This window comes from Adiantum capillus-veneris, chromosome 18 (genome assembly GCF_014529385.1).
Source record: "Adiantum capillus-veneris isolate H3 chromosome 18, ASM1452938v2, whole genome shotgun sequence".
NCBI lineage: Eukaryota > Viridiplantae > Streptophyta > Polypodiopsida > Polypodiales > Pteridaceae > Adiantum > Adiantum capillus-veneris.
In genome coordinates this window covers 82,755,471-82,827,559 of record NC_140948.1, presented here as the reverse complement: position 1 = coordinate 82,827,559, position 72,089 = coordinate 82,755,471, and the positions used below count along the sequence as shown (strand labels likewise).

Sequence of the window (72,089 nt, the reverse complement as noted above, 5' to 3'; positions counted from 1 at the left end):
ACAGCTAGTGTTCGATTTACATTAGTTCAAACTGTGCTCTATAACTTTTTAGAACCATCTTTGCACTCCTTTTGAGCTTAACTTATTCATTGCTTTTTGCTAATGTGTAGACAGCATGACGAAGAGAAAACAAACCTCGCAATCACCATGGAGAACAAGAACAAGCAGACTCAAAAAGCTTATTTCAAAGAGATGCTTGCCTCTAGCATCCTCCTCTAAAGAGCCTGATGACAACATTGCTGCTACATTTGCACCTCGAAAGCGCTCTTTGAAATTCAACAAATCGTCAAAGAAACCTCCCCTTGCTCTACAAGCTAAACCCACCTTTCCTAGACCAAAAGCTCACAAACAACCCAACCTTGCTGCTACTCCAACGGCCCTTTTGAAACCTCTCTCTCAAAATATTGAAGATGCACCAAACACACCCCAAAGAAGTAAAAAGCGGACACAATTATGATGGACAGAAGAGGATATGGCCAAAGCTTTACAAGCTAGAGAAAATGGCCTCTCGTTACAGCAATGCTCACTTCAATATGGAATCAGCAGAACAGCAATCTCTAATTGAGAGGAAGGAAGGGCTCACTCTAAGAAGAAAGGCCCACCTACACAACTAGTCTTGCTTGGTGGGTCTTTGACGCACATAATCTGATAGATTTTGGAGCGCATGTGGTTAGTTGGTTGCTGGTTGTGATTGTTGTCACCTTGGATTTTGTTGTGGTGACTCGAGAAAATGAGTAGAACCAATTGATATGCACCAATAATAGCTCATCTTGGGACTTGATGAGCATTGGAAAGAAGTAAGTTGTGTCGCATAGTGCTTCATATAGGACATCGGGCTACTAAAGAGGGTAATTGAATAGAGCAAAAGGGTTGCAAGTTAACCTAGTTTGGTAGTTGTTTGCAGATTGCACCATTCAATCTAGTAATATTGACCATTTAGTCTCTAAATCGTGGAACCATCTTTGAGACACCCATCTTATCTCAATCAACCGTAGTCAATTTTTCTTTATTTCAATCTATAGATTGAATTGCCAAACTATGCAAAAAGAAATGTATGTCTATTTGGTATATAGATACGATGATCGAAATTGAGCATGCACTCGTAAGGAAAAGATATGGCTAAATTGAAGCTTTGACAAACTCAAAAAATACAAAAACCATAAATAGAGGATAAAAATCATGTACGAATGCCATCCAGTTGTGCAAGCCGGAGGAAAATCTTTGATTCAAGCTACAAAGCAATGTGAATTGTTAAACATATCCTCTTGCAATGAAACATCACAAATTGAAACTGCAAAGTATATAGTGCACGTCATGCAGAGATGCCATACCGACCTGATAATCATGTACGAATGCCATCCAGTTGTGCAAGCCGGAGGACAATGTTTAATTCAAGCTACAAAGCAATGTGAATAGTTAAACATATCCTCTTGCAATGAAACATCACAAACTGAAACTACAAAGTATATAGTGCACGTCATGCAGAGGTGCCATACAAAAGTATGGTGGAGAGTTGGCACTGTGGTCTCTCCAAAAATTATAAGAAACGGAAGCCGTGCCCTGCCCCGTAGCGTTTATGTGTTGCGCCAAGCAAATGCATAGTCATGTGATTCTGGATACAGATAACGAACCCTGTAGTGTTGTCGAGATGGAGTCGCGCTTGTGCAATTGAAACGTCCAGTGTTGTGAATATATGTCCTCCCTGCCAAACACAAAACACGCATTAAGAGATAAGTAAACACCCTCTTTTTTACACTAAAAGTCCATTTGAGCCCCATCCCCTGTCCCCACTTCTTGTACTTTCATATATGGAGAAATTCCCTCGCATTGCATTTGATAAAAACAGCCCATAGATTCCTATCCCTGCCCTTATTGGGAATACGGTGAAATGCCCTCACTTTGCATTTGATGAAAACAACCCATAGCTTCCTGTCCTTGTCCTTGTTGGGAGTCTTCCAAATTGCCACATGCGTTTAAGATGCAAGCGTAGGTGATTACATCTAGATATGACCTTAACATATACCTCTTGATCTGTTTTCACAAAATTTTAATTGACCTAATTTGCTCAACAAGCTTATCCCAAGTGTGCACCACACTATCGGCACTCCGAGCTTGCAACCTGATCTACAACCATAGGACCCTACAAACTGAGGGTTGATTTACGTTGGGATGAGAGCTGACGGCTAACCTACTCGAGCGATAAAGGAAAATCGGGTGGCAATTTATGTAGACCATCAACGATCAATGCCAAAAATAAGCTTTTCATGGCATTGCTTTTCGTTTCGTTTCGGTATTGCAGCATCGCTCGGTTTTTTTTAAAAAAATTAATTTAATCGTGCCACGTGGTGGTGTGTGCTTGCGGATAGGGCAAAGAGAGCCTTGGGATCACCAAGTAAACATGACCACCAAAACACAAGAGTGCACCTTTGCCTCTGATCTGATTTGTTGACGTGAATATTTTTTGATTACTGCAATTGTATTGTAACTTATGATTGATAAGGGTAGTTCGATTTTTATCCATAACCAGACTGAGGTATGCCATTCCATTATTTAATGGTGCCCTCCTAAATTGCTGCATTGTCTCCCTCCTGCTTGTCCTTAGCGCCCATGATAGAACTGGCATACAATTGGGCATCAAACCCATACAGGTTGAGGTATAATTAGTTATAGCCGGCACTGCTCCGGCAAGGGTAGGGATCAACCAAGCATCACCTGTATATAATCAGTTTGTTGATCATGACGGCTCAAGATGAACCATTATCCACTGCCAAGGAAATTGGGGATCAGTTATGCTGCATGCACGAGGCTCGTTAGTTAACTGCAAAAGCATGCTTAGCATCAAGTGTGATTGCATGCTATTGCACCTAACAGTACACATGAAAGTAAATCAAAAGTGCATATCAAAATGCAATCATGATGTCGTTAATAAAATAAACTAAAGATTTTATAGTGGTATAGCTATCTCAGCAGTGAGTCACTCAACTTATCTGTCTGGTTACCTCGAATGGGTGTAGTTAGTTGTGCTTTCACTAGACGTTCTCCCCTCATTGTCAAACGTGACCCGCTATGACGCTTCCTACTCGCGCCATCATCGCCTTGCTGAACGCCCTTGCCTTAGCCTCTGTGCCCCTTGCTGACGTTGCGTGTTGCAAGGCACCCCGTAGGTTGTTTGACGTCGCTGCTACCGCCTACTGCTACAAGCACCCGCCACCAAACTACCGCTTGTTGGTAAAACCTGCCGCCGGCCCCAGATTCCAGTTTAGCTCCCGTTGCCGCCCATAGTCGGTGGCTCCACCAGGGTAACCATGCCATTAGCACTGTTTCCTGATCTGCGCCTTCTCACCACTCACCACCTTCCCGAGCATACAGTCATCTGCAGACTGACTTAAGAGGCTTTTGTTATTGGTGATGCGAGCACAAAAAGCGGACGTTGTACTATATTTATGCGTGATTACTTTAAAGCATGCGCCCCTGGAGTCCGATTTTGGGAGAGTTCAATGGTCTAGATCGTGCCAAGTGGCAGGTTCCAGGCTTCAGGAACAAAAGAGGGCATTAGGCTCACCAAGTAATTACTGGCCGAGGAGGAAGAAGCCTTGTTATAGTGGATTTTTTTAAAATGTGAATCTGGGCATGGCGTTTCGGTATTGGATGTCAAATTGAAAGTAGCAGAGCTATGCCAAACAAGACATACCTTATTTACCAATGGCATATCGGGCAAAAGCTGGTGGGAGAGCTTCCGCAAAAGACACCCTAAATTAGTTTTTAGAGTTTCAGAGGGCCTAGACCAATCAAGAGCCAACCGGTTTAGACCAGAGATAGTAAAAACTCTCCATGATAACCTCCAAAAGCTATATGCTGAAAATAGCTATCCTCCTACAAACATATGGAATGTAGACGAAACAGGCTTTCAAAGCTCACGCGACAAGGGCATGAAAATTCTTGCCAAAAAGGGTGCTTGCTAGGATCCTTTCATATAAGGCAACATCTTTAAACCCTTATTCCTATCTACCTCTTAGCCATTTCCAACAATTTTGCTTATGTAAATTGCACCCTTTTTTGTATGTCCCTTGGTCAGTTCCAACATTTTTGGTATGGCTCATGTATTATCCGCAATCCGATAATTGTACTGGTCCTTCTTAAAACTTAAACAATACCTTTCCATGCTTCCTTCATCTATTGCAACCTTCCAAGGGTACATAAGAATTTTTTAAATTATTTATCAATAACCTAGCAACAGTCTTTAAATTGCTGTAGAATTTCACTACAAGAGGTTATGTGCTCTTGTGACGCTCTTAGCGACGGAAATACACTGGGTTTTTATAACCCCCGGCGTCGCTATAAGCGTCGCTACGAGAGCGTCGCTATATGCGTCGCTATAGGCGTCGCTATAAGCGTCGCTATAGGCGTCGCTATATAGCGACGCTTATAGCGACGCCTATAGCGACGCTCTCACAGAAGAGTATAGCGACGCATATAGCGACGCTACAGAGCCATAAATAGCGACGCTTATAGCGACGCCTGAGAGAATATTTTTTTGGTGGCAGGGCATTGAATGCCCTGCCACCCATCAACCATATTGTACTTGATTCACTTTTTAAAAAAAGTGCAAAGGTAAATAATAGACCCAAAATAGTCACCCACAAGACGCATTGTTTGCAAAATTGACAATTGTACACATCATAGACAAACTGAATTGATTGGCAAATGTAATAATGACAATTGTACAACATCATAGGCATAAAGAATTGATTGGCAAAAGGAATTGCGGTGACAAATGTAATAATATACATGGTTCAAAAAGACGTATAAAATCCGTCTCATGATACATAAGCTATGAGAAACCCTAAACTAATGCTATCTAGCTACGGCTAAACTGACGTCGTCTAATCAGACGTCTCATCGCGTCCAAGCGGCGTATCTGTCGGATTCTGCAAAAAAAGACAATAAGACAGTTTTCAGTAAGTATAAACATATAACGACATTTATAAAACAATACAAAAAATAAAAAAGAGTAAACCGTAATACTAACCATGCCGCTGCGAGAACTGAGAATGTCCATCAGGGCGTTTAAGCCCTTCCTGCCTGCGTACTCGCGCTCGTACGGTGTGGGATCACGTCCTGTCATCGACCACTGTCAAAACATACAAAGATTTCATTATGTTAGAACTAAAAAACTCATAAACCCTAAACTATCGAACATGCATAAAGAGCAATGTGAAAAGACTTACAAAATCGGCCTCAAATGATGCCCATCCACCGCTCCCCAAGTGGTGCAAGCTCCCTGCCTCTACTCGCGCTCTGGCTGCATCTTTTTGTTGCTTCCACTTGTCGGGATTCTCGCGCGCTGCTTTCTTCGCATTCTTCCAATCTTCTTTGGCCAGCCAATCTGGCCTATTCCACCCATTCTTGATTGCTTTTTGCACTTCGGAACGCTTGTGTTTGCAGTATTCGCGCATTCGAATCTTCATCAGGTCTTCATTGAAGCGCTGATCCCGTGTTGGAACGGGAAACTCATCATGAAGTATGCTGATGACTCTGTTTTTTAAATCACTTGGTACTTCACTCCATTTGTTTAGTATATAGTGTCTAAACAGCTGAGAGCAAAGACCACGCATGCGCGAGATCACCTTCTTGCCGTCATCATCCATGATGATGCCGCCGCTGATGTCGACGGAGTAAGGCAAGCCCTCTGGCCGGTGACGCGTGAACCTGGGTGTCCCGGCAGGGGTCTCTAGCGGCGTGTCGATGGGGGTACGGACGTCAGGTGTCTCCACCGGCGTCTGGGCCCCGAAGCGAGGAGTGTCGAGTGGGGTGGCTCCTGGCGGAGTAGGTAGAGGTGTGTAGCTTCTAGGAACAGTCAGCCGTGCAAAACCTGGCGTAGACGGCGATGCTGTGGCTGGTGTGGGGGCGGGCAAAGAAGGGGAGGGTAAAGAGCCTCGTCGAACACGAGGCGGTGTGGAGGCATCGGTGGCGGAATCCCCACAACAACCGCCACCGCCACCACTAGAGCGCCGGTGTCTAGAAGAGTGTGACGCTCGTCTCGTCGACGCCGAAGCTTCGGAGCGCGCCGAATGCTCCGAAAGAGAGGGAGATGCGGATGGTGTAGGAACGCGCGATGATGCGCCAGAGCGATGACGCTCCACGTACCACTGTCTCTGCTGCGGTGACAAAGAAGAAAGAAACTCCTCATCATCCATACCTGCATTAAACACACGAATATTTAAACTTAATATTGAATGAATAGAGTAGACAATGACGCAAATACCATTAAATACAATGACGTAATGACGCATATAAATACAATGACGCAATGAATCGAGTGGTAGAAGAGGCAAGTCGAAAACTCAGAATTTTCAATCAAAAGAGCTAGAGCTTTTACAGCACGGAGCAAAATTGTTCAAATACAATATTTGTGGCTTTAAGAGATCTCTCTCTCATCCTCGCATAACTCAGCATAACTTCCTATATCTATATAGAGCTCTCCGTTTAAACACATATCCTCTGTTTCATTTTGTAGCTCCTCTGCATGCACCCCATATAGAGCAGTAGCATCTTGATGCTCGTCTGGCACCACCGCAGCGGCTTCTGATTGAGCATCTTCTCTGATCTCCTCCATTGATGTCGTTGTGATTGGCACATGGTAGCCTTCATACGTCCTTGCACTACGAGGGGCTACCTCTATGACGTACCACCAGTTTGATGTAGACTTTGTAGGATGAAATACTACCTGCCAGAGCCACATAACTTACATGAGAGCTTTCAAGCACATAACTTGTAAAAGGGGGATGTTAACTATTTATATACTTACTTGTTCACAATGCTCGGGTAGTACGAAAGTGTCTCTTAGGTCAGTCCATTTCTTAGTAGAATCCACCTCAAGAAAACCAGACTCTCCTCTACGCACAGTAGCGTTTCGACCCTCCATGATTATCTTGAACCATTGCACGTCGAACAAGTCGACAAAAAATCCTCTGTAATCGATCCTCAAAATCTCTTGCAGCGTGCCGAAGTAAGTGAGTTCCGCCACCACGGGATCTGCATCAGAGGAACGTCGTCGACTAGACTGTTCAAATTTTGCCATGATTCCACAATCTTGAGTAAAACGCTTTTTGTCGATTCGTTCCACCCTAAAATGTCGACCTTTACACCATGCTGCTGTGTATGACTTATACTACAACGAACAAAGATTATGAGTGGCCGTTCAAACGTTTATAAATAAAGTCACTTGCTAGTCGTACATTGCAAACTTACCTTGGTCGCGCAACCCCGAGAGTACTCCCACTCTTCTTCAGTCACTTCGTCACCGCATTGTTGTGCGCTTTTCAATTGGTTGTGCAACCATCTTAAGCTCATGAAGGTTGGTAGGCTCTCCAGAACCGCTGGATAGTGCATCGGTGGTCGTCTTCCCCGTCTCCACTCGATTCGTGCCCTTTGTCGCTCTTGCTTTGCATCCTCATATTGTGAAATCCACTTTTGCATCACTGGATTGTGAAGCATGCAAAATCGGTTGATTTTAGCCTCTAGATCTTCCGTCATCTTCTTCTCAACACCGAGATTGCACATGACAATCCCAGATATGCGCTCATCATCTATGGTTCGCCATAGCGTATCCCGGGATTTATCAAATCCGTCTAACCACTCTCCAATGTACACTAGGGACTCTGATACCAACCAACCTTCTGCCATGCTACCCTCCGGACGTGCCTTTTGACGCACATATCCCTTAAGCGTTTTCATGAAACGCTCTAAGAAGAACATCCATCTGGAATGAACTGTGCCAGCTATTTCCACCTCATCAACTATGTGAATAAGAAGATGCACCTGAATGGTTAGCATTGTAGTAGGAAAATGTTTCTCAAACATGCACACAAGCTCCGCAGCATTTAGTTTGGCGAATGGTATGGAGTCTACGTCGATCTCCTTTTGTGAGATCCATTGCACCAGCTTTGCAAGTTTGTAGATTGTGTTACGGATGTCGAGAGACAAACATCCCTCAATGGCAACCGGTAAAATAAACTGTAAAGTATGTGCAGCAATGATATTAAAGTCCACATTTTATGCAATGATATTAAAGTCCACTATGAACGTACCTGACACATTTTATGCCAATCGTGTGACTTCAAACCGGTAAGCTTTCCTTCTTTAGTAAAACACGTTCGGAGCGAGTGCATTACGCCAGTGGGGGTCCGCAAAGATCGAATGGCCTCTTTTACTTTGCGTTCTTGGGCTCCTGTGAAAATCCATGGTGCTTTAGGAAGTTTTATCGATCCATCAGACGCTGTTTGCGGACAATATTGCTCCATACGATCCACATTTCTAAGGTCAACTCTGGCTCCCAAAGTATCTTTCTTGCCGGTCAAATGGTCCCATAGTAGATTACCCACATTCTTGAATATGTGCATTGGATCGAGCAAGTGATTGATCACGAGTCGAGGCCAGTATGGTAACTCGTACCATAGAGATAGTCTCTTCATCCTTGGAGGCAATCCGTCATCGCACATCTCCTTCTGCTCTAACCATGCTTGTGCAGACATCCTTGGTGGCTCTCTTCCCAAAAAGCCGTCGCGTAACACATGATTCTCCGGAAGATACGCTTGATGACCTTCGTAGATTTGCTTCTTCAGTGAGGGTGCCCTACGTGCATTCAGTCTAGGTCCACATGTGACACATGCTCTGTATCCGCTTGTTTGAAGCCCTGCATGTATACACATGATAATAGATCAACTATGGGGAAAAACAAGATTTACAGTGTCTGAGAGAGGAGTGTCAATAGATCACCTGAGCATTCTGTTAGCCCGGGATAGTCATGCATGGTCCACATTAGAATACCTCTGATCAAAGCATTCCGTCGTCCTGTGTGTCGGCTCATATCCACCACCTCTATGCCAATCCACAATTGTTGTAGCTCTTCCAATAGTGGACGAAGATACACATCCATATTCCCCACTTTATATCGCCCTGGCACAATCAAGCTTAGCCATAGGTGCCCCTTCTTCGTAGTCAACCACGGGGGAATGTTGTAGTTGACGATGACAACGGGCCATACACTGTAAGATGTTGATCTTTGACCAAATGGATTTACGCCATCCATAGCCAGGCCTAAGCGCAAATTTCGAGCTTCCCTGGCAAAATCCGACCATGTTCCATCTATATGTTTCCAGGCTGCGCAATCTGCAGGAATTCGTAGCACACCATCCGAAGATTTATTCTCCTCATGCCATGATGCTAGGGCGGCCATGGACTTACATTCGAAGAAATGCTTGATGCGAGGAAGCAAAGGAAAATGTCGCAAAACCTTTTGTGGAATTTTTGTCCCGTGGAGATCTACTCGATATCTTTCGGAATCACATTTCGGACACTTCTCCATGTCTGTGTATTCCCCTCTGAAAAGAATGCAGTCATTAGGACAAGCGTGGATAGAATTGTAATCCATCCCCAAGTTTCGCAAAATCTTTCTTGCTTCATCTCGGGAATCTGGCATCACATTGTCAGCTGGTAGAATGTGCTCTTTCAGCAATCTACACAACATAAAAATATGATACAGTCGTGTAGAAATCTATCAGATCATTATACACCATGAGCTCTATTAAAGTAAACTAATTGTAATAGATCACCTGAAAAGCGCTGTGACGCTAGTGTCACTCCATCCAAACTTTGCCTGCATGTTGAGAAGAACCAGGAGTGCTTTCAATCTAGACATACGTGCTCCATTATACAATGATGTATCGGCTTCACTTTTCATATCATCATAGATAAGCCTTTCTGAATCCATGATCGTCTCGATCATTTCATCAATCTCGGGCTCAAACATTGCCTCGTTGGGAATGTGCTCTGCATGATCATCCCCCGAGCTGTCAGAGGCTACATCTTGTGGCCTCACATATGCTGCTTGACCAAAGCGCCTGCGAATACGTCTATTGGGTTGCAAGATTGCTGCTTGTTGGCCAGCGTCAGAGTCCGACGAGTTATAATTGGCAACAACTCGATCTATAATAGATGGATCGAACTCGCCAAATTCACGAACGTGCTGCAAAGAAACACGTCTTGTCCGTCGCACAGCATGCTTGCATTGATTACAAGGACATAAGACCCTCGTTGAGAGATAGGTGTTTCGGTTGGACGGTCCCACATCCTCGTCGCTACTCATAATGAGGATAAAAAACTTATAACCTAGACAACAAATTTAATATTCTATTGGCATTCTTCATCTTATCTCTCTCTCTCTCTCTCTCTCTCTCTCTCTCTCTCTCTCTCTCTCTCTCTCTCTCTCTCTCTCACCTCACATTCTCTAGTCATGTCCAATCCCCGCACACCTCGGTCTAGAGGTGCACGGAGATCAGAACCACCGGGTTATAATCTCGTCTTTATTGGTCAATACCTATATTTGTGGGTACAAGAAATCTAGACACCCACGTCTACATGATACTGCATGTAGTGGACAAAATCCCTTTGCCTCTTCTCTAGCTGTAGCACTTCACTTCATCTTAACATCTTTTCACAGTAGATCTTTTCACTGTTCGTCTAACTCTAAACCCTAAACCGTAAGTAATTCTTGCGTGGACTCGATCTAATGTAAATAAGCGTAAATCTAAATAAACGTAAATCTAACTAAAAATAAAGCTAAATCTAATTTAACGTAAGTCTAATGACTAGAGGTTGTCTAGATGGTCATTGTGTCGGGGATGTAGTGACTCTTGCCGCCCTGAAGATCCACCTTCTTCCCTATCTTCTGAAGACATTTCACCAGTACTTTTGGATCGACGGAGCCCACTATGAGTGAAGGCAGCAATACCCTATATTCCATTGAGGGCTTTCTTCACCCGCTTCATGCAGGCATCGCAGTCTATGGAGACCCGCATCTAATCTAATATAACATAAATCTAAATCTAGCTTAAATAAATGTAAATCTAGTTAAAAATAAACCTAAATCTAATTTAATGTAAGTCTACATATAACCTAATCTTTAACGTCTTTTAAAATAGTTTCCTACGACGTTATAACTCTCTTCTTCCTGTGTGTGTGCGCGTGTGTGGATGTGTGTGCCAATAAAAAGAGATAAATGGTATAACCTTTCTATCACCCATGCCAAGTATGATAGATTGATTATGCCATTTCTCTCTTGAATAATAGGTCTTCAGTTCAACTCCTCGTCGGCTAGATCTTTAGGTTTTTTAATTTTAATTAGTTTCCTACGACGCTCCCTTAGTTTCTCTTTCTTTCTCTCTCAATGTGTGTGCGTTTTTTTGGATCGTATGCATGTTTTCTTTCTCTTTTCCTCTCTCAATGTGTGCGTTTTTTGTTTATGCATGTTCTCTCTCTCTTTTCCTCTCTCAATGCGTGCGTTTTTTGTTTATGCATGCTCTCTCTCTCTTTTTCTCTCTCAATGTGTGTGTGCATTCTTTGTTTATGTATGTGTGTGCGTTTTTGCACTCTCTCTCTCTCTCTCTCTCTCTCTCTCTCTCTCTCAAAAACACTATATGTGTGTGTGTATGTGTGTGTGTGTGAGAGAGAGCGCGATGGAGAGAGAAAGAGGGGAAGGGAACATGAGAATGAGGAGAGGGAAGGAGCATACCTGGCTCTCCTTCCTCTCCTCGTGTGTGTGTGTGTGTGTGTGTGTGTGTGTGTGTGTGTAAAAGAAAAAGAGAGAGAGAGAGAGAGTGAGGGAGAGCGTTACCTGTTCTTTGCTTGAGGGCGCCGAAAAACTCAGATCTGAGATCTGAGTTTTTGGGCGCGCTCGGTTTTTTTTTTTACCCCAGCTGGCGTCGCTATGAGCGTCGCTATGAGCGTCGCTATGAGCGTCGCAAATTTCTTTGTAAATTTGCGACGCTCATAGCGACGCTTATAGCGACGCTCATAGCGACGCCGGGATTTTTTTTTTTGAGCGTCGCTGTGTGAGCGTCGCTAATGTGAAGAGCCTCTTGTAGTGTTTTTTTTCGAGAAATAAATGGCATGCAATTTTTTGTATTGATTGCTGAGTGAGGTCATAGATCCTCACATGTGCACTCACGTAGTCATTAAAAACAGGCCCAACGAATAGATACGCATCTGCTGACTCCACAATCTCCAAGCAAAATGGGGAGCTGACAGCACCCCAATATGTCCCAATGAAATGCGAGTGCGTCTCAAGAAACAACCCTTTGGCTGATGGCATCAGAGAAACCGGATGCCATGCATGTAGAGGGGAGAGCTGAGTTTCAAGCAAGAAACGTCCATTGAATGTCTAAATGCAATGGAGGGAAACTTACCAAACGTAGCTCGTAATTAACAATCCATGCTCGCATTCGATGGCTTGTAGCCACAAGACGGAGTGAACGACACCAAGGCGGGTTGGACGAGGAGTTTAAAAGGAGGGCAAGCCGTGCGGTTTGCAGAGGGAGAGGATGGGCCGGCTGAGCCAACATACTTTGCGCATTCAAAGAAGGAAAGGTCTTTGATGGGTGTCTGGCATAATCTGAACAGTCCAGAGAACGAGAGCCCTACTGAAGCAAAGAGAAGACATTGGCAACGCCTCCAAGAGCTGGCTTTGCTCGTGTGGAAATGAAGAGTGTAGGTAGGTGAGGGGCGACTATCAAGGATAGCACTCGATCGCTCGTATCCACGTGCATGCGAGTCAATGGCCCCAAAATGAGCACCACCCAACTTTGGATTGGGTAGTTACCTCTCTAGCACTAATCGGGTGTCAACACATCCAAGGGGAGTGACCATCCCAACATTCACGCTTATTTTTGTACCAAAGAAATTTTTAAAAGCCAGAATTGACCCACCTACCCTCATCAAAATCCCACGATCTTACCCTCCCTTGTAGAGCAACACGTGGTGCTCCTGGCCAAATTTCAAACTCCTCAAAATTTCAAAATGTGACCCCCTAAACCTTCTTGAGACCTTAGGTGTTCCCCTATTGGCCCCTCTACCCTAAAGCCTACTCCCTCACAAAGCGTTACTCTTGACAAAAGTGTGGATTATTGTAGAATAAAATGAAGTTTCATTGAGGAGAAAAGGCCATTGGAAGATAGTTTTTCTAGCACAAAGTTTCAACAAAAGAATGATTTGGGATATTTGTGCTATCCAAATTGTGGTGCTCGGTATATTCTAAGAAATGCAAATTTGTTTTAAAGTTTGGAGAGGGAGGGAAAGGGGCTTGGGCTTATTGGAGAAAATTATCCATCAGATCATCTCAACATAACGATATTTTACAACCACGAGTAAATACTTGCAAGAAAAGATCTCTAATAAGAATGTTTGAAGCTGAGCTGCAGCAAAGTGTCCGAGTGGACATCCGATTCTGAGCTGCAGTTGGACGTGCATATTGTTGATGTGGCTTTCTCTCTCTGTAGCCCGCAGCCCTGCCACCTGGCCCACTGCAGCTCCTCCACCTGCAGTAAATTCGCCAGCCATAGTCAGCAGCAGCTGCATATCGTCGTCATTAATCGTCAATAAATACCTCTTTCCGCAATTTCTCGTTCTCCCTTCGCAGCTCCTCTTCCTGCACTCCGCCACCGCGACCAGCTTATTGATTAACAGCATCAATACCCATGCCCACATAACCACACCCACACCTTCATACCTTCTCCAGGCCGGTTTCCTCCTCCTGTTCCGCCCTCAGCAAATCCTGCAATATTTCACATCATCGCCATCATTCAAATCCTGCTATGAGTACTCGCCCACACTCCCAAGCTCATCCTTACCCAAGACCAATATACATCAGCCAGCTCCAAGTACATGAATATTGTATAAACATGCCTGCCTTTCCCTGATGCTATTCAAACTGCTCTCCACTTCTCTCTCCAAGCACGCCAGCTCCTCCATCGACAAACGCTGGAGCGCCTCCGCCTGTCCGCTCCTCCTCCTACATCGTGGTTGTCACAAACTAGTTGTTACTGAGCAGTTTTCCAGAGTTTGATGCCAGACGTACAAGTGCTAACTATAATTTAGCAAAAGAATATCACCTTTCCTGATTTCTGAGCCTTTCCACTTCCCTCTGCACGTGTTTCGGTTCCTGTCAAGGTAATCATATCAATAAGATACTGATGAATGCCTCAAATGCTAAGCCATGTTCTATGCCCATTCAGCACACCTCACATGAGAGCAAAGAGATGGAGATAAAATGAACAACATAGAAAGCAAAGCTATAAGAGAGAGAGAGAGACGTTCATAATGGCCAACATGTAAATGTGCTCTGAATTTATTCCTTCCAAGAGGGCCAAAAGAGAGAGAGAGAGAGAGAGAGAGAGAGAGAGAAGAAGAAGAAGAAGAAGAAAAAGAAACGATTTTAACGAGAGAGAGAGAGAGAGAGAGAGAGAGAGGTTCGCAAGGGCCAAGATGTAAATATGTAACAAAAGATTCTCCTGAGAGAGAGAAAGGGGGGGGGGGGGGGGGGGGGGGGGGGGGGGGGGTTCAAAAGTGGTGGCCTCAATTATAATTCACAGGGGCATGGAAAGGTGGGATCATCGGCCCCAACGTCAACCAGATTTTGTCGTGAGCACCCGATATTATTTTTGCCCAACGACACTTTTGAGCGTCAAAAACCGTGAGACACTGATATTTCATAAAGATGTGCCCAAGCAATGTGGCTCGTACATATATCTCTTAAAGCACATATGAGACACTCGGTAACTGCACACGCCACTCTCCACCCAACATCACCATATATAGGCTCTTAGCTTGGCACCCCTTGACCGCATGTGAGTCTTAGTCCTTGGTCCTAATCCTTGGCCCCACATTACTCCTCACTTGGAGAAGTGTTTTCGTCCTCGAAAACACAAGTGGTGATGTCTCCGTAGAACAATAAGGTTTTACACAGTAGCATCCCTAACTCGGGCCAACTGTCCATTTGACAGATACGTGGTGCAGTAGTAGCAGGTTCAATGAAACCAAGAGAAACATCTTGATTTTCCAAATTGTTGCTCCTTTGCAATTGCTTGTATCCAAAACTGGATAAATACAATAGTGTGTAGACTCGGTTCCTAAATCACTTTACTGTAACTGAGTTACCACAACTAAGAGGTGTTGAAATGCATCACTATGTTTTAGCCTTTTTGAAGGTACAAGAACATGCAAGAATACCTCGTTGCAACTTTCCATGAAAGTAATATTCTTACATAGGTCATCAGCAGCAACCAAGTCCTCGACTTGCTGTCCCTTCTCATTAATACGCTACCTCACCACAACTGATGATCAAGGTTGGAAACCTGAAATAACAATGTAGGGACTAAATCTAGCCGTAGCATGCTTTGCATCAAGATGAGCAAAGTCCAAACTAGAAAGGTAATCTTTAGCAATTGCCTTGCTTCTCGCCAGTGTATGCTCTTCGCGTATCCTTTAGCACTAGGTAAATAACTACCAACTATCCATTTGCCTTTAGACGAGTGATAGTATGCATTGTTGGCGTTTTCTCCAAAAATGAATGGTAAACGTGGGTGCTCCATTACTTACAAAATTGTGGTGCACTCCATATAAGCTATATAGATTGCGATCAAGCAACTTGGTTAAAGAGTGTTCAATTTTGGTTGAAATAAACATATATAGTCTAGACAATCTATGTACCGTTTACAGATAGTCCTTCGAAAAATAGTTGGTAAACGTTGGTGCTCAATTACTCACAAAATTGTGGTGCAATACTCTTCATAAGCTATCTTGTCCATTAATTTGTATGCCATTCCAAACAAGCTTGTGTTAAACACTAGGACCCATAACACCTAGTGTGCATGCATTTAACACAAACCTATATGAACAAGCATTTCCATGACCAGGCTTTCCACAATAGAATGTGAAAATTTAATCACATCTACATAACAACAATAGAACATTTGTATTAATTGAGCAGACCCGTGCTATATATGTAAACAACTATCCATCGATGTTTATAGTACTTGTGACCTCAACAAGTCAGTACTCAGTACCCAATACTTTTTGGCCACTCAAATTGCTCTTGGTACTATGTGCTCAAAATGGTCTAATAAACGGATGTGATCAGTACCTAGGAGTTTTTTCGTGACACATCATTAGGAAACAAGCACCACTCTCAGTCCCAGAGACTCATATTCTCCACATGCAAAATATGTCAAAAAAAATGATGTCAAAAAAAGTGACATCTAGCAAGTGCAAGATATACTTGTGTGTGGAGGTAGCTGCAAACACTAAGCGACATGAGTGATAGGGATCCTCAAGCACCTCATTCCACATTGGCTAAACCAAACACCTTGAGTTCCTAGACCGTTTTTCTTACCTTGTGATTAACAACATGCGCCCAACAAAACCCTACCATATAGGCCTATCACTACAAAGGGCACAAATTGCCTGGTACACTAATTTTCCAAGGTGTTTTTTTCCATCGTGACCTTGTCATGTGTTTGACAAAAGAAATGGAAGCAAGCATTGCAGCATATATTTATCAATTTGGAAACACTGAATCAAAGCATATACAAAATAAAAAATAAAAAAATCTATGTACATACTTAGATTAAGTTAGAAAAATATCGGGGAATACCAAAGCTCTTATTCAAGGTGCCTAGTACTAACACAACCTATCAACTAAATACTGAAGAGAAATTAATGAATAGACAAAGACCGCTACTTGATGGTCTTTGCTCTCATTTTGACAATATAAAATCCTTGGGTAGATTCCAAATTATACGACGACTATCCCTTGGAAGACGAGAAGATCCTTCCTTGAAAGTACAAGTGTGAAGGTTCCAAGTATTGACCATCAATAATTATTGAGTAATTTAGTAATCAGAAACTGAGGCTTATCTCAAAATTGTGCTCTTATAGGCACTCTCAGTGCTATAGACAAAGCAAGAGATCCACTCAAGTTTGAATTGTATTCACAACTAGATCGTTGCTAGACTTAAAAATCTATAATCTTGGGTCTTAAAACTATTCTTTTGCACATCAAGATATATTTTGCAAAATAAATATTAAAGTACACAAAAACAAGAAGAACCAGAATGTTTTGACCTTTCGCCCCACCTGTGGGCAGTTGTTTAGAAATTGAGAAGTAAAATTTAAAGCTTGCTCGAATTTGGCTCAATGCCATATCTACTATTCGAGTGAGCTATTGTATGCACCTCGCTTGAATTTGGCTCATAGATATATCTACTACTCGAGTGAGCTATCATATGCACCATATACGCCCTTTTGGCATGCAATAACCTACAGAAACATTGGCAACTCGTATGCTAATAGCATATTTCAAACATTGGAACCCTTGATGCCAAGATACCAAAATTGAAGCCTTGCCTTACATAAGTACTCATGGAATTCTTATGCTCATAGCTAACATATATTGTTGCTCACAAACAAATGTCATAGCAAAAGAAAGTCGACCTTGTCAATCATTCACAAAAAATTGGCCTTCTCTAATTGTACATCTTATTGAGAAGTAGAACAATATTTGCAAGTCATACATCTCGTACATGCTTGGCTTGATTATTATTGTCCTTGACCATAGAGGTTTATCTTGATCGATGAAAGCTTGAAAAAACTTTGCATGGTACCATGTCCTAGCAAAGATACAAATCCAAGAGGCTCTTGTCCGCTTCTAAGTTTTATAGCAAGTGGTTGGCCATGCCGAGCACCTTTATTGCCTTTGCAGCTTTCATAGTGCAACTGGCTAGAGCATGCATTCAGTAAGCGAGAGGTCTGTCTCCAAGCTTCCTCGACGAGAGAGAGAGAGAGAGAGAGAGAAAGAGAGAGAGAGAGAGAGAGAGAGAGAGAGAGAGAGAGAGAGACCCTCGCTCAATGCTTCTTTCCGCTTCACCCCCCCCTTCTCCACCTCGATCCAATACCAATATGAGACACCGGGTAATTGCACATGCCACTCTCCACCGAACCTCATCACATATAGGCGCTTAGCCTGGCCTGCTAAATATGGCACCCCTAGACTGCATGTGAGTTATGGCCCTTGGCCTAATAACCTAGGTTGTAGATTCAATCGCAGGTGGAAAAAAAGGAAAGGGATCCCAAGGAGAGGGGAGTGTGGGTTGGGGGTGGGAAGGTATTCTCCGGTACTGAGATTACTCTGCTCAAGATCTAAAATGTTCATTTATCCTACCATAGATCCCACGAGAACATGTCCATGAAAGATATAGTGGAGCATACCATCACTCACCCCAATGCCCATACCTTTTCCAACATTGATATCGTAGAAAAGTGGACGAGGGTTCTATTTTGTTCTACACTCCCCTTCCACTACTCTCGTTTACTAGTACGCTTTTTGTTTAATCTTGCCAATGGTCCCCCCCCCCCCCCCCCCCCCCCCCCCCCCCCCAAACACACACACACACACACACACATAAATTTTTCCGCGGTTCTTTCAATGACATATGTGTATCTGTTATAAGTAAGCAATGTCTCTCCAGAGTCGTTTCTCCTCCTCTTGATGGTATCCAAGCAAAGTGTCAACTTTTGGAGAAAGAAACGACTAAGCCCCACAAGGTTGGTGACCGCTCTAATAGCACGATTTTCTAGTGTGTTCGGACTCATTATCCAACGTACAAAAACTTGCTCTTTATGCTCTATATCTAGCAAAATTCTCTCTAGAATGTGTAGGATGAGAGTGCGGCTCCATTGTCTATCTCACCCATAAAGAATCACCGGTGTATGATCTAAAAAAGTAGTCCCTATCGAAATGATTATGAACCGTTCATGTGATCATTAGTATAGAAATGATCTATCTTGAAAAGGTTCACGCCTCCTACTTTGTGGTCCAGTCGAAGGACCATACACAGTGTGTATGTTACCATCAATCCAAAAGCCATAAATTCATACATAAATGCTCCCAAGCAGCAAACTCAACCCCTTCTCAACCTCATGTATACTAACGTGGTTGCCTCCACTCCTATCCAAGGTCCGAGGTATCCTCAAGCATGTTGAAGTCCCCCCAATGCACCAATACTTTGCATGAGGCAAGGACCCCACAATATGTAACCAAAACTTGACCTATCATTAGGTGAAATTTGGACTCACAAAGGGGCCCTTTAAGAAGTTTAACTTTACCTCTCTCTACCAAAACAAACGCATGGATAAATTTTTGCAAACAAACTCCAAAGTTGGCGGAGGTTTGACGATTAGAATGTCCTCTTCAAGATCTATCTACTGATATATAGCACGCCATGAGATTAGAAGATTCTTTTTTTTATTCACCTATGATGTGAAAACTCTTTTGGAATCTAAGTGAATCAAAAAAAGAATCTTCTAAAATATGAGGAATCTCATGGCGTGCTATATATCAATAGATAGAACTTGAAGAGATATTCTAATTGTCAAACCTCAGCCAACTTTGAAGTTTGTTTGGAAAAAATTATCCATGCGCCCATTTTGGTAGAGAGAGGTAAAGTCAAACTACTTAAAGGGCCGCTTTGTGAGTCCAAATTTCACCTAATATCCTCGCATGGTTGGGCACATAGATGTTCTAGAAGCCCACAAGGCTACCCTTTACCTAAATGGTGACCAACTTGGCCCTATCTGACACAATAATATCTCTGTCCACAATAGCCTTCTGCCATGAGTTTGTAATAGTCAGACACACCCTATACTACAACTTATTTACAACTTACTACATTAAGCGGTGTCACAAAGAAATTGGCCAATGGCCATTGGGGTTGTATCACGTCTGTTACCCCCAATTCTCCCATGTGGTGAGAGAACTCAGGAGCCTGTACATGGAGCCAATCAGACACTGTATGCATAGTCTACTTTGTGTAATCCTTCTCATACAGCATAAAATAGAAACCAACTGTTGTGTCCAAGGACTATACAGTTTTGCTTTTTAGGTAATGAAGTAAACTCTAAAACAAACTGCTTTGAGGTCAAGAGAAAGCATGTAAGGTCGTCGGCGAAGAAGTCACATCGTCATCAGATGTAAAATTTGGTCATCCCGTGAGGAATTGATACAAAAACAAAAGCATGCACCAAAAAAGGCATCCTCAAGTAGGGCTCTCTCTCTTGAGAAAGTCAACTCGTGGAAAAATTACTACCAAGTGATCTACAAGCTACTAAGGAGTGTCTTGCTTCCTAAGGCAATGATGGGGTATGAGGCGGACAAGAGATGAGGATAAGGAGCTAGTGGAGGATACAAGAGACAAGAGCCTAGGAGGGTGGGAGAGAGGGTGGCAGAGTGGTGGTGGAGAGGGTGGGGAAGGGAGGGGAGGTCAGAGGAGGGGAAGGGGAAGGAAGTCAAGCCCGAGGTGAAAGAAGACTCTTCATGCATATCTTGTTGTAGAGGGTCAAAGCGATTCTATGTAGGAACCCAATGCTCATGGCCTATCATAGTTTGGCCACTAAGGGAACCTATATGATGATCCTAAACCCTAATGGAGACGGAAATGTACTTACTGACAATCATATGCTAACGGACCACCACTCTCTCAAGAGATGCCAGCCTTTACACCCTGGGTCCGTGTCTGTTGTGTCTGGACAACATTAAGACGAATGTGGCACAGGTTGAGTTCTCCTATGAGGGCAGGCCTTCACAAGATGGCATATAACTTTTATGTGTGTAAGTGATTATATTCTCGCTTTGATTCAACATGCCACTAAAGCACATGAAGCTTGGAGCATATTTGCTAGCCACTATGAAACGTGTAATCACATTAGAATTCAAAATCTAGAAAATCATATTGTTGCTTTAAAACTTGTAAACGGATAGAAGATAGAGACCTTTATAAAGCAAATTAAATATCTCTAAGATCAACTAGCTAATGTTCTTGTGTCTATTTCTCCAAAAGATCAAGCTTGGTACTGCATTCATATACTTCCAGCTAGCTATGATGGTCGTATTATAGCACTCAATATTGAGGTTCATCTAACCTCTTACATTTGAAGAACTAAGTGCAATGTTTTTTTAAGAGAAGCTATAACTTACGACGTTGGATAGTGGGGATAATGTTGCTTTCACCACAAATACAAAAAGAAGCCCAAGAAGAAGAAAATATGACAAGAACGATCAAGCTATTAAATACAACAAAAAGAATAAAGCAAATGAGAAGAATGGTACCATAAAGGCTTCTTCAAAGAAAAGAGAAAATCCACCAACAATGTTGAGTAGAGATTGAACTATGGACTTCATAGAAGAGGTATACTCATCAGTATAAACTCCGTTTGTTAATGGTTCTTGGATTCCAGGTAGTGAAGCACCCAAGCATGTGACTAGTAATAAAGTTTGATATAGTTCCTCAAAGTCTCAGCAGGAACCCATCAATGAAATTGATTAAAGTAATACAAAAATGTCCCAACAGAAGGGTCTGAAATAATTTCTTTAAAAGTCAAAGAAAATCTGCTCTCAATTTCTATAATCAATGATCATAGTCTTGAAGTTTGTTTGAAGGAAACTGGAGTAAAATTATAGATTTTGAAGGCAACACAATGGGAAAGGGAGTAAGACTTTATGAGATTTTTGTACTTATGATAACTACAAAAAAAAGGTACAACTCAATTATGGCATGAGAGATTTAGGGTCTGAAATAATTTCTTTAAAAGTCAAAGAAAATTTGCTCTCAATTTCTATAATCAGTGATCACGGTCTTGAAGTTTGTTTGAAGAAAACTGGAGTAAAATTATAGATTTTAAAGGCAACACAATGGGAAAGAGAGTAAGACTTTATGAGATTTTTGTACTTATGATACCTACAAAAAAAAGGTACAACTCAATAATGGCATGAGAGATTTAGTCATCTAAGTATTGATTTGCTAAAAGAGCTACAAGAAATCTCGAATAGTACCACACATGTGCCAAATCTCAAATATGGATAAAGAAAAACATGATGAGTGAGCAATAAAGAAAAACATTTCCACATGAGTGTAATAATCAAGCACAATATCCTCTAGAGTTGGTACATGCAAATCTCTATGATAAAATGTCTACTTCTGCTTTGGATGGATCTTTCTATTTTTTGTTGTTATTCGACGACTTTAATAGAAAGATGTTTGAAGCCTTTGAAAGCAAGAAGTGTGTATTTCTATGATATAGTGAAGATTCTAAGACATAGACTCGAAGATTTAGAGACAAAGAAGATACTAACTACTCGCCACGTGGTATTTAAAAATAGCCATATTTAGTAGAGAAACCAGATTCTTCCACTTTCTCATCAAACGAAAAAATAACCCAACTTGTGTCAGATCAAAATCTAGTATAAAATTCAGGAGAGAATTTCCTAATGATGATAACTCAAACAAAACTAAGCAACATGTTCTAGCATCACAAGAGAAGCCACTACCAAAGTCAACTCAAAAACTCTTTGATATCGAAATCCTTACATTCACAATCCTCATGAAGAAGAGGTTGGTATAGAGGAGCAAAAAAGAGTCTCCAAACACATGGTCAACATAACATTGATGACTAAAATTGTGGGTTCAGTAAAAGAGTCGGCTGCTATTGAAGAGCCCATGGCATCTAAAGTCAGGGTATGATAACATGACAAATAATGATACATGAAAAAATAGTGGATTGACCACCAAAGAAGAAGGTCATCGACACCATACGAAAGGTTAGTAGCTGAAGATTTTTCACAAAATGAAGGATCTGATGTGAGTGAAACCTTTGCTTTGAAACCTAAAATGACCCTTATTCGCTTTGTACTTGCTCTTGCTGTTATCCTTTTGTGGGTTGTTTTGGAAATCGTTGTAGTATCCACCTTTCTAATAGACTTCACAAGGAGGAGACTTATGTACCAAGATTTGAGTTGTCCCATTCAAAAGAAAAAGTTTGCAAGTTGAAAAAAACTCTATATAGCCCAAAGCAATCACTTAGAGCATGGTATATTAAGATAGATAAGTGTTTTTTTAATCTTGGCTTTAAAAGAAGTGATTCTAATGCAAATTTGTATGTACTAAGAGAGAACGAAAAGCAAGTCATCGTTATCTTGTATGTACATGATTTAATTAAGAGCTCATTCAACAGACTTGAAAGAGTTTAAGCTTTGAGTTTGAAATGACAAACATGGAGCTTTTATATTATTGTTTGGAGATTCACGTTGATGGAGCAAAAGATGTCGTGCGCACACTCACACACCCAGACAACTCAACACAACATAAGTAATTTACTTAAATTCCTCACCTCACTCACTACCACTCAAAAGTTCCTTGAAAACTCTACCCACAAGATCAATTCAAACTCCAAACGCCTCGACCTACAAGCCCTTGCCTACCCGCGGACACTACAAGGTAAGTCGAGGTGATCAACACTTGAAATCACGCTTGATGGTGACCAAAATATACAAGAAAAACCATCAAAAACCCAAAAACTCTAGCCACAAAAGGCCACTCTCAAACCATTGCAAAAGCTTCACCAAACTCCACTCTGTTGGACTCTTTGGAGTAGCGCCAACCCTAATGGCACCGATACAAGGTCACATAGTCTTGCAGGAAGCCGCACCTTCTTCCCTCAATTCCTTGCACACACACATCCATGGAAACCTCAGAACTTCCATAGACTCTCCCAAGTGCAAAATTGAAGAGAGAAAGCTCTCATTCACTCCTCCACACACTCGAAAACAGGACGCGAACGCAACGGGACTGCACTAGACCACCTGTAGGAACCCTGCTCCCTTCCACACACACAGGGGTGAAAGTGTTGATATTGATCTTTAAAAGTTCTCCCTCAGCCTGGACCATCATGGCACCGTGAGTGATGTGGAAGCCTTTTCACACCCTTTTTTACCATGTTTTGACCTTTTTTGGCCCAGTTTTGGTCAATTTTGACCCCCGGCGGACATTTTTCGCGAGAAAAACTCCAAACAGACTCCAAAATTCACCAAATTTTGTACGCTTGATCCTGGATACCCAAAGCACATTTCCACATCCCCACATTCTATTTTTTACCACTTCTAGGGCGGTGCACGCATCACCGCAGATCAGGCACCGTAAATAGACAGTTACTGCATGTCTGTCCAAAACTTCTTGAGCGGGATGAGAGTACCCATACTTGTCTCTTGCATTATTTACATTCTAGAAAGCTCGAACACATTCAATAAAACCAAAATAATCCACCTAGAACCATATCCAAGGCCCTGATACCCTATACGGACATGTACATGTGTCCGACTGTTGCTGGTGCGCGAACCTGACTATTCACAATGTGTACACGTTGCATCTTTTTTCGAACTTGAAACCAATTTGCAAAGCTCCCGGATGCATGTATTTATATCCTTTTGTACATATGACCATGCATATAAACGCTACTTTGTACACGCCAAAAGCGGTCTATCAACGTTTCGCAATCCACAAACGATATCTTTATCTCTCAGCAAAAGTATGCAAAAAATTTCCTAAAACCATTTAAAATGAATGATAGATTGTAAACTTGTGATGATTACTCCAACGGAAGTAAGTATGAAACTCTCCATAGAGGATTCTTCTCCCTTAGTCGAAATCAAGAAGTACAGAAATCTTGTGGAGAGTTTGGTTTTCTTGTGTAATACTAAACTAGATACTTATTTTGCAGTTGGTTATTTGAGTAGGTTTTCGAGCTAGCTTGGAAAATATCGTTGGAAGGTGGACATACGCGTTTTAAAGTATATTAAAGGTACTTTGGGCCATGACATTTTCTATGGCATTGGCACAAATACACTAAGTGGGTATTGTGACTTTGATGAGATGGGAGATTGTAATTCTAGAAAGTCAATTTTTGGATATTGTTGCTCACTTGATCCTGGAGTGTTTTCTTGTATTACCAAGAAGCAACCAGCTATCGCTCTTTCTTCAACAGAAGTATAGTATAAAGCTGCTTAAAAAAGCATCTTCTAAAGCAATTTGATGCAAAGAATCTCTCATGGACTTACGTTTTCCTATTGGTTCAATAACAATACTTCGATGTGACAACCAGAGTTGCATGACGATTGCCAAGAATCATGTCTTCCATACGCGCCTAAGCATATTGAGATTCAATATCATCATGTTTGAGAGCTTATTGAGGATGCGATTTTGGAGCTAGAGTGTTGTCCTACTACTGAAGATTAATTATGCAGATATTTTCAACAAATCTCTTGGGAAAAATCAATTATTGTGTTACCTTCATCAAATGGGAGTTGACACTGTCAAGAAGTGCACAGTGCAGCTAGGAAAACGTCGCATCTCTAACTATGAGATTTTGCAACAAAATCAAGTGTGTCGTAGAAGATTTAGAGCTAAAGACACTCAAAAAGGACAAAACTCCAAACATTAAATCATAATTCTAGAAAAAAACCAATATCAACTCAAAACTCTTATGTATATGCTCCCAGTTGTACAGATGGAGCGCTCCTTTGCTTGATAAAAACCCTAAATAAACGATTTAATTCTATTTGTAGACATTTCATGGAAGCTTCAAAACTTCATTAGACAGGCCCATGATTATTTGAAGAGAGAGAACCCTAATTGGTGGACTCATAGCCTCAAAAAAGTAGTGAAAATAGGGCGGAATTGCATTAGTACACCAAGGAAGCAAACTATGTATCAATTCACAGAGGAGTTTAAAGTGTTGATATTCTTCTTCAAAACCTCTTCCCCAAATCTCATAGTCATGGAATCGTGGGTGATGTGGCATTTTGAGCCATTTTTTTACCATTTTTTGATCATTTTTTACCTTTTTTTAAAAACATTTGCTGCCCAACAATGCTTTATTTTGCTGGTCACAATCCCAAACAAGTTGAGAAAATTCCAAAAATTGTGGAAAAATCCCCTTGAAATCAACTTTCACTATGCACCTTATTTTTCTACTTGGCAAGAACTTTAGATGCATCATTTACGATTACACATAGAACCTGCTATTTTTTATCATATTCATCCGTACTTCACTTTCTAGGCGAAACAATCTTGCCACTTCAAAATACTTGACATTTGTACATTTCTAAAGCAAGTTACGAATTTTTCAATGTGATAAAACACGCAACATTTCCAACTCTAGGGCCTCACCGTCCAAGCAAGGTATATACGAAACATCAACCATGGCTTTTAATTTTGCATACATCACACTATGTACAGTACTCGGTCCCACTTAACACAGCATTAAGAGTGAGGTAGATATTTTTAGTTTCACATAATGCACGCGCCACAACACAATCCACCCTCTCTAATCCCGCATATCCTCCAACATGTGTCACACATGTCTTTTGCAAGTTCTGTCTTTACTTAAGTCAACATACACATAATCCCATTTTCATCTTCAACAAAGTCCAATGATTATCCTCTATTCCTTCTTCCTCATCCATAACATTTTCATTAGAGCCTTCATTTTAAATTTTTGTGAATCAAAGGATCTGAATCACCTCTTATTTTGAACAACTTAATTCTTTTCCCTGCAATGGGAATCTCATTTCTGTTCCATCAAAGTCATGCAAGGTGTAAGTTTCATTCCCAGATACATGCTTAAGCACATAAAGAACAAACCATCCTTTTGAAAGATTTATTATTCTTTAATGTTGATTACCCAGACTATTATCATACACCAATCACCTTCCTCAAAAGATTTAGTTATGAGTATGTGCCTCTTGTCAAATTTGTCCGTATTCTTCAACCTTGTATCTTTTGATCGTGCCACTGTAACCTCAATATCTTGACGCCTTCTTTCTAATTGTTATATGTATAAAGAAAGAAGGTATTCCCTATTCATTCCATCTTCCCAAGTTATTACATTCCATAGAGAATTACATCCTCAGTTGGCATTACAAGTTTCTAAATGTACATCAACTCAAAAGGCATATAATCAGTAACTGAGCTATGAATTGTACGATCAGATCATAAATCACAAGAGAATAGCCTAGGGCACTCTCAAAATTTACCTTTACAAGCCTTAGTCAAAGCTTTATTGAAAGAAGGATGCCCACGTTTTGATTTACCGTTCCCTTCACGATTGTATGCACTAGTAAGAGCAAGTTTAATGCCTAACCTATAGAAAATTTTCTCGCTTTGTCAACATCCAACTCACTCCATCAACTACAAGTTGGACCTGCTTAGGGGCTTGAACGTATGTACACAAACCTTCTTCTTTGTCCAAAATATAAGCCTCTCTTTTATACTAGTAAGGATATTGTCTTTTATACCTAGGGATTTCTAAATGGCTAGTGGTGCATGCACATGGGTGTTTACACTTATCATGAAAGAATTACAACTCATAGAATAGATCTTCCACTATAGAATCAATATTTACACATGGTATAGCTACACGAGATCGGAAAAATAATAGAGTACAAATATATAAAAATGTGGTGCCGGGCTTGGTGGGCGTCCGCATGCTGAAATGGCCAAATACTCGCATAGATCTCGTCATTATCTGACTGTATACTATGCTCTCGTTGGAGCACTATTGGTGGTAGGAATGCCATCAATAGACTGTAGTTATTTTCCCAACACATCCATAATGGCTCATCACACCATCTAAGAGGAACTTATATATTTCTTTCGTGCTTTTTGTTCTTAGAGCTTGCCCTTCAACTTGGTTTGTTAAGTTTCTCATGCAAGCACTATGTATATCATTTTCCATAAGCCCAATGAAATTGTAACAAAATCTACTACCCAATTATAATGCATGGCCAATGGGTGAGTAGAGTGCAACCCATCACGATAACGTACATTTGAATACATTTTGACAACTTTCACAAGACTCCACAAAGTGAGATACATCTTTATACATACCTTCTCAACAGTACCTCTCTTCTATTTTGGTAAAGGTAGCCCATACTCTCTGTATCCAACATAAAGACTCATGAAATTTTTTGATAAGGTCTTTTGGAGTGTCCTTATCATTCACAAAAGTCAATGGCATCCTATTTCTTTCTCTTGGATGTTTCCACAAGTATTCATATCCTTTTCTGCATATTCTTTTGTGCTCTTGATCAATCCACCCTTCTTGCCTTGTCAAAGTGCTCAGATAGCATTCAATGAGCAACCACTCACCTTGGTGTAGTGTCACAAAGTGATGACGTGGCTGTCCGAGAGCAAAAACCCTAACGCTAATTTCTGTCGAACCCTAATTCTTCCCTAACCTAAACCCTAACTTCTACAAAACCCTAATTCTGCCCTTACCTAAACCCTAACCCTAATTTTTGCCAAACCCTAATTCTGCCCTAACATAACCCTAACCCTAACCCTAACCCTAAACCCTGTTGATTGCTCACGTGGCAGATTTTCGTACGCACGCTGACGTGACAGCCCGCAAAACGCGGTGGAATTTGCGATGGTTGTTTTTCTGCGGCAGCTTTGCTTTTTACCAGTTTTTGGGTAGTTTTTTATGCTACGCAAAAGATGGGAAAGAGAGAGCTCTTTTGCTTTTACTTTAGAGCAAGAGAGAGGGAGAGATTTTGATTCTAAGCTTTTGGGGCTCTGCTTTTCGCATCCCTAGTAAATAAATAAGTGGCTTGGGTCCCACTCTGCAGAGCATCTGGACATAGAGTCTGAGAGTGAGACCCAACCACTCTTGTACTTTGAAGTCAGATTCATACAAAACGAAATGCTGAAAGGGGCACCAGTCTTTGGGGCCAATATCTCTAGGCACGGAACTCCGCCGGACCAATGTAAATCTTTTGTGAATTGTGAACTGTTTTGAAGTGATTTTTTGGTGTTGTCACGGTTGATTCTTGACATGGAGTGTCCAAGTCTGTTACAATGGTATCAGAGCACAACCGATTTCTCTTCTACGAGAAATCCGATCCCCCAAAAAAAATTCCGTGGCACCTATGGCTTCACGTAAGGATCAGTCGACTCCCTCTGCATCCGGAGATGCGGGAAGGGATCACAACAAAGATTCCGACAAAGAGTATGGCCTGCCTCTCGACCTACTCAGGCAGAGCGACGAGAGATGGAGCGTCGTCAATTGATCGGCGATGCAACAAAGATGATGCTCAATTTTGCGAAGGACCCAAAATTTACAAAATATATAAGCGAGACTTCTTTTCAAAAAGTGCACGAGCAATGGCAGAAAACCACACCACCACCTCCGACACCCGCTCTCAAGAAACCTTCTCCTCACAAGAAATATTCAGAGAAGGAATTAGAAGAGGTGGTTGATGCACGGATTGCTCAGCTTTTTGACGCGCAGAACAAAGCTAAAAAATCACGGGAAAAAGCAGAAGAAATGTACTCACTTCCCAGGATACTTGGGTCGTCAGTCGACATTTGATAAGGAAAAGAAACAGAAGAAGCATGTTCAATTTGAAGGAGTACCCAGTTCTTCTTCTTCTTCTCCTTCTGACAGTTCTTCTAGCTCTTCTGACTCGAGCGAAGAAGACAGAAAAGGGAAAAAGCCAAGCATGAAACAACGCTTTGGAAAGGGCAAGAAAAAGGCAAAGAAGTCTAAATCTCGCCCAGTGAGTAACAGTTCTACGGAGGACTCATCTACAGACAGTTTAGACTCTGACGACGACAACTTTTATGCAAACAAGAAGAACTTTTATAAAGCCAACCACCAGTATGACGTTCTGGAAGGCAAAAGCAAGAACGTCCGAGAGTTTAAGGAAGGTGCACAGTCAATTAAATTTGACACGTTTCAGGATATAAAGATGCTTCAAAGGCTTTGCCTTTTATACAACAGTTTGACATCGCTTTCGAGGGAGGACGCTACTCACAGCACTCTAAGATTTGGAGAGCTGCCTCTTATTCTTAGGGGAATGATCAAACCTGTTGGTCCATGCTTCTTTTAACCAAGACTACGCCAGTTAAATTGCTGAAATTTAAGAAGCTTTTTATTTCTTCTTGGCTGACTCAAGAGTATGAGCGCGATATACGAGCTGCTTGGAACCATCTTCGGATGACCAAGAGAGATACAATGGACGCTTATTGCAAGAGATTTTGGAGCTCTTTTCTACTCGCCTCTTCATTCAAGAAGATTTTGTTTAGAGAACAAATTGAGTGGTTTACCTTGGGTCTACCTACAGAGATCTGAGATCATTGCTTGAAACAGACGTCAGCTTCTATTCAGGAGTTGATGAGTCATGCAAAATGGGGTTTTCCCATTCACTCTGGCAGTCTGACCTACCCCACCGATGAGGTCATGACACAACGAGTCAAACATACTTTAGTGAATGAAAGTAGAAAGAGAAAGAACAACCCAGAAAAGAAGGATGCAACAACCCAAGCTTACTCCTCAGGAGACAGCTCGCTTCATCAGGGAGGGGAAGTGATTTGGATGCGGGGAACATGGACATTTCTCCGCAAAGTGCCCTATAAAGGCACAGAACGACAAGGACAACGAAAGGCCTGAGAGTTCGAGAGCATCTGAGAAACGTGGAAGAAAAGGCAAGATGAAAACAAGACTCCTTCCAGATTGTGTGCGAACCGATCCCAACACCATGGACGAGAGTACAGAACTTTGCCGATATTGGGGAAAAGTGAAAGACCAAGAGGCCCTGATCTTCTTTGATGGAGGAGCCAAGACCAACTTCATTTCACCGAAATTGGCGGCGGGGCTCGAGATCACTCCCGATCCGATGGGACCACTTGCGGAGGCTGTTCTAGTGGCATCCGCCAGGGACGTAGCCATTACACCTGTCATTGGGAAACTTCAGTTGCATTGTCAGGGGTATTTGGGGCATGAGGAATTTTACATAATACCTTTGGAAGGTTGTGATGTTCTCTTGGAAATTCCTTGGTACCAGAAGTACAACGTCGTGGTCGATTATCGGGTAAGGAAAACGACATTGACTATAGAGAAGGGCAAAACCATTGTACTTGACATTAAACTGAAGGGCGACTGTCCATATTGTATCGGCTTCGACCATTTCTAAATTAATGAAATCCAGTCTGTTTGTTTACTCGATCTTTATGAAAGAATTGAGTGATAAGGATAGGACAAATATGTCTAAACTTGATAAAGAACGCCAAGAATTTCTCCACTCTCATGCCGATTGCTTCTCAGAGGGCCTACCAGGTGAGTTACCACCAGCTCGTCTTGAAGATTATACCATTGATATGATACCTGGAAGCACACCACCGAACCGGCCACCTTACCACGTGAGCCGAGCACAGAATGAAGAGACTATGAACCAAGTGAAAGACTTCTTGGAAAAGGGTCTTGTCTAGCCTAGTACTTCACCGTGTTTCTCTCCAGTGTTGTTGGTTTTGAGGAAAGACGGATCTTGGAGAATGTGCATCAATTATAGATCTCTCAATAAAATCACCATCAAGAGCAGATTTCCGATTCCTAGGATCGATGATATACTCGACAGATTACAGGGATCCTTGTGCTTTAGCAGGATTGATTTGAAGAGTGGATGTCACCAAATCAAAATCGCATCGAGAGACGTCTACAAGACAACTTTCAAACGATTTTTGGGTTAAATGAGTTTTTGGTGATGCCTTTTGGCTTAACCAATGCTCCTGCAATATTTAACCGGATGATGGACAAGATTTTTGAAGAGTACAGGCTATTTGTTGGCACTTTCTTTGATGATATCTTTGTTTTCTCCAAGAATGAGGTAGAACACAGATATCATCTGCTTCAGGTCTTTCGGGCATTACGAGATCACAAGTTAGTGATAAATGCAAAGAAAAGTGAATTTTTCCTACCAGAGATACACTTTTTGGGACACATTGTCTCAGCAGCAGGAGTGCAAATGGATCCGGCCAAGATAGAGATTATTATCCGTGATTGGCCCGATTTGAAGAATGTCCATGAAGTTAGAAGCTTCTTGGGACTGTGTTCGTACTCTAAGCGATTCATTCAAAAGTTTGCAGAGGTTGCTTCCCCTTTGCATATCTTGACACAGAAAGGAGTCTCTTTCTCGTGGGGACCCACAGAGGTGACTGCCTTTCAGACATTGAAAGAGAAATTGACTACGGGACCAGTTTTGACTTTGTCGGACTTGCAAAAGTCATTTGAAGTATATTGTGATGCTTGTGGTCGTAGTTTGGGTGCGGTCTTAATGCAAGAAGGACATGTCATTGCTTACGAGAGTAGACTGTTCTCAAGGCCGAAGATGACATCATAGATTTATGAGAAAGAGCTCTTGGCAATTATCCATGCTCTTACTCAGTGGCGACATTACCTACTCGGAGCGGATTTTACTGTCTTTGCAAACCATCAAAATTTTCACTACTTCTTGTCACATAAGCAACTATCAGAAAAGCAGATGCGGTGGGCGAACATCCTGTCACAGTTTCACTTCCAGATTGTCCATGTTCAGGGACATAAGAATGTGGTGGTAGATGCTTTGTCTCGGAAGCCGTTGGTTCTGGCTATTTCCGTGACACATCATAGGAGCTTTGAGGATATGGTCAACCAATATGCAATAGATACAGATTTTGCAGACGTTTTCACACGGATACGGGATGGGAGACAATAGTAGGGTATTCCATTCAGGATGGCTACTTGATGAGAAAAACCATGTTGTGCGTTACACAACCCTTGAGGGAAAAGGTTATGACTGAATGCCACTGTCCACCTTTTACGGGTCACCGTGGCATTGCTACCATCATGAAAGGGGTAGAGAGATACTTCTTTTGGCCGAAACTCCAGAAGGATGTGAAGAGTTTTTGCGCAGTTGCTTGGTATGCCAGAAGGTCAAGTTTGAGAGGCATAAAGCACGGGGATTGTTACAACCTTTATCCATACCCACCCGCCCCTGGGAAAGTATTGCAATGGATTTCATTTTTGATCTCCCGAGAACACAGAATGGTTACGATGGTATCTGGACTGTTATTGACAAATTTAGAAAGCAGACTCATTTTATTCCAGTGAAGAAAACAGTCAAGCCGGATCACTTAGCGAGACTATTTGTGGCCCAGATTTTCAGATTACATGGCATGCTTGAGATGATTGTCTTCGACAGGGACCCCAGATTTACGAGTTTGTTTTGGAAGGCAATTTGGGAGAACATTGGCACATAGTTGCAATTCTCGTCATCATTCCACTCGTAGACTGATGGGCAATCTGAGATTGCCAATTCAGTGGTTTTAGATTTAATGAAGTCTTATATCTCGGATCAGAAGACTCAATGGGAAAAGTACCTACCTGTGGTGGAATTTGCCTACAATAACACGATACACTCTTCGACAGGGAAGGGGCCATTTGAGATTGTTGAACGTGCTGCGAAGGTTCCACCAAATTTTTGAAGCAGATGAGTATACGCGAGACTTAGACACGGATTTTGCCAAGGTTCGCGAGGCTTTGCAAAAATCTCAAGAATGACAGAAAAAGGCAGCAGATCATCGTCGTCGCGATTTGAAATTGAAGGAGGATGATTGGGTGCTCTTACATTTTGAGAAGACACGCCAGAGAAAGAAAAAGGGAAAGGAGAGGCTTTTTCCAAAGCTTAGTATGCGATATTGTGGACCTTTCCAGACCTCTTAAAAGATAAATGATGTCTCCTTCTGATTGAAATTGCCTGACACTTAGAGAATTCACAATGCATTTCATGTGAGTCTCTTGAAACCTTTCAAAGGTGATGTGCGTGATGATGGGGAGCCTAATGAGCAACCCCAAGTGGAAGAAAATGAGGAGATCCTTGTTCTTGAACAGATTTTGGCACATAAGGATACGAAGAATAAAGGTAAAGTCAGAAGGTGGTTCTTGGTTAAGTTCAAGAACTATTCTGCATTGGATGTGAAGTGGACGGTGGAGGAGGACCCAGCAAATACTCCTCAGATTGTCAAAATTTACATTGAGGCTTTTGGTTTAGCATAGTCTACTCCAAATGGAACCCAGAATTCAGCTTGGCCGGAGATCTGGTGTAGTGGGATGCACAAGAGGGGAGTTACTCCGCTCCTTTGTCAACAGATGCCTCGATTTTGATACTAGAGTCATTGATATCTCTTTGAGCTTCAGGGATACTGAGAGCTGACAGTATTCTTCTGTATGACTTTACAAAATGGAATTCCTGAATATGATACATATTTGTTCTTGACTTCGTTTTAAGTGCAGGAACAGATAAACGAAATGACTACAACATTTTGGTCTACTTGATCTAGAATCTACCTTTTGCAATAGAACTGCTCCAATAGCAACTGTGCCCACTGTCATAGATACATAAAAGTCGTCCTCTCGATTGGGAGGACACACCGCTGGAAACTGGCATAAAATCTCCTTGACTCTATCAAAAGCCTCCTGAGCTTCCCCATCCCATTCATAGCCATGCACTTGCTGAGCCCTCTTTTGAAGAGGATGCACATATTGCAACAGCATCCAAAAGAAACGTGACAAATAATTCAACTTATGAACAAATGAAGCCAAACCTTGAGCATCTGATGGCGTCTCCATCAACACCAATGCCTTCACCTTCTCAAGATCTGCCTCTATACCGTTTTGCGACACCACATGACCTAACAGCTGCGCTCGAGGCTGTGCTAGCTTGCATTTTTTGGGATTCAACTGGCCTCCTTCTTCATCAAGCCTTTGAAAGCATAGTTGGAGCTTCGACAGGTGCTCCAACCTCAAACTGTAGCAACCGATATCATCCATGAAGACCCTAATAAAACGGCCCAAGTATGGACCAAATACCCTGTACATCCAACCTTGGAAGGTAGCGTATGCATTCACCAATCCGAACGGCATCTTGCGGTAATCAAAACAGCCCCATGGAGATATGAATGTGGTCTTCAGCTGGTCTTCAAGTGCAATCCCTATCTGAAAGTACCCCTAAAAGCCATCCATAATCGAGTACCTCTCATGCCTAGCCACCTGGTTTAGGATTTCGTCTTGAAACGGTAAGGGATAGTGATTCCTCTTGGTCGCGGCATTCAATGGCTTGTAGTCGACACACACTCTCCATTTCCTATTTTTCTTAGGGGTTATGACCACTGGCGATACCAACTCTGACTCCTTCACACGATATATAATGCCTGCATCCAATAGTTTATTGATCTCCTGCCAAAGGGCTTCTTTTTTAATTTCTCCTAGCCTTCTTAGCTTCTGTGCTTTAGTCTTATACCCCTCCTTAAGAACAATCTTGTGCTCTACTCCTTTTGCACCTCACAAATGCTTGTACTCCGTAGCAAATAGATTTGGATAGGATTCACACACTTGAACATAGCCCTCCTTTTCCCCTTTGGTAAGGTCTTCACTTATCATGCTCGAAACCTCCTCTATGCTTAAACCATGAGCTTGAGGCTGCATACCTTCTTCTTTAGGTGGAGAGTCATCTATGGTGACTCCGAACAAATCCACATCTATCTTCACCATGTCATCCTCGCTCTCCTCTTCCTCTGTGCTAGTATAGCCTTCATCATAGCCCGTCTCAGTCTCGTACTCATCTTTAACTGCCATAGGACGAGAACTGCTCTCCTTGGTCTTCAAATCAAGCACAATTAGTCTGCCTCTCTCTTTGTCAGGCAAAGTGAACACTTTGCTCTCCCAATCCTGCTTTGCACCTATTGCCAACAGCCATGGCCTACCCAAAATGATAGGGTAAGCATTATCCCCTGCTTTCATCACAAAGAAGTCAATCAGGCACTCTATGCCCATCACCTTGACCTTCACATCCTACGCCACACTCAGACACCTGGCTTTAGTATGGTTAGCCATCCTCATGCGCACATTTGACCTGACTACTGCCTTGACTCATGGCTGCTTTTGTCATGACACAAACCTGTGCTCCACCGTCTATGTAGGCTTGTACCTGCATCCTCTTCTCTATAATCGCATCCACCAACGGAAGAACATCGGTGGGGCTCCCTACTCTCAAAGCCATGTTTTGCACTGCTTGGACATTTCCCTTGGCTCTTGGCAGCCTGGTGCTAACACTCGTGGACCACTGCCTTCTTAACTTTGGATTTAAAGCTAACAACTGACCAAATGTAATATTTGTCTTCTGATTTTGAACATCACTCACCAGATTGTACTCGGGATAGCCTCGTCCTAGTTGGAAATCCGCTTGCTTGATCTTGCGACGCCTCCTTCTTTTGCTAGGCTCAAGCTGCTCTCTGCCTTCGTACACCTTCTCTTTACCCTTGCGAGCTCTTGTTTCCCGTTCTACCTCTGTCTTCCTCTCAAATCTTGCCCTCTTATTGGCCAAAACTTCGACATCTTGCTTGTCTACCCCTATGATGTTCACTCTTGGAACCTCACCTCCGTTTTGCGGAGCTGGCTGCACAGGATTATCCACCGCTTGCTCTCTTGGACCATTGTATTTCCCTTGACCTCGACCTCTACCAAAAGCGGGTACATACCTCCTCTTTCTCTCTACGGTTGAGGACAATCAGGTGCATAACGCCCTTCTTCTCCACAAGTGTAACACCTACCAGGCAGTGCCCGTGCCCTGCCCCTTGCTCCTCTTGGCTGTCCTCTATCCATGACACTAAGCCGCAACTCTTGCATCTGCTCGGATAAATCTTGCACTGTGCGCACCCAATTTTGCGGCACGACAGCTACACCTCAAATTCCCTGATTTTCTTCATGTACAGCCTCTCTCGGGCTCTGCGGTTGAACATGGGCCATCGTCTCGTAGCCTGACACGCCCTTCTCTATCTTCTTCTTTATCTTTCTGCTCTTCGACCGTGCAATGGCTACTGCACCATTATAATTCTCTGGGCTCTCGAAATCAAATTTTTCTCTCACCTTCGGATGTAGACACGCCATGAATTTGTCTAGCTTGAAGTAATCTCCATTGGCCAATTGCATGGCTTCCGCCAACTCTGCCCAACACTCTTCAAAATGACCCAAAAACAAATTGAGCTCTTCACTTACATTGCTTAAGCGCCTTCAGCTTTGCATCCATTTTGATTGGGGAAGTCTCCTTGCGAAAGTCGTGAAGAAATCTCACCCGTAGAGCCAGCCATGCTTGCTTCGGCTCACCTTCCAATGCGTCGTACCATGCTTTAGCTCTACCACGCATCACTAAAGGAAAAGTATGCATCTTGCTATCCTCGTTGGGCATACACAACGATAGCATGTACAACTCGAAATCTGGCATCCACTCATCAGGGCTCTCTTCTCCTGTGAAAATTGGTCCATAGCTTCTACTTGCCATGACTTCCAACGCGAAAACCGCTTCTTTTCAATCAATTAGGAGCAATTAGTGTACTCCTCAGTGGAGGCACCAGACGATGGAGAGGGGGAATGGGGACAACACCCGGCACGACCACAAATGCCTCTCTATAGCTCAGGGTCAACACAGCACCCCAATCCACTCGAAAACACCTTCGAAATGACAATCTACACCTAATCCGCTTCACCTGCTCAGTTCCCAAGCGCACACACGCTATCCAGGACCGCAAAAGGAGCCGACATCTCACTGCACCTGCTCTGCCTCCCTCCACACATACACTCTCTCTCTCTCTCTCTCTCTCTCTCTCTCTCTCTCTCTCTCTCTCTCTCTCTCTCTCTGCAAAGCACCAACGATCCGGGTGTACACACACTTCACTGGCACCGTGGCTAGCAACAAACGAGACGACAAAGAAAAAGGGGGAAGGGGGATGCGACACGGCACCATAAACCAAAAGGGTTGTGCATTAATGGCTTCCAAGCTCCATTAGAATCCTCTCTGAGCTCCTCTCTCTTCTCCTCTCATGTACAGTGCAAAAAAAGAACTCTCTCTTTACAAAAAGTTTTGCCCCCTTATTGGGCTCGTTTTTTGACTTTTTAGGCATTTTTCATGGTAGGCCGACATGTGGCACTCCCCTTGGGAGACTTGACAATGCTTTGACCATTTTGAACATATCCCGAGGCTTCATACTTCGCTCTACTCACAAGCACCCTCTAGGGAGCAACGACGACGCCGTCGTTGCCCCCCTAAGGGCTCACATTGCCTTCAAAAAAGGTTTTGGACCAAACTTGTTCGCGGGAAACGACCCCCTCTTGGGTGGGCGCCACGTCATCACCTTCCTCGCGCGGGTGGAGCCGCCCAAAACCACCACCTACCGCTAGAGACAGCCAACACAGCGCCGGTGGCGCCTTCCGCCATAGCTCACGCGCTCCCAAGGAGCCTCTCTCCCCCTTGTGACACTATAAGGGCCTCACGGCCCAGCCCAAATAGCCCGCGCTCGGCAGTTCCGGCACCGCATGTGGGACCTCCCAGTGTGCCACGTGGCGGCCCCTCTTTGAATGGCCTCCAAGGCCTTTAAATTTTTATTAAAAAGACCTCCATGGAAAATCAACTTCTCCCCTCTTTTCTCTTGCCTGCCAACTGGCACCTGCTAAACCAATCACTCAGTCGTAAAGTGGTGCCGAGTCTCCACTTTGCCGGTCCCTAGCCATGCCAACCCCACGTCATTTCGGATTCTCTGAGCTAGCTATCTGAGGCCGCCAAAAACCGGAAAAAACATCTGCCAACCTTTCACCATCAAATGATCCCAACTTCGTCTAGCTGTATCTGACTAACCGAATATCCGATTGATGTGCAGTCGATTTTTGCTAGCTCCACATGGTAAACACTTCCACCGAGAACCTTGGCGAGACTCAAAAGACGCCAAATGGTGGACTTTCCAATGCGGTCAAGTGGACTCAGACCCGACCCCCGAAAAATCTTCAAATGGCCATAACTTGCTATCCAAAGCTCCGATTCACAATCCGAGAAGACAGGCATGCTCCACAACTCGAGCACTACACACATATGCATTGAAATCAGCCCGGGCCACCTGTCCCCAACTGCCTGTCTGTCGGGGATCTGCTACACACTTTACCTTTAAACTGCAATATCTTGAGCACCGAGACTCCGTTTGACGAGCCATCTGGACCGGCTTCTAGAGCACGCTGAACTCTATATTCTAGAGCATGCTGAACTCTATATTCTAGAGCACTAACTTGGCATTTCGGGCACCTTGACCTGCCATCCCAACTGGACCATTCCGCTGCACTTTTGGCCTAAAAAACCGCTTCAAACACACTTTCTCGCTATCCTTTGGCTGCCAAGGGCATCGGCACCTGCCCTAGCCTTTTGCACCGCACTCGATTGCACCCTTTGCCTGGCATAGACCACTACTTAGCTCTGACCAACTTTAGTTGCACCACCGTAGGTCAAAGCTCAAGGAACATGGATCTAGCAGGGAACTAATAAGACGTATGTAAAGCACTATAGAATCTAGATGAGTGCACCAATCCATTGTTGTTGGTTGGATTATGGGCAAAATGTATTTCACAGTTCATTATCTTAAGAGTATTTTGGATGTGATGTCTTCCCAATTCAAAATACTCATCTTGAACTTTTCATTAAGCAACTTAATGCGTTTTGGCAAATGAGCCTCTGGAAGTGGAATAGGCCACAAGTTCCAAGGTACGCGAGGGATAGTGAAGATTACCATAGAGGAAACAATGGAAGGATCACCCCACCCTATCTCATGCGGCTCAAATAAAAATGCCTTTTCGTGTTTAGCAAGCATGTCTTCAAAGCATCATATCTTTTCAGCTTCTGGGAACTGTCCTCACAACCAAAATTTAACACTTTCAAAGAATTGTGTGTAGACTTGTGCCCAATCTTGCTCGGGTCACGAAGACCAAGTTGAAAAGCACGCACATCAATACCTTAAGCATTTTCAAAATCCTCGATAACTATGTACATTTCTATGGAACATACTTTCACAATCTCATTTCCAACACAAATTGCAATCCACTAAAGACTCCAAGTACTACATGGTATCCACAAATGAATACTCATTAAACACACCTACAATGATTCCTCATCTTCTATCAAGCGATTGGTCCTCAAACCTTTCTCTATACTATTTACATGTTGTCTTTTACCTCGCTTCAAGTCCTCACACTTTGTAAGAGTGATAGATCCATAGTCTCTTAATCATATAAAACATATAGAAAACATCTTCTTTGCATATACATCATGCGAGAACTTTTATCTTCTTCTATCACTACAATCTCATTCTAGAATGGTACATGGCCAAAACCCATCGTGTCCCTGTAGTCCTTGAATTCTTTGTTCGTCTTTGGCAAGTGTTTCTCTCTCAAAGTTTCATAGTTTCTTTCATTTTCCACACAAATAGTAAGGAATTGGATTGCATGCTTGGTTTCCCTGATCCTAGCATAAGCTGGTCCATCCCCCATCATCTTTGTTTCCATACGAGTAGCAGTGATGTATGGATATCCAAGGATAAGAGGATATGTAGGCATCTTCTAGATACAAAAATTTTGGTCATCTTTCACATTTTTGATAGTCACCCTTACATTCAGACAAGCTCCATACATCTCCTTTGATGAGTTCTTTGCTGCACAAATCATCCATCCATGATTTATATCAATTGGCAGTTTGCCATTTTTATATAGACTCCTTGATATGAGGTTAATTTCTGACCCATGATCTACCAGTGCAATATATGGCTCTTCTAAGTTCCCAATTTTACGAAGGTCTGAGAAGTCGGTCTTGCCTAATGACTCTTGGAGTAATAGCTCTTGTGAGTTATCTCAGCTTCATCTTCATAATCCAAGAAGCGAATCTATTTTACTCCTCTCCTAGACTTGTAGCATTCAACATCTTGCTTACCATAGACCTATATTCCCTGTGCATTTAAGGTCTCTCCTTCACCCTGTGCATGGATAGCTTCAGTAAGAGACTCTCACTTTCTCTTGATTATGTCAATGATATCTTCATGGAACTCCCACTTTGCCATGACAAGGACCTCACCCATGTAAATTCAACCTTACTGTTCAAAATAATATCCTCTAAAACCTTTTTGAGATCTCTCGCAGCCTATATATCGGATTAGAGCTTGTATACCAAAACCTTTGCATTAGCTTTCATTGCTTCCTTCTTCTTTTCTTTAGAGGCTTCCTACATTGGGACTTCAAGGATAGGCATCTGTTGTGGAGAGCTTGGTCCACGAAGGTCTCTCATCCCCATTCCCACACCTATATCTCTTCAACAATGGCCTCATTGGCTTGACATTTGCAAATGTATGCATGCACTCATAAAGAGTCCACAGGATCCTCTCAACGTGTCTCTACCCGAGTGCGATCTGTGAGTTTATCCAAAACTTCTTTATTTATTTTACCCTTCATAGCAGATTCTATTGCGCATGACCACAATTCTCCAATATCATTGGATACTTCTTCTCAAAGTGTGACTCCTTTTTACCTTCAACCCATAAGTGGTTGCCTCAACTATTGAGATGGGATGGCTAGTATCCATGTCCTCAACTAGCTTCTTTATCCCATCTTTGCCAAAGTTTCTCCCAAGATTTTACGCGTCTCACTTAAGTGAATCTTGACATCTTTAAAGAAAAAAATCTCCTTCACAAAGCATCTTTAAAACTTTCACAATCCCTCCTGCCATGGTCAGTACTATCACACCATATGCATCTATTTACAAATCCTTCTCTGTTTTGAGTCTTTTCCCTATAGATTGGTCTGATAGTTACCCATTTTCTTCTAGCCTTGCAAGATTTAACTTCAATTATTCTTACCAATCTCAAAGGTTTCTTCATGGTTGTCAAATCTTTACTTTCAAGAACTACCTAAAATTGATCATAGCTTGAGTAGAGGTATCCCATTGAGAAGATTTCCCTTCCTACAAATGCCTATGTAAATTCATCTACAATTAGTCTTGTACCCACATTCCTAACGTTAACCATATTTATGGGCTTCATATCTTGAATAAACAGTAAGGCTCCATTCTTCTTGGGAATTGTGAACGTCCTATTTGAATGTGGTGCACGAGAAGGCTCCAATATACCCATGCTAATATTTTCATTCAATAGTTCTATCAGCTTTATCAAATGAGCTTGTGGATCTGGTATTTTCCATAGATCCCAAGGTACATGAGGGATAGTAAAAATAACCATAGGAGTGAATACTAGGATTGAAACAACCTATTTCATGTGGTTGAAAAACAAAGGCCTTACCATGTCTCACAAGCATATCTGTGAAGCGCTTCATTACTTCTTTGGTCAGAAAATCCTTGCAGCCAGCCGTCATTTCTTTTAAAGATTTCTCTATAAACTTGTGCCCAATCTTTCTTGAAACCCTGAGATCTGGCTACAAAGAAGCTTTTTCCATCCACAAGTTGCTGGTAGAGGTAAGGATACCGGTTTTACATTCTTTTAACACTTTCTTGTACCTCATATCGACCCGCTTTTTTGGCCTTTGACTGCTATAGAATCCTTTTTCTTCTTCAAAAGCTTCAATCTCCTTGAACATCTCTAGAGAATATACTTCAACAGTCTCGTCTTGATATGACTCACTGAAATCCATTATACTTCTAAGCTTGTCCATAGTATCTACAAAGGAAACTTGTTTAAAGATACCTAAAATACACTCATTATCTTCCTTGTGCTCAATCTTTGTATAGCACATTGATCCATGCTTTGATAACCCTAAAAAACCTATAAAGAGAGCTTCTTGCCCATTTGTATCAAGTGAGGACCTTTCGCTTGCCTAACTTTTTTGTACATTATGTACACCTTCTCGTTCACTTCTATATTTTATCCTCAATCTTTGTAAAAGACACTAATCCATGATTTGATAACCCTAAAAAACCTATAGAGAGAGCTTCTTGCCCTTTTGTATCAAGTAAGGACCTCTCTCTTGTTGTACCATTGCAATGGCTCTTTATAATGGTACCTCCCCAAAACCCCTCATCTCTTTCTCATCCTTGAATTCTTTGCTTACCTTTGGTAGTGATTGATTCCTAAAACTGTCACGATTCCTCTCATGATCCACACAGACAATGAAAATTGAACAATCTGCTTTCATCTCTACTACTTTTCTTTGCATAATCTTAGCCATTATTCATGATCTTTGTCTCCATTTCAGTAGCTTTGATATATAGTTGTTCAGCCTAAGACAATAAGCTGACGTCTCCTGCACAAACAAGTTATGCTCATCCTTTACATTCTCTATTATCACCTTCACATTTGGACAAGCTCCTTAGATATCTTGAGGTAAGTTATTTGCTACTCTAAGCATCCAACCATGGTCTGTATCTATTGGCCACTTGCCCTTTATGTAGAGACTTTTGAAAATTAGATTGATTTCAAAGCCATGATCTATCAATACAACATATGGCTCCTCAAGGTCACCAACCTCCACCAAGGTTTTCGTTGTAGCTCTTGCCCAATAGCTTTTGGAGTAGTGGCTTTGATGAGTGGCTTCATCTTCATCATCATCATCCATGAATTGGACATGCTTTGCTTTTTTAGAAAACTAAAAGGAGCCAACCATGCTATCATCTTCAGATTGCTTTTCTTGAACATGTATTTGTTGTGTGTTTAATGTCTCTTCTTCACCGTATAATTGTAAAGAATCGGATTCTGTCAGAGTTTGTCTTTTTTTATTTATGATATCAATGATTTCCTTGTGGAACTCATGCTTAGCTATGCCGAGGACTTTAGCCATGCTAATGAAGATCCTTTCTTCCAATACCTTCTTCAAGTTTGTAGCAGCTTCTATGTCAGATTGTAATTTGTAAGCAGGGCCCTTTGCTTTAGGTTTTGTCTGCTACTTCTTTTTTGTTGATACTTCCTATATACGCACTTTAGGAGGAAGAGGCACTTGTGATGGTGAAGCCTCTTGAGAAGGTATCAATTCCTTTCTTTCTCCACTTCTTATAGGACGCTTTGATGGTCCTTCATCCTCACTATCATGACTTTGGCTTTCTTCTAAATTTCTTCACTATTTTAACTTTTGGCAATATAAGGATGCATTGATAATGAGTCCACTGGATCATCCCATCCTATTGCTTGATGTATACTATTGCCTATTTGATGAAGTACTTCTTTAGTCACTTTTCCTTTATTAGCCCCAATAAAATTGCACATGGCCAAAGACCGTCATACTCTTCATAAACAACTTCAAAACGTTACTACCCTTTCTCTATGATATAATCAATCTTTGTCCCAGAAGTAGCACCTTCTACTATGAAGATGGCATGAGTGATTTCCATATTTTCCATTAGCTTACGCATACCTCCTTTTCTAAAATTTATTTCCAACGGCAAAGATGTTTCCTTCAAGTTAATTTTACTAGCTCTCAAAAAGAAAAGGTCCTTTTTCAAAGCATCGTTATAGCTATCACCATTCCTTCTACCATGATCAATGCTATCACACCATATACACATGTGCACAAAACCTTCTTTACTTTGAAACTTTTTCCTTGATGGTTGTCCTTTGTCTTCCAATCTTGTAAGTTTGAGTTTCATCTTGCGCATACCTTTGACAAGCTTATCTAGCATGGAAGCCTCATGAGTCCTTTGATTAATATTAGGCGGCTTGGCTACATTCTCTATACTAGTAGAAATAGAGTGACATTGTTTATCACCAAATTTTTATCTGGTCTATGTTGCCTCTTTGCAAGGAGTGATACAACATCCTTGACATCCTTCCATTCCATCTTCAAATCCCTGTTCAATATTCTTGTATCCCAAAAGTAGTTCTAATTTCTCTTGGATTTATATACATGTCGCATGTAAAAACAATTTGACCTTCTGAGAATCCAAGATAACCTGCTCTATCATTGACAATTGTGCATATCGCCGCTCAAACTCTCTTAATAGCTCCATAGGAGATAATCCTCCATTTTGGAGAGCAACCCATTCCAAGAAAGTCCTCTTTGTTACTCATTTAAACTCCTCCATTAAATATTCTCACTTAAGAGCTTTCTTTAAAGCTTCCCAGTCTTCATTATGCGTACCTTTATCTCCCCGGTGGGGCTGGTGTGCGGAATTTAACGACCAACAGCCGACTTCTAGGTGGACTTGGCTATACATAGACGTTTATACATGGATCCATGGAAGGCTCGCTCTCATGGGGGAGGGTAGCCCACGGTGGATCCTTTATATATTTACAAGGAGGACATTTTCATGAACCATTGTACATCCCACATTGAAGGAAATCCATAATCAAGGATAACCGATCCCTTGGACTCAGGCCACCTACTTGATCCAGTAGTCTATATCTCTATCTAAGCTCTACGTTTAGAGCACATGGATAGATGGCGCCACCACTTTGTAATAGTGCTAATTTAGATTTTGGATTTACTAATAATCTTCTTTGCATGGTATCTCTCTCTACTTTCCTTGCTACAAGATCCTATTTTGTTTCACATTTCTTATACTGCAAAACCTCTAACAAATGGTGTTTATGCTCTATCTCGATCTTGGAGAGCATGGATGATATTGTCAAAAAAAGTACCCACAAATGACCGGTACTCTCTAAAAATATTTTCCATCATCTAATTGTAACGTTGTAGGAGCATTCGTTAGACCAAAAGATATCGCCAAATACTCATACAAATCCTGAATGCGGTCTTGTATACATCTCTAGGAGCAATCCTTATCTAATGATAGCCACTTTTTCAGGTTGATTACGCTAGAACATGTAGAATCTTGTAGCCTATCTAGTATATCATCGACCCTGGGTATTAGAAACATGTTCTTGATGGTGATTTTGTTGAGAGTTTTATAGTCCATGCACATTCTCCAAGATCCATCTCTCTCCAATACCAGTAGTGGCAAACAGTAAGGTGATGTACTAGGATGAATTAGACTCTTTTCTAGAAGCTCTTTCACTTGATTCATAATTTTCTCACACTCGGCTATGCTAACTCGGTAAGGTGGTCAGTTTGGTGGCATGCTATTGGGAATCAAATCAATGGTGTAATCTTCAGGTCCCAGAGGAGGTAACTCTCTCGGTAAGTCTTCTAAGAAATAATCTGCTTGAGCTTGCAGAAAATCTTATTGTTCATTCTCAAGGTCGGACAAATTTGACATTTCATTGTCTCAAAAATCATTCAACTAGATTGACTAAACAAGCAGATTGGATTTTATTAATTTCAAAATGGCCAAATCCAATACATTCACCCTCTTTGTAGTACTTGGTGGACTGCTCTGCTAACAATCTAGGGCGTGATGGTTTCTTTTTTTTGTGCTTTACCTTCTTCGTGGACTATTGTTTTTTGTTGGTCCTAATTATCACAAATCTATCTCGAGAATAGGTGAGAGTGCTTGTATGCATACCAAAACCTTGGTTGCATGTCCCATTCCACCATGTACGATCATTCTCTTTGAGGTGTATCGCCGCTCTTTGTACCTTGTAGTTCTCTAAGTAATGCTCTCCCAAAAAAGTAATGTCAAATTGCTGGCTAAAAAAAGAGAGGGTTTTGTGGGTATCCTTAAAGCCTGAAAACATACTGGATGTTAAAGGCTATCCACCCTCCTTGAAATCCTTGGTCTTCTTGCCATTATCCTCAAGGTAATCATATTTGTAACAATGAGGAGTTGGAAAAATCCTTAGATTGAACACCTTTCTTTGGTTTGCTGATGGCCACAAAGATGGATTTGTGATCCAAGCAGCCAGGAAAGTCTTCTTACTACTAACTCCTCACTCTATAGATTCATCCAATGAGTACACCCTTTGTCTTCGTACCATGGAGTAGGTTTCTTCTTTGAAGCCGACTTGACAGGCTAATGGATAGTGGCATGCCATCATAGTGGATAATGCCATCATACTTCACCAAAAATTTCCCACACTAGGTATTCTTGGAGTACCATATCATGTGTCCCCAACACAATTTTTGATCTATTGTTGACGCTACTTATCCGATCTGACATAAGCTACGGGTGGACAGAGACCATACTCTTCTATCAACTCATAGAAAAGTTAGGTTGACATCCGTTGGAATCCTTGTTGTTTTCTTTTGTTCCCTAGTGGTCCGGTAGAACTGCTTCTTCCCTATAGGGATTCGTCGCCTGAACCCATGTGTGCTCCCAGTAAAGGGATTGAATCCTTCATAGAAGAACAGTCATTTGAGCTTTGATACCATTGTAATAGACCTGGACATCTCAATCCAAAGATCTAATTCAACAAGCACGAGACAAGTCAAAATAACTGAACAAAATTGAGAGAAAGAGACAACATGGCGCGGCGAAGTAACGCGTTTAGAGGTACTGGTCCCAAAGATTGGCGTCCCTTCTCTATATTTATTTATTATTATGCTTTTAGAAGTAAAAGTTCAAGGGTCCACTCTCTCTCCACAATGCTCCCAAGCTTATCTATTGGGAGAGGAGGCCCTGACACCCTTTTGAAGTCCCTTGGCCAAAAGAAGTTACATGAAAAGCAAGGGTTCTAAAAGTATTTGGGATCCAAAAGTTAGTATCCTAGGGATTGTTTGTACATAGCTACCACATCAGTAGGATTCCACAAATCCTATCACAAATCACGGACGTTCGTACGATTTGCCACATCAGCATGCACAATGCAAATTTTTTTGCCTAGATTTATATTTAAAGGTTCTGGGCTCCTCGGGCAAACTTCTTCTATTGCTTCTTTCACTAGGGTTAATTCATTTTGGCATTTGTCCTTTAGGCCATGCCACATCATCACTTTGTTACAACAACTGGGAGGCGAGGCTACACCAAATTATCATACACATATGACTTTTAAGTTATTCTTGGCTCTTGTTTAGAGTGAGGTTTTCATGGCCAGAGATTTTTTCTTTTCAAGTATATCTTTAGCTTCGAAGGCTACACAATTCTCTTGATTTTACTTCGAACTCTCACAATTCACTTGATTTTACTTCGCTCCACTCCATATTTCTTGACATAGTTTTTGTTGAACCCGGCATGAAATAGGCTACGTTGAGAGTTCAAAAGCTTCACTAAAGCTTTTAAAATAAGCACCCCTACCTATAAGAACTCTCGTACGTCCAAAAAAAATAGGCCAAGTTGAGAGTTTAAAAGATTCACTAAAGATATCAACACAAATCTTGAAAGCTATAGATCAATAAGAGCAACAAGGAATATGGTTTGATCCGACCACACTACAAATGTTTCAAGCCTTTGTTATGTCTATGCAATAGCAACAAGATACTCAAAGAAGAGAACTGTCTTCAACCAAATCCCTTCAATAAGTGGTGAAAAAAATGGAACAATTTGATGTTAAAGATGTAACTAAGTATCTTTGTGGGTATGTAAAGAAGATGAAGCTACGTCAACTACCTGAAGTAGAGATGGTACAAAGTTTTGAGCTAGCTGTGGTTTCTAAGATAAGAGAGCATATATGAGGATTTAGAAACAAACATGGGAAAACTTTGAAAGCATCCAAATTAGCCTTGAAGGAAGAGTATTTCATGGAGGACTCTTAAAAATGACAAAGAGAACAATTTTAGAGTGGGTAATTGGGCCAAATAAGGGGCTTTCACCTACAAAACTTCTAAGAGAATCCGAATGACGCTTCGATTAATTGTTAAGGATTGAAAAAGCTATCATAAATTCAAAAAAGACAACTCTTTTTGAAGGTTGAAAGAAAATAGATGCAAAAGAAGTACTTCTTGAAGATAAAGATGTTGAGCAAGGCCTAAAGACCAACTGAAATTGAGATCGGTGTAGTTTCATTACTGGCTAAGCAAGGCCAACAAAGAGACAAGATGATACTCAATACTACTCATGTCCAAAAGCGTTCTTGAGAGTTCCATAGGCTTCTTATTGTTATTTTAGAGAGTGAAAAATCCATCTTAGATGATATTGTTAAAGGGATGCAAGAATTGAAATTGAAGCTTGCAAGGCTAGAAAAGAAGGGGAAACTTGCACAACAATGACCTCCAAATAGAAAAGTCTTTGTACACCTATGTATATGGTTTGATGGTACTAACCACTATGAAAGGAGGGATTATGAAAGTTTTAAACATGCTTTACAAAGGAGCTTGTTTTCTTTAAAGATGACAAGATTCATTCAAGTGAAATAGGTAAGCCCCTAGGGATAAAATTTGATAAAGTAGGGATGAAGAAGATAGTTGAGGACATAGCTACTAGACATTCCATCTTGACGGTTGAGGCAGCCACCTATGGGTTGAAGGTAGAGGAGACTATTAAGCAGAAAGCATTCAAGGCTGGAGAAGAAGTATCTAATAAGATTGGATAATTGTGGCCATGCACAATAGAATCTACTAGAAAGCATTCAAGGTTGGAGAAGAAGTCTCTAATAAGATTGGAGAATTGTGGCCATGCACAATAGAATCTACTAGAAAGGATAAAATGACTAAAGAGGTTTTGCGTGAAGCTAGAGATTGCATTCGGCTAGAAACCACTTGATATGATCCCATAGATTCTATATTTGTACATGCACATGTTGCCAAATGAAAACCCAATGAGACTATTGTTGAACAGAAATGCAGGCATGAGAATGGATATGGACATTAAAGAGAAGGTCACAAGGAGTGGAGGAAGGAACGACACAATGCCTCCTAGATCGGCTTCTTTACAAGAGATGCCTATACATAAAATGCCTATGCAATAATTTTCTAAAGAAAAGAAGGACACAAGGTTTTTTTAAAAATCAACTTACAAGCTCCAATTGATATAGAGGCAAGGCGAGATCTCAAACAGACTTTGAAAGAGAGGATTTTGAATAGTAAGGTTGATTTTACCTTGGGTGAGATCCTTGGCATATCGAAGCGAGAGCTCCATCAATAAATCATTCACATTATCAAGATAAATTAGTTGTCTCTTAGTGAGGCTATCCATGTATAGGGTGAAGGAGAAAATTTAAATGCACAATGTGTATGAGTTTATGGTAAGAAAGGTGATGAGAATGTTGTTGGATGTTACAAGTCTATAGGAAAGAGTAAAATAGGTTCACTTCTTGGATGATAAAGATGAAGTTTAGGACACTCACAAGAGTTATTACTCTAAGAGTCATTGGGTAAGAGAAACTCCTGAGACCTTGGTAAAAGTAGGAGACTTAGAATAGGTTGGTAATGGGACACTTATGTGCATAGAGACACTTTTATGTCCTATGAGAAACTTCCTTGAATTATTCAAAGAGTTTCCAAAACCTAGTTTTGATGTTTAATATCCTCAAAGTTGACTTATAAGTTGAAGAAAACCTGGCATTTTTTTAGACTATTAGTTTCGCATTAGCCTTGTGCTTGCAAATGATTTTCAACCTAAACTTTGCCAAAAAATGAGTACTAATTTCTATCATTTTTCAAACATTTCATAGCACACCATTCTAAAAGTCATTTTATTGAGGGCTTATAGATTGCTACATGAGTAACCTTATTAGTTCTCGACATGCTATTATGCTTCTAAGGAGAGGAAAATTATCATATTGAGAGTTATGGCCTTTTATGAGAATTTTTCAATGCCTTTTTTGACTAAGATTGTACTTTCAACAATTTTTTGATAGATTTAATGAAATCTTTTAGACATTTTTCATTTTGCATGTCACTTTCATAGCACAGCCATTCTTCCTTGAGTTTTGGAGCCCTTAATTCTCCACATAGCTCATAATACAATGATTGAAAAGTTTTTTGAATTGACTTAAATATGATTCATTTTAGATTAGCAAGTATAGACCCTTTAATATTAATAATTTGGTATGATAAGTATGTAAGGTTTGTATTACATATCGGTATCTAATCATATCGTCCAATTTTTTGTGTTCCGAGGGATTGTAATAAACATAATGCCAAACTCGGTTTTTATATGTCTACTATTTTTGTACTTCTTTATTGTGTTTAATACTCTCATATATGGAAGGATTTTTATGCTTTTAATAGACCTGATTCCATGCTTAAGAAAAAGCTATGGGGGTTAAGATAACCTTACCATTTGATCAAATACCCATTGAAGTTCATGGAAACAATAGTTCTATGGTCTAAAAGAATCACTATCATTTTTATTATGTGATTGATCCTAAGAAATACTTGTTTTGAGTAAAATGGAGTAATATATCACCTTTAGAGGCTTACCATGACCAAATGGAAAGAAATTTTGAAGGTTACTCATTTTTTCCATAAGTAGTAGTCTCTTGACCTCTCGCTCAGGAAAAAGTTTTGCAAGATGGTAACAAAGTTTGAAGGTTACTCATTTTTTCCATAACTAGTAGTCTCTTGACCTCAAATTCAAGAAAAGATTTTGCAAAACAAACAAGTCTAATAGGAGAAATCTTCAAAAAAAAAAAATGTCCTATTAGGCTACCAGCCTAGTGCTAAATTAGAAGAGCCATATACTACATTGATAGATCATGAGTTAGAGATTAACCTCATGTTAAAGAGTCTATATGAAAAAGAAACATGATCAATAGATATAGATCATGGATAGATGTTTCATGCAAAAAATAAATGATCAAGGGAGCTATGTGAAGCTTTTCCAAATGTGAAGGGGACTATAGGGGATGTGAAAGATGACCAAACTTCTTTGTACAAGAGATGTCTACATATTCTCTTATCCTTGGGTAGCTATACATTGTTGCTACTTGTATGAAAACAAAGGTGATGAAAGATGGATCTAATTATACTAGGACAAGAAGTAGAGATGGAAAGCGTATGGTGCAATTCCTTCCAGTATGTCCCTGGATATCAGGATGGGCGTCTGAGCTATGTTCAACCAGTGTGAACCGATCCCTAGGTATGAGCACACCCTTTGTTGAAGGGAGGCTGCAAAGGGAGATTAAGAAGTCTTATAAAAAAGGTCTCACTGGTAATCCATCTTGTGTGATCACGACACTTTGACTCTAGGTCCTTGGCAGATCTACCCACACACCCGCTTGGTGTGGGCTTGGTGGTATGGAACAAAAACCCTTGCAGTAGAGGTTAGCCCGTTGGCTATAGGCTTCAAATCTTGGAGGTGAGCCCGTATCGGTCGGCTTTATGGCTGGCATGTGAGTCTGATGTCTACTCTCTATGCTTGTCTTTGTTTGAGTATGGATTGTGTCATGTCATGTGTGTAGCACGGATCCGACGAGGGACTAACATTGGTATCAGAGCTTCTTCCTGCTCTCATGGCAATGTTCAAAAAAACAATTAGAGATTTTGAGGCTACGATGGCCTAGACTAATAGACTCTCTACCCTCGTGCATAGGGTGTATGAGATGCTACTCGCAAGAGAAGAGAGCAACAGTGGATCATGCAAGGCAATGGTGAGAATCTATGGTAAGTCTTTTTTTCCTTTTAGTGATTCACCATGGATTGTCATACATTGAGGTTGATGCTAGCACCAAGCATATGGTTGATGGATGTGTTTTTCAAGCTTTAGCTTATCTGGCGGCTAATCTTCATGTAAGGGTGTCCTTTAGCTTATCTGGCGGCTACTCTTCATATGAGGGTGTCCTTGAGGGCTGCCACTCTAAGACATGGCAATACCCTCCACGTGCACATCATGGTTAGAGGGATTTTACATTCTGGATTATGTCCTTTTGCAAGAGACTCATGGAGAATATGGAACAAGAGAGAGATCTTCCAAATTCTTTTTGTTCTATAAGTGACAAATTTCTTAGAAAGCTTCCCCTTGAGGAGGTTAAGCCTCAAGGAAGGTTAAGCATTCCATCTATAAATAGGAGCCAACAAGTAAAAGTATAATCACTTTGTTCACCACAAAATCTCACCCACACACAACTCTCTCTCTTTCTCTCCCATCTATCTCTTGTTTGCTTTTATATCTATTATCATTTTTCTCATTTACCTAAGTGCTTTTGATATTTTCCCTAAGAGAGCCTCTACTACATACTCCAATATATCACTATCTATACACCATGGCATCACATGATGTATCTTTGTACGAGATTGGTGCCCCTAGTAGGCCTTTTCTCGAGAGGAAATGCTAGTTTCTCCTCCTGAGTCTACACACAGAGGAATAATCTCACAAGCTCTCCTCCATCTACCGCCACTTTTGATGCCTCTCTTATAGTTGTGCTCCATTGCTAGCCGGAGGAGGTGCAGAAGCAATTCTTGGAAATTTGCACCATGCCAGTCCGGTTTTTGCCCATCGTCATGAACACTTTACGTCTTCAATTCCAACCCGACCCTTCAAAGAGGAGAAAAAGGAATATGAAGACACCACCATTGACTCTTGCTTGGCAAAATCAATGGCCTACTTTAATTTGTACCATTTTACAGATGCCCAACACATCGGTTAGATACAAATCATGTTACAAGTCAAGGCTTGCATATGGTGGTATGTTACGTTCTCAACCGATGACTTGGTCATATTTTCAATCGGTCTTTTGTGATCCCCTCGTGCAAGTGGACAAGATCAAATGCTACAAGAGATTGTTCAAGTTGGAGATGGAAAGAAAGCTTTGGATGGTTCCTCACAGGAATTCAAGGACCTCGTCCACAAGACAAAGGCCCTAGACGACCCAAAAGTCACTTTACGGGTGGTGTATATATTCAGATTGCCACAACATACAAAAATGAGGTATTGTGCAATCCCATCGCATCATTGGAGGACATCTACAAGTTTGCAAAGAATTATGGCAATACTTTGGTCATGTAAGGGAGTGACCTGATAGAGGGGGAGACCCATAACCAAGGCACTTCTACATCAAAGTTTAAGCATTTGTCTCCATCAACAGCCACATGTCAATCAACAAAACACTAGCGGAAGCAATTTTTAAATAGACCAACCACTTTTACAATGCACAAGGATTGTGTCATGCAAAAGAAAATGGTATGTTCTAATCCTCCAATTACTTTTTCCTTTTAATTCAGAGAATCTTCATGTTATTTGATACATGTAGATGCTTGAGTGGTCCCATAAGTAATACCCTATTTGGCCCACATGGCCACACTATAACAAGTATAATTTCTACCATCTCTACTCATCATCCTTTCTCATGTGGCATGGAATTTTAAGCTTGAGATGCGCCTATCGATCGTCCTTAGGGGTCCATTTGGCAGAGCATCAAGACTTAAATTGATGGACTAAGGTTGTGCTCCGCTCGCACCCCGATAGTAGCAATATTTTATAGTGGAGGAATTCCTTTCCTCCGTGACTACCATCCTTGATATATTTCCATTAGCGGATTTCCACCATTTTGTGGATTTCGCTCTAGGTCCTATGGCAATTTTGCCTGGTAGGCATCTCGATTCTTGGTGACCTTATGTGTTTACTGGATAAAGGATGAGACATTGATAAGACGCCTTTAACCTTATCTTGCAAGCTGCTACTTGTTAGCTTGGATGGATGACCTCATGGATCGCCTCTCAAATGCAAGATATTCAACTAATATTAATCTTCGATCCGATTATAGATACAGATACAGCCATGTGGTATTCCAAAAACCGCATTTTGTACACAATATGGGTATTACTAACTTTTGGTCTTACCTTTTCGATTGACCAATACTCCACAAGTTTCTAGAATGAATGACCTCTTTTGTCCGTATCTAAAAAAGCGAATTGCCATGTTTCTCAGCGACATACTTATTTAAAGTCGCGCACTCAAGGAGCATTTTAAACACCTTGATCTCAATTTATGTATTTTATGACAAGAGAAGATGTATACAAAACAATCTAAGTGTGATTTTTTCCGCACGAAATTGTTGTATCTTGGACATGTCATCTCAGTTGATGGAATCTTGCATGTCACCCAAAAAGGTACAAGAGGCCCTACAATGGCCCATTTTACAAACCATATGGCAAGTGAAATTTTTCTTAAGTTTCATCAAAGACTATGCCAAGATTGCTAAACACTTTAAAGGTTTGCTAAAGGATATTAAAAGCAAAAAGCGTAGTGCTAGTCCATTTATGGCGTGCTCTAATGACCTCGATCAATGTTTTCAAGCGTTGAAACAACTTGTTATATAGCATTTAATGGTCTAGTAACTTGTGTAGCGCATTTCATTAGAATAGATTCCTAATGAGAATAGCAAGAGTGCTTGGATGGAGAGAGCAACAAAAAGCATAACACCTAGTTAGATAGGCATGAATAATACTTCAAAAAGAGCATCACAAAGCCAATAGTTCTTGGTGTAGGCCTCCCTTCTCACAAGCTTGGAGTAGATGATGAGCTTGGCTCTTGGTTGGATTTGCATCACAAAGCCAAGAGTTCTTGGTGTAGGCCTCCCTTCTCACAAGCTTGGCTCTTGGTTGGATTTGCATCACAAATCCAAGAGTTCTTGGTGTAGGCCTCCCTTCTCACAAGCTTGGATTTGCATTGGAGCTTGGCTCTTGGTTGGATTTGCATCACAAAGCCAGGAGTTCTTGGTGTAGGCCTCCCTTCTCACAAGCTTGGAGTAGAGGATGAGCTTTCTACTAAATCTTGCGAAAGATAGGGATAAAGGAAGACTTTTGAGTCTTCCCACAAGCATCCAATATTTCCTAGGTTATGACCTTTGGACATAGCCTTTGAATTTTGGAACCTTAGAATTTTTGAAGTCTTAATGGACTGAACCTTAAGGTCTTTGAAGCCCATTGGTGCACATTGCTCTTTTGCAAATGGCCCCTTCTTTGAATCCCTATTTTCTCTCCTTTGGATCCCATTTGTGACCGGTGTGCCAGCCTAGCCAATTTTCTAGCTTTTATTAAATGATCAATTTAGCATGAGAAAATCATTTAGGAGAATTAGATATTAGTTATTATGACATTACCTCTCTCTTGAAATCATTGTCTTTCTCGACTATGGGGTAGAGAAGATAAAACCTATTCGTTAGTCCTTTTTCTAGGGGGTAGAAGATCCCTATCTTACCCTACGACATCGTTCCAGAACGAATGACTAATCCATTTGGCGCTTGAGAGCCTAAGCTACCGCAAGCATGTCTACGTATTAGTCCTATCAATCTTCCATAGTAGAGTGACAAGCTCTACTTGGTGTTGGGGAGACGTCGTCTCCACAAACTTGATCCTAAGCATACATACTTCTTAACATTTGTGCACAATAAAGAAAAAGAGAGTCTTACAAGACAAAAACTTTGTTCATTTTAAACATTTATACATTTGCTTACTCTAAGGAAGCATTATAAGCATTGACAAGGTTTAGGTTATCCTTTAATTGTATGGCTTGCATCCATCTAACATCTTCAAAATGATGGTTCTTAAACTTAATAAGATAAAGTCAGATAATCTTACCGCCCCTCAATACCTTGTCTTCATGTCAAAGAATGGACTCGAGCTGCAGCACCTCTTCTTGGTCCTCAATCTCCGATGGGTCTTCAACAGTTGGCTCTTGAGGTGCATCTCCTTTGTAAAGCTTTAGGGCTCAGATAGAAAGCATTGTGTATGAGCCAATGAATGGGCAACTTGACTTGATAGGCCATCTCATTGATTGGTCTAAAAATCTGGAAGGGACCATAGTACCTTTTTGCTAACTTAGCATAGTACTTTTGGTGTCCGTAGGATTCTTGCCTATCATGTGCCTTAATTGAGCCTTGGGAAATTTAAGCAAGACCCAATCATTTTCTTTAAAGGCTTGGGCTCTTCAGTGCTTATCAGTAGCAGCCTTTTGCCTTTCCTATGAGATAGAGATAGCATCCTTAATCTTTTGGAAAGATTCCTGTAGGTCTCGGCTATACTCATCTACAACGAAGATCTTCCCAGTGTACCTAAAGTAGCAGGGGACTTTTGGATCTTCCCTCAATTACCTCAAAAGGTGGTTTTTCCGTGGTTTCTGTGGAGGTATGTATAGTATTGTTGTAGGCATACTCCACTAAGGGTAAGTACTTCTCCCATTGGGACCTTTGATCTCCTTTCGCTACGTAGGCTTTTAGTGGATCAAGAATTGTTGGGTTACCTATTTCACTTTGGCCACTTTGGCCATCCGTTTGCGGATGATAGGTCGAAGAGAAATTTAGCCTTGTTCCTAAATTCTCAAAGAGACCCTTCCACAAATTACTAGTCATTCTAGGATCTTTATCTGACACTATGGACATTGGCAAGCCATGGTACTTGACGATTTGTAATATGAAGAGGATTTCCATTTGATGGGCTTTGATAGTCCTTTGACAGGTATAAAGTGATCTTGTTTGCTGAACCACTCTATTATCGTTCATATTCCCGTATTCCCAATGGATAGACTTAGGAAAGCCAAAAACAAAACCCATGGAAATGCTCTCCCATGGTGAATTAGGGATTGGCAAAGGCTGAAGCAATCCAGGTTTCTTCCCTGTATCAAACTTCATCTTTGGCATATCACACATTTAGAAACATACAGCAGTATGTTTGCTTTCATGGCAGGCCAATAGAAATATTTTTCTATCCCTTTTAGGGTAGACTGAATTCCTCTATTCCCCGCATAAGGAGGAGCATGAGATTCATACATTACTTTCTCACGTAGTAAGTTAGTAACACATAATCTATTGTCATAAAGAAGATAACCATCTTGTAAAGTAAATGGTTCTTCTTTCTTCCCTAATGTAAGGGCTGAAATCACATTTCTAAAATCGGGATCAATACCTACTCATCTATCATAGAAGATAGATCATTGTGAGTTGCTATGGAAACCACATATTTCTCGGTCGTCTTGAAAGTGAATCGGCTACTTGATTATGCTTGCCAACAATATAAGAAATATGAAAATGAAATTGCAAAAGAAAATTTACCCACCTCATTTGTTTGTCGAAGAGATTGGTCTGGGTCATGAACTACTTAAGGCTTTGGTGATCCGTCCACGCAGAATGAAAGGAGTCCCCAATAAATAGTGCTTCCACGAATCTAAGACATGTAGAACTACGAGGAGTTCTTTTTCATATATGCTTAGAGCTTTCTCAACAGGGTTGAGCCTCCGACTTTCATAGGCTATGGCATGCCCTTCTTGGAGCAAAACAACTCCAAGGCAATCACCACAAGCGTCGGCTTAGAGAGATCTGGGAGTGTAAACACAGATTGAGAGACAAGCTTTTTGAAAGCATTGTTCTCCTTGGTAGACCATGTATACCTAACGTTTTTCTTTGTTAGGTCATGTAATGATCCCGGGATTTGTGAGAACTTTTTTATGAAGCGTCTATAGTATGCGCACATACCTATAAAGCTTCTTAGTGTATGTAGATTCCTTGGATTAGGCCACACTTTTACTACCTCTAGCTTTGATGGATCCATTTGGATGCCATCTTGAGTGATAATGTGACCTATATACTGAATCTCTTGTAAGAAAAACTCACTTTTTTTAATTGATATAAAGTTTATTCTCTCATAAGACTTGAAATATTATCTAGAGGTGCTTGTGTTCGTCTAGTGAATTAGAGTAGATGATTATATCATCAAAGAACACTCCAGTAAAGGTTAGATGAGGCCTGAATAACTTCTCCATCAAGCGGTTAAATGTGGCCGGTGCATTGGTCAAGCCAAAAGGCATGACAATGTATTCGTAAAGACCAAACGTGGTGCAAATGCGGTCTTTACAATGTCTTGATCAACTATCCTTATTTGATGGTAGCCACTTTTTAGGTCAATCCTACTGAAATAGCTCGACCATGTAGCTTATCGGATAGGTCTTCCACCCGTGGAATGAAAAACCTATTCTTGATAGTGATCCTATTTAGTGCTCTATAGCATTCACACATACCATATGTGCCGTCTTTGTTTTGCACTAATAACACGGGTGAACAAAATGGAGATAAGTTAGGCCTAACCATTCCCTTCTCAACTAACTCATGCACTTGCCGCATAATCTCCTCTTGTTGAGCTTGAGAAACTCTGTAAGGAGGTTTATTAGGCGGTGAAATTTTTGGAAGAAGTTCAATTGCATGGTCATCGTTGACTCGTTTAGGAGGTAGTTCACAAGGGATGTCCTCATAAATACATCTTGAAATCCCTTGAGAAATTGGATAACTCTAATTCCTTGTGATTATTTATATTTTCTTTGCTAAAAGCATTAGGTTCATTTTGAGAATCTTTAACAAAAATTATGTACATGGAAATAGAGCTCTTTATTGACTTATTGAAAGCTTGTGTATGTAGAATGGGTATGGTGTTACCCATCTCCTTAGCATCTATGTACATATCTTTTCCCCTAAACCTAAAGTAGATTTGCCTTTCAAAGAATTTAACATTGGCAGCGATGCGATCAAACCATGGTGCCCCTAGGATTAAATCCTCGTGCTTGAGAGGAGAGATAAAGAAGTCCTCTTTGTTCACATAGCTTTGAACATAAGACCTCAATTCCCCAATTAAGGGAGTGAATGAAGCTTCTTGCCCCTTGAAAGCACCGTCGGCGGGTAGGACATCCCCATCTCATAGGCGTGGATGCCTAGCTTGGTGGCCAACTCTGTGGATATTAAATTGTGAGTAGAACCAAGGTCAAAGAGAATAAAATCATCATGTTCTCTTACCTTTCCCCAAGCATGGCGTAGAGGAGATCCTTTGTGGTGAGCATACTCTTCTTGGACTTCGACCAAAGTAGCTCTAGGAGGCTCATTTTGTGTAGTCTTATGGGGACAAGCACGATAGGCATGCCCTTGTTCCCTGCACTTGAAACAATGGTTATCCTTGCGATAACGTTCAAGATCTTTAGGAGAGAGTTTATTTTTGCCTTTATAAACTCCCTTCTCCTTAGCTTTGTGGTTTTTGGCGTTGACTTTAGGAGACTTTTGGACTGTGTCCTTCCTCTAGGGCTCATTATTACGATCCTCGTTCTCCGTGGGCTTAAGATTTCTCTTAGCCCCTTGTTGGACATTGATTCGTGAAGCCACCATGGTATGGTGTATGACCACATATATGGTGTGTGGCCTTTGGGAGTTGACATACTCTACCATATCTTCAATTAGACCCGCACAGAATTGTTCTTTTTCCTCTCCAAAATCCATCTTTTTGAAGACAGTGGCTATGAGATTGAAGTCCCAAAACTTGTCTACATATTTGTGAATAGATTCGTAGGGAGAGAGCTTCAAGCTTCACCATTCGGTGAGTATTTTGTCTTTGGCATCGGTAGCCAAAAACTACTTCATGATGGAAGCTCTTGAAGCTTTCCATGTTTGGGGAGCTTCCCCGTTTGCCCGTAGGCTAGACAACCATTGACTGGTGGACTTTTGAAAATGCATAGCTACATGACATAGCTTAGAGGACTCCCTAAAGCCCTCATCTCCAAACGCCGCATCAAATTGTTGGATGAAGGCCAAGACTTTGTCCGTAGCACCAAAGGTGTCATTGTAGGTAAGGAAAGAGAAGCTCTTTCCTCCCTCTTTGAAATTCTTGAGCTTGGACGACCTCTTCCACGCGGCATAGAATTTCATAGGGCCTCTTCTTTTTCGTGGTTCGAAAGTTGCACCATCGCTTTCTTCAGAAGATGAAGAATTTGAGGAGGATGAAGAAGAGGGTGACCTCTTTCTCGCCTTTTTCTTCCCTTGTTCCTCCTTGTCTGCACCATCACTTTCTTCATAAGAGGAAGAGGATGAAGAAGATAGAGAAGAGGGTGACCTCTTTCTTGCCTTTTTCTTATCTTGTTTTTTGTCATCCCTCTTTGAATTATGGCAGGAGACTCACTTCTTTCTCGTTCCTTTGATGGGGACTCTATCATTGAAACTTGAGTTCTCCTTTGGGAAGGAGATGCGTCGTCAAGTAGTAGACTTTTGAGCCCTTCGTACGGATCCTCTTCTTCTTCCCTTATCGAAGAGAGGCCTCTTTTGGTAGCCTCACAAGGAGGCTTCCTAGGTACTCTCTCTTCTTGGTGGGGAGTTTGAAGAATCCCATGAGAACGTAGTTTCCTTTGCACTTCAATTTGGAGGGATGGATTGTCCATAGCTTGTTGAAGCCTAGAAACAAGGTAATTAACAAGCATAGTGTCATCATTAGTAGCTTGCTCATTAGCAAAATCAAAGCTATCAACATTAATTTCACTCTATTTACTATTGTCAACCACTCTAACAACTTTCAGGTGTAAAATTTTCTAGGTGTACTTTGGTACTTCAAGCCCTAGTGCTACTCCTCTTAACCCCTTTAGAAAAGTACTCAAGCTCTTGTACCCGTGGCTCAAATACCATTAATTGCAAGGAAAAGAACAAAGGGTCTTTCAACACCAAAACAATACCGACTCATGTCAAGCTTCTAATAGCTCAATAGGGGTTAAGCCGTAGGCAAGCCTTGTAGAACTCCGATTTTAAGACCATAGCTCTCAACGGTGATGCCCCGTTATGTGTACGAAGCACGCACACTGCAAGGCTGAAAAATCCCTATTTTACTTACTCGATTGCAATTAATAATACCAACCATTTATAGTTAGCTTGAGGATCTTCCTTCTTGAGCAAGAAAAGAGAAACCTTGTGCTCTGATACATTGTGCTCTAACAGAGTGATCATTTCATTAGAATAGATTCCTAATGAGAATAGCAAAAGTTCTTGGATGGAGAGAGCAACAAAAAACATAACACCTAGTTAGATAGGCATGAACATTAATTTCACTCTGTTTACTATTGTCAACCACTCTAACAACTTTCAGGTGTAAAATTTTCTAGGTGTACTTTGGTACTTCAAGCCCTAGTGCTACTCCTCTTAACCCCTTTAGAAAAGTACTCAAGCTCTTGTACCCGTGGCTCAAATACCATTAATTGCAAGGAAAAGAACAAAGGGTCTTTCAACACCAAAACAGTACCGACTCATGTCAAGCTTCTAATAGCTCAATAGGGGTTAAGCCGTAGGCAAGCCTTGTAGAACTCCGATTTTAAGACCATAGCTCTCAACGGTGATGCCCCGTTATGTGTACGAAGCACGCACACTGCAAGGCTGAAAAATCCCTATTTTACTTACTCGATTGCAATTAATAATACCAACCATTTATAGTTAGCTTGAGGATCTTCCTTCTTGAGCAAGAAAAGAGAAACCTTGTGCTCTGATACATTGTGCTCTAACAGAGTGAGCATTTCATTAGAATAGATTCCTAATGAGAATAGCAAAAGTGCTTGGATGGAGAGAGCAACAAAAAACATAACACCTAGTTAGATAGGCATGAACAATACTTCAAAAAGAGAGAGAAATTAATCTATTGATAACAGCTGAGGACCAGATTTACATGGAGCCGGTCTCCCCTCCAAAAGGCTTTGTATTATAGGTTTCCCCCATCAAAGGATAATTTTATAATACAATACTTTGTGTTCCTTCAATAACTTATTGGTGCAATGAAGATGGAAGCTTCAAGCACCAAGCTCACACTTATAAAACACAACATCAAAACCCTCACAGTTTGAGACCCGAGACCTCATACAACTTTGAAGATGGTGAGAGCTAGCAGGATATGAGAGTAGATTGAGAGGAAGAAGGAGTATTCTTACGAGAAAGAAGTATATCTCCTCGCATTATCACTCATAATAGCTTAGCATAGCTTAGTAATTAGCATGGTAGAGGAGATGAGCATGCATTGGAGCATGTCTCTTGGCTGGATTTGCATCACGAAACCAGAAGTTTTTGGTGTAGGCCTCCCTTCTCACAAGCTTGGAGTAGATGATGAGCTTTCTATTAAAGCTTGAGAAGGAGAGAGAGTCTTCTTTACTTCACACATGAGATTGTGTGAGTATGCATGTGATAATGCCTTGCCAAAATCAATCCCCTCTCTCTCTTGGTCGATCCCTCTTGAATTTTAGTCATGTTGGCATCCCATTAGACCCTGCAAAGCTTAGCCAATGATAATTAAGAAGTATAAGTGATAGCCTTTTGACATTGTTCCATTTCTCATTTTGTGAGAGCTTTAGGTAATTAAATAATGCTATTAAACTCTCATTGGATCCCTTAGTCTTCTGGCCAATAGGAATCAAGCAAGCCATTTGGCTGCTGAATGCTCATTGGATCCCTTGGGAGACTGTCCAATAGTCTTCTAGAGAGCTTAATCCTATTGGTTCTTTTATCAAGTGTTTTTAGATAAATTACACTAGATTTACTCTAGCCTAATTCTCATTGGTCCACCTCTATGGTCATCCAATAGGATTTGAATGCACCTTGGGGGCAACCGGGCTAGGGAGCTGACATGTGTCCCCTATTCCCTTTGTGTAAAGGAAACTTACTAGAGAGTGTTTCTCTGTCATAGCCTACTAAAAGGGCTCGCCCCCTCCAAGATAGGGATGCGGGAATACTTTTGAGTATTCCCACAAGCATCCAATATTTCCTAGGTTTTGACCTTTGGACATAGCCTTTGAATTTTGGAACCTTAGCAATTTGGAAGTCTTAATGGGCTAAACCTTAAGGTCTTTGAAGCCCATTGGTGTATATTGCTCTTTTGCAGATGGCCCCCCCTTTGGATCCCTGTTTTCTCTCCTTTGGATCCCAGTTGTGACCGGTCTGTCAGCCTAACCAATATTCTAGCTTTTTCTCCCCTAGTACTTCCCCATATTAAATGATCAGTTTAAGATGAGAAAATCATTTAGGAGAATTAGATATTAGTTATTATGACATGTTATATATGCACTGATGTTGCAGATAGCGGATCCACAAAAACTCTTTGCACTGGAAACGGAGGGGAGCAATTATACCATTGATGTTATTCTCTATCAAGATGGTCGACCTGTAGCATTTGAAATTCACAAGCTCACAGACATAAAAACCCGTTATCCCCTACAGAAGATAGAGACTATCGGCAATCATCCATGCTTTGAAAAATTTGGCATCATTAGCTCTATGGTGCTGGCATTGTGATATGGATTGACCAGCATTTATTGAAATATCTCTACGATCAACCTGACCTTTGCGATCGCAAGGCAAGGTGGCCCGAGGTCATGCATATCGTTTGACTTTGCGATATACTACGGTAGGGACACTACCAAGGCAGTGCCGACACCCTTAGTAGGTTCTTGGAGCTGAATATTCTTTCATTTACTAAAATCTCAAGTGACTTCTATCTTTCTCTCAAAGGACATTGTCGAGTAGACTTTCACTTTGGTGAAATTTAGAGAGAAGTCCAAGAGGGATGCATAGCCAGATAAGCATTGGCGATTTCTCTCAAAGGAAATTGTCGAGTAGACTTTCACTTTGGTGAAATTTAGAGAGAAGTCCAAGAGGGATGCATAGCCAGATAAGCATTGGCGATTTCGACATTCTTCGACTACGTACAAAGAGAAAGGTAGTTGGGAAGTATTCCACTTGTTGTGGATTACATTTAAGCAAGGCAAAGTGTGTATGTCCATTGATGAGGATATCCGCAAGAAGATTTTTTTGAGTATCACAGTGCTCCAAGCCCGGGACACCCAAGCATACATCGTACTTTTGCCTTAGTGATCCAGTATTTCTATTGGTTTCACATAAAAGCCTTCTTTGAAAGGTATGTGCAAGAATGCATACACTATCAATCGAAAAAACCTGACCATTAGAAGCATAATGGACTCTTGCATCCTCTACAAATTCCCGATAGTCAATACCTTATTTTAAACTATAAAGGAAATTATTGATATCTCTTACAAGCTAAATCTACCCTCTAGTACTATTGTCCATCCCATATTACTCATAGCTACTTGGGATAGAATGAACAAGTTTTTCTTCTAGAGGAAGTTTCGAGTTTGGAGGATATGACTCGTTATATTCCACTTGAACCCAAATTGAATCTGGATCAAAGTGTGAACTTGTCTCAAAAGGATTTGTACCCCGAGTATTTGATTAAGCGGAGACATCACCATGAGTCAAGTGCCATTTGGGAACCAGTACGCTAATTGAATAGTCCTTTCTCTGGCTTCCATTAGGGAAATTTTGGACTCTCAAATGGGCCCTACAATGACTTTAAATTTCTTCGTCTTGTCCAAAATGGACACACGATAAAAATTTTACAAATAAAATCAAAACTTGTCAAACCTTTTGGATTTATAATGTACTCATCAAGATCTGTCCATTGATATATAGCATGTCATCAGATTCCTTATGTTCTAGAAGATTCTATTTTTTTTTAATGTGACAACTCCGTCTCATAAATGGAATCTCTCCCCACATTTCAGCTTCAGTGGACAGGCCATATCTTCTTCAAAAAAACTCCAAATTTGTCAAAGTTTGAGGATTTAGAACCTACTATCTAAGATCTTTCTAATGATATGTAGGTTGATAGGGTTTTGACAAAGAGTTTATGTACTTCACCGGGTTGCCCACTTTGGACAAGAGAGGCAAAGTCAAACCTCCTTATAGGGCCCTTTTGAGAGTCCAAATTTTCCCTAATGATCACCGAGGACTTCTAAGTTCAAGGAAATATTTTGACAATATTAGAGATTTTTCTCGGGTCATTTGAGATTTTGAGATTTTTACAAACGAATAGGGTAATTTTGGGCTAAAAAGGGATAAAATTGACCATGAAATGGTAAAAAATTATCAAAAAATAGCCAAAAAATGGCTCAAAATGTCATATCAACAACAATTTTGTCACTGATTGAGCTAGGGGAGTCCTTATAGAGCCAAAAATCATCTCATTTCCCATTAATAATAGAGAAACAACAGTTGTTATTGCAAGTGCTATTTGCAAAAATGGTTAAAGCATTTTGATCTTGTTGCTTTTTTACATCAATGTTTTTGTCTTCTTCATCCTTGATTAACCCTTGCAAAGCTTTGGTGATCAATTTAATGCATCGATGCATGTCTCTATATCTTGCAGGAGTTCTGAGTCCACTACTTGAACATTTTTTAATTCCTCGGTAGCAACTTGCGATCTTAGTATGTGGTTATCAGCCTCAAGTTGATCGACTTTGTTGGTGACCTTGGAAAATACACAATGAATATGAAGAAGTATCTACAGATACTTCATAGATTGAATTGACATCAAAGTATAAAATTTACCTTTATGGACCTTGTTCAAAGGAGGCGTTTGATATGGGTATTGTTTCCAATCCGTGTGGAGATGCAAACAAAGATACTTCTCATGAAGTGACTAATATAATGGACTCCAAAATATATATATTCACTACTTACATGGTTCAAGTACACTGTAAAGAGAAGAAAACTCTGAAGGAAAAACAAGCAAAGAGTAACACAAATGTATCATGGTGTACTCAACTATCTCTATTTATACTTATATGGACACAAAAAGTCTTTTGTCTTTCCACTTCCATGGATTTTTTGGTTTCCTAAACTCACCCTTCATTGATGCACTTAAGATGTTTTGAGAGGGTTTTTATTTTTTGAGATTGGGCTCCACAAAAATTGATTGTCTACAAAATACGTAGACAATATTTGAGGCATAAAGGAGATGATGACAGTGTATCACAAGATAACTGCAGACAAATGTATGAGCATTATCTACTACATATTGGGAGGGTACATATGCTGATGAATTAAAGCAAGGTAAAAATGGTATCTTTATGCAAACATTAGGGTTACACATATATGATGTTGATTTTCTTGTATATGGTTCTTTTTTTTTTGTTGTCCTTATTTCTTGGAAGATGAGGGAAATTCCAAAGATACGATTCTTATTCAGAGGATGTGCAACAATATTTGCAACCTCTTATGGATAAAAATGAGTAGAAGGGTATGATGATTTGGAAAGAGGAATGGATGCTATCTTTCAAATGCATACAAAATCTAAGTAGGAGAGGTGAAATAGTACTTGAAAGAATGTGAGAATATTGAGGAGTAGTTCAAGGCATATATTTTCAATAATCATGTTACATGTGATGACAATTCTTTATATTATGATCTACAACTAGTCCAAAGGGTTTACAGAAATGGAGAGATGACTCAATATGTTAAGATGAGAATGATGTTGAGTTTATGCAAATGTTAGATGAAATATGGATTGGAATGAACTATGAATTCCTTCCATGGATGGATCTATCGTGGTTTATGTCAGGGTTACCGGGGAACAGGGTTTTAGGGGGATGGAGTGCCAAAACGGCGTTTTGGGGATTAGGGAACGAGTCGGAATAGATGGCCATTTCGATAGCCTCGCCAAATCCAAACAGGTCCATCAAAACGACTCAAGACAACCCCACAACGGTTAGTTGGGCAACAATCATGAATGTGCAAAATTTGGGAGCAATTCTCAGCTCCCCCTTATGAAATGTAGCCCCTCGCCCCCACCCCGTACCTTCACAAGTGACAAAGGTTGCCACAAGCTTTAGCCTCTAAATGTCATGTATCTTCTATATCGAGTCTCAAGCTCTTATGATCTCTCTTTCAAGCTCTCTCCCTCTCCCTCTCCCTCTCCCTCTCCCTACCTCTCTCTGTCTCAAGCTCTCATGGAGTTAAGCCTACATGAAAACAAATTTTCCATTGAAGATTCAAGAATCCCTCGAGTCATCTCAATTCTACAAGGCTCAAGTGTTTTTTATGCCTCCCGTTTTGCGCCATTCCTATTTCGGACCCCTCGGGCATTCCCCCGTTCTGCGGGGACCCCGTCGCCGTTCTCATTCCGCGTTCTAGGTAACTCTTGTTTATGTGGATAGTGTTTCGATGGATAACAAAGTTTGGTTCTATTTTATGTATGAAAATTTTCAAAATTACTTTATGATCCAAGTGGGGCTACTAGCAAAGCTATGGTCTACATAGGTTTACCATGGTACAAACACTCATGTGGTATGTATTGAGGATTATGCATGAAGCATATGATCTCAAAAGCTAGAGGATGCCATGGATTTCTATCTTGAATGTGCCAAGTGTCTCAAAAAGTTCACATTCACCCTTACAATCCAAGTTCAAAGTTTCTTTCTTGTGATGCCATGGGGTTGGCTTATCAACGGATTCATATGGGATGTTCGAAATCTAGAGAGAGCCAATGATGATTTTTTTGGTGTCTTCCTATTCCTAACATAAACACAAATTACCCTTACAACAAGGGTGGTCTAATTCAACTTTGTTCACTGCACATGGCCACTTTTATAGCCACATCTTTCAAGAATACAAAGAGACTAAGGGGTCGAATGTGCAAGTCCTCTACACACTGTCCATTTATAGAACCAAAAAAAGAATTACGGCTACAATATTGGCTCAATCTCTAGGAGTAGTCTCAAAAGCAACCAACTCTTTAAGATTGGAATGATTAGGAAGATCATACTTCATGCCCTTAATCCAAATCTACATGTCAATCTAAGAGCTTCCACTTACTTTTGCAAGCGCAAGACTCAATGAGGAGAACCTGTAGACACAAACGAGCCTCCCACAATGGTTTCAAGGAATGCATGGTGTTTGTTACACAAGGGTAAGCATCCATAAGGAAAACCTTGATAGTGACCGAGAAGGACTTCCAACAATTGAGCATATTTAGGACCAACAGTATACAATCAGCTCTTCACAATTCTTAAGACTAATTTCAAAGCTATGACAACTAGAATAATTTACAACTACCAATAGATAGCCCGGCCTAATAATAAGGGGGGCAAGCAATTAATCAATCTCTCATTGAAATGGAGACTCCATCACAATGAGATATCTTTCACTACAAATGGAAAGAGAACATGACTTGACTTTAATTTCACTTTGAAGCAGTGCAAAAGAGAACTAGGTTGGCAATGTCCTTGTGCACAATGTAGCCCTCTCTAGGCTTTTGCTACTTCAACAAAGGGACCAAGTTTGAAAAGTAAAGACCTTCCAAAGACTCATGGTGTCATGAAGACCAAAAGTAAGTTCACTTGAATCTTTGAAAGAATTACTTAACCCTCGAAAAAAGTCCATGAAACCACTCACTATATTCAAAAATTCAAATACAAAGCGTTCTATAATGAATATGGATATATTTGTGCTCGCGTGACATGCTTCTATCAACCGGGGATATGCACAAGGGCCGACGAGCAAGGAGGCCCTACCTAGAAATGCTAATCCTAATTCACATGCATGCATCATCACACGTTACGGTGGACTTCCATAGGGGGATTCTATGCCCCTTATGTGGGTGGAGCTTGAGACTCCGTGGGGCGAGGGACGAGGACAACATGCTAGTCACCCGTGAAAGATTGGTGACAAGCTAAGGGCCGAGTCCAACTATGTCGATTGAAAGGAGATTTAAGAGCAATGCTCCATTCAGAAGGGTTGACAATCACGGAACCCCTACCTAGACATGCTAGTCCCAATTCATGCGCCATGAATTGTGACACTAGTTGAGTTGTATAGGGTGGGCGCTATCCTCTTATGCCGGTGGAGCTTTGGACCACGTAGGGATGCAGATGGGGGGCTCGCCAACCGTGACGGAATGGTGATGGGAATTGAGATGAGCTGTGTGGACTGAGATAGGAAGTTGGACTCACAGCGGCATGGTGACATTTTGAGACACGTCCAATAGGAGGCCCACCTCCATAATGCATGCTAATTTGCATCCTAATCAGGAGTACCTAACACCCACCACCCCTTTGACTAATGTGCTCTATCTAAGCACTTGTGTGGGTTTCCTGGAATCATAAGCGAAAACCACAAACGAAAAATCCTCCCCCCCCCGCCCAAAAAAAAAGGAAAAGGTGAAGTAGAGGTAGTTTTGGGCAGATGTCAACCAGATCCAATTGATCTGGTTTTTTCATGAACACGTAAATTCCATCGCTCATTTTTTATCCCCTTTTTTCCTTGCACAAGTTTCCTATCGTGCCACCCTACGTCGGAATGTAGCCCTTTCTCACATTTAATCGCAGGACTCTTCACAGAATTTACCATAGCTCTAATTCAATTATCCTCTGCATGTGTAAAATTCGAAGGCGTGGATCTCGAAACTCGGCAGAACTGAAACATGCTAGCCAGTCCGTAGCATGAGAACAGAGCACCCAGAATTAAAATAGTAAAAAGCCTTGCGCAGGCTCGCTGTCGCCTGCTTAATTTATCCTCAGGAAAGCGGCCCTGGCTGCCTAATTGCCCTGCGAGGCTGCGCCAGCTTGACCTGCAACGCCTGCTCTCTTTGCGACCTGCCTCGAGTTCCGCAGCGCTTCATTTGCCTTTCCTTTCAATCCCACGGCCAGCATCTTCGGACATTTACTCTAATACTTGCATTTCTCAGAATCTTAGGGACATACCTAGCCATCCCAGGAGATTAAGGAGCCCGAAATTGAGGAAATTAAGGTGATTAGTCAGGTTGAAATTAGCCCAGGAACCCAAAATCACATCTCCCGCAAAATAAGGAGCTCATGCAAGATTGAAGATGTCCTTTGTTCTTAACCCTTAATGATGCCTCGCACACAGTGACCGCAGGCTGCAGCACGTCTCTGGAACATCGTGTCTTATATGAAGACAAACATTTCAAAGAAGTATGAGAGATCGAGGGGGAGAAGAGAAGTACTCACAGCTTGAATGTCGGTGGTATCCTTGACTTCATTAATCGTAGGAAGTAGAGATTGGAAATCGTTGTGAGTAGCATCCCAGTATGCTTCAAGTATCTCCGGCATGCTCCTTGCCATGCACATCCACAATACTTATATATTAGGGTTCGCCATAGCGCCGGCATTATAGGACTAGATAGCTGTAAAAATACGGTTGATATGATCAATTATGTGTTCTGCGTACCGGCCTCCTGAGTACTGAAAGAGCCTGCCAGAGCTGGAGAAGACGATGAGGGCCACATGCGCATCGCACAGAACGGAGAGCTCGCGAGCCTTCTTCACCAGCCCCACGCGCCGCTTGCAGAATGTCACCTGCCGGCTGCTACTGTTCTCGATGCGCTTCATCTCAATCTTGCAGCGACCCATCGCCAGAGAGAGAGAGAGAGTGTAAACCCAACTACTGTGTGCGCCGGCAAGACGATTAAAGGCTTGCTAATTTGTGATCTGTGCCCTCCAAACCCTCTACATCGACTGATGAGAGTCAAGACTCAAGAGTATCGGATTTCAACTCGTCCGGACAAGCAGTGTGTACTGGGTGAGGACCCATCTGTCACGAGTTCCAGAGGCATTCACACAGCCCTGCAGCAGTGTTTTGGCTGACGCAGGCTGAGGGTCGTGGTGCCTATTTCAACCTCACTGGCCCTATTGTTGAAGAGGCCTCAGCACCGGTATATTCAAATGAGATCAAGGGTGGAGGTGGAAATGGTGAGACGCGTGCATTGTGGGTCGTGCGATCGAGAGATCTGAATTTACAAAATTGTGCATCTCGAATTTACTTGTTGGCCCGCATTTACATATGTGGTGCATTGAGATGCCACATACTTTGGTGAGCGCATGTGGGTGTGGTGATTAGAGCACATACATCGCATGGGGGAGGTAATGCAAGGTGCTCGCCTGAATTTACCAATTGGCACGAATTTACTTTTTGCCAGAATTTACACGATCGCCCAAATTTACAGTAATGCATCTGATGGCCCAAATGACCCCCACCATCGATCCCATTTGAAAACGCTCGTGCCAAATAGTGTGGAGGAGAGAAGAGCACATTCCAGAGTCCAGTGTTCGGGAAAGTCCATTTTCATAGAGAGTTGGGTTTCCTCCATTCCAAGATGCAAACCTACAATACTAGTAGGATTTTCAAAAATTGTAAGATTTTTTTGAACTATTTTCTAGTTTATCTTACCGATTTTTCTTCCCTTTACCATGGTTTGCAACTGGCTACTCTTGATTTTCAACCGGCTCAAGGTTAAGCTGAGGCAAACCTTTCCCAAACACTGACACATTCGTAGGCAATTTTTTTGTGTTCCTATTAGCTTCACTACGAGTGTTTTCCTCTTCTTCTTCACTACATTGCAAAAGGATGAGAGAAGGTAGACAAAGAGGGGCATAGTTTTGCCACCTCTGCAAAAATTTGTGAAGTCAAACTCTGTATTTTCGCCATGCGACAAACCATGCTCACGCATGCAAAACATTTCCATGGCCAGCGTGCGAATGTGCCCGAAGACCAATGAGATTTTGCACACCCATATATGCCAAAGAAATATACACATGATATGTTTCAAGTTAAAATGTCTATATTTATACATTCCTCCCATCAAAAACACTCTCCTAGTAAAGGGAAAAGGGTGTATAACACCTAGAATCTGATGGAGCAAGGCTAAAGAACATTGATTCTTTGAGCACTCAAACAGACTCAACCTATTGGTTACATCTCATACAAATGCTTGAGTTTATACCAAGTTTTAGGATTTTACTACCTATCCACGATTGTTGGTGTAGAATGAGCCACTAGAGAGTATGCTACTTAATGGCAATAGAATTGACCCAAGCACATTGAAACTTGTACTACCACTGTTTGGAACTCCAATTTAACCCCCACCTTGAGTTGATCCTTGCTTTAAGAGTTTTCTTGAGATCTGGGCTCCTTGAGAACTGAGAGTAGATATGTTGACAAATCTTTAACGGATTGAAATTAGAAGCTTACACAAAAGTAGAGTCAATGGCTTTTCTACACCTTTAAATCCAACATACGCGAAAATCAGCAAGCTATTCGGAGACAATTAATTTGATTGGCTAGGAATTCTTTAGAAGGTAATCAATTGTCCCTGTACTCTTATTTCCAGCATCTTATTTCCAGCATCTAATTATCCCCTTTTTGAAGCAGATGTGAGCTCTTATCAAAGTGTCAAACTCATCTTTTCTGCGTTGTAGACCAAACCATAGGGAGCTTGTTGTATGCACTCTTTAATATCTAGAGGGGGCTTCCATTTAGACTTCAAGGAAAACCAAGCATCAGACAAGAGCAGAGCATGTAGCTATGATTTGAGCAAAAGTGTTGAAGACAATTAAAAATCTCTAACAAAGAGATTTGGGTTGCAGCTTTTTGACTGCTCTTGTCTTTCCTTCTTTTTGTTTGAGT

At 41.2% G+C, this 72,089-nt stretch overlaps 2 protein-coding genes across 2 annotated transcripts; both read right to left on the bottom strand.

Annotated features, from left to right (window-relative positions):
• Positions 1-4,741: 4,741 nt before the first annotated feature.
• Positions 4,742-6,203, bottom strand: LOC147435955 (uncharacterized). The gene is made up of 3 exons (XM_086488068.1): positions 5,229-6,203; positions 5,030-5,131; positions 4,742-4,928 (listed from the first exon to the last, which is right to left on the bottom strand). The coding sequence occupies exons 1-3, from the start codon at positions 6,195-6,197 to the stop codon at positions 4,884-4,886; spliced, it is 1,116 nt and encodes a 371-aa protein (XP_086344194.1). The 5' UTR covers positions 6,198-6,203; the 3' UTR covers positions 4,742-4,883.
• A 6,852-nt stretch (positions 6,204-13,055) lies between these two features.
• LOC147435954 (truncated transcription factor CAULIFLOWER A-like) lies at positions 13,056-70,132 on the bottom strand. The gene is made up of 7 exons (XM_086488853.1): positions 69,855-70,132; positions 69,635-69,740; positions 13,947-13,996; positions 13,741-13,846; positions 13,565-13,609; positions 13,442-13,483; positions 13,056-13,373 (listed from the first exon to the last, which is right to left on the bottom strand). Exons 1-7 carry the CDS (start codon positions 70,034-70,036, stop codon positions 13,227-13,229), a joined length of 678 nt encoding a protein of 225 aa, XP_086344979.1. The 5' UTR covers positions 70,037-70,132; the 3' UTR covers positions 13,056-13,226.
• Positions 70,133-72,089: the final 1,957 nt, after the last annotated feature.

Excerpts from the sequence above, each read along its gene's own strand:
- LOC147435955 (XM_086488068.1), bottom strand. The coding sequence starts at position 6,197 with ATGGATGATGAGGAGTTTCTTTCTTCTTTGTCACCGCAGCAGAGACAG. Across the intron at positions 5,132-5,228 it reads CATCATTTGAGGCCGATTTT|TGGTCGATGACAGGACGTGA; the intron begins GTAAGTCTTTTC and ends ATGTTTTGACAG. Across the intron at positions 4,929-5,029 it reads TCAGTTCTCGCAGCGGCATG|AATCCGACAGATACGCCGCT; the intron begins GTTAGTATTACG and ends CTTTTTTTGCAG.
- LOC147435954 (XM_086488853.1), bottom strand. The coding sequence starts at position 70,036 with ATGGGTCGCTGCAAGATTGAGATGAAGCGCATCGAGAACAGTAGCAGC. Across the intron at positions 69,741-69,854 it reads TTTCAGTACTCAGGAGGCCG|GAGCATGCCGGAGATACTTG; the intron begins GTACGCAGAACA and ends GTGCATGGCAAG. Across the intron at positions 13,847-13,946 it reads AGGCTCAGAAATCAGGAAAG|GAGGAGGAGCGGACAGGCGG; the intron begins GTGATATTCTTT and ends ACCACGATGTAG.